The sequence below is a fragment of the Parus major genome, chromosome 2 (genome assembly GCF_001522545.3).
Source record: "Parus major isolate Abel chromosome 2, Parus_major1.1, whole genome shotgun sequence".
NCBI classification, from domain to species: Eukaryota; Metazoa; Chordata; class Aves; order Passeriformes; family Paridae; genus Parus; species Parus major.
Genome location: NC_031769.1, coordinates 96875452 through 96947540, shown reverse-complemented (window position 1 = coordinate 96947540; position 72089 = coordinate 96875452). Strand labels below are relative to the sequence as shown.

At 34.3% G+C, this 72089-nt stretch overlaps 1 long non-coding RNA gene across 1 annotated transcript; it reads right to left on the bottom strand.

Moving 5' to 3' along the window:
- Positions 1-60544: 60544 nt before the first annotated feature.
- Positions 60545-64142, bottom strand: LOC107198982. Its single transcript, XR_004500206.1, has 3 exons — positions 64015-64142; positions 61958-62222; positions 60545-60820 (listed from the first exon to the last, which is right to left on the bottom strand). It is a non-coding gene; the product is annotated as an uncharacterized LOC107198982 (long non-coding RNA).
- Between the last annotated feature and the right edge of the window lie 7947 nt (positions 64143-72089).

The window sequence follows — 72089 nt, the reverse complement described above, 5'->3', positions numbered from 1 at the left end:
CTCCCTCTCTGGGTACATTCAAAACTCACCTGGACAAGTTCCTGTGTCATCTGATCTAGGTGGCCCTGCCTTGGAAAGTGGGTTGGACTGGATCATCTCCAGAGGTCGCTTCCAACCTTAATGATTCTGGGATTCTGTGGTTTTTACAAAGAAATGGCTGCAAGCTTAAATGGAGCTGGCATGAAGACATGATTTTGTTTTGTCATAACTAGGTCTTTTGCCATCAAGATCCAATAGAATTCTGAAGAAATCCAAATAAGTATAATATATTTGAACTGCAGAATTACTTTATCATGTAGACATCAGGGAAAAGTATGATACCTGGGTGAGTTTTCTACAGTAAATACCCAGAATTATTAATTTCAAATATTCTGATGAAAATAGAAATTTTTTAGGATGGGGCAATTCAGCAGGTACCGTTAGACAAAACCTTTGTGCCAAGACCGTCATTTGGAGTGCATCTGTCCCTTCTAGCTACTAATCCTCATATTTCTATAAATTCCTGTTCTAAAAATTTTGTTTCTTAATCCTGTCTCCTTGTTCCCTTGATGTCTTTCTTATTGTGTTGAGGTCCTCAAATGTAGCAAGGAAACTTTAAATCTTCTTTATTATAGAAATAGTGCTTGCCCATGAAAAATTCAATGACCATTTTACATAAACAGCTAAAGAGCATTCTGAATTTAGCTATATAGAGTTGTCTGCAAATAGAGAGAATACTTTATACAGTTAAATTGACTAAATTTTAGGCTCCTAATGTGTTACAAGTAGTGTCTTATAGTCTATCTTGTATCAGCCTCTTACTCCATTTTAGGTTAATCTACATTATTGGCTTTGCTTATTTTACAGTACTAATATGTGATCATACTCCCAGCGATTTTACAATTTAAGCTTTAAAAAAACTCATAAAAAAATTAAAAAAATTCTTTAAAAAATAATTTATTTTTACTCTTGGTTTTTAATGTTCAGCACATCAATAGTAAATTTCAAATTAAAAATGGAAAATATTGTGCTCAAGGGACTAATTGTCCATAAAATTCATAGCATTTTAAGTATTTTTAAACTGAAAACTACTGGTTTCTCTTTTTAGTTTTGACCAGATTTAATTCTGTTTTCTGATAGTTCTCAGTAATGGTATCTAAAGTAGGTAAAACTAGATCCTAAGTCTAGAACTTCAGGCTTTACCCATATGTCAATGCCACTATCTTAAGTGTTAATGGTTGAGAGCCAACCTGTGTGTTAAACTTAACAAAATTTCTTGGGTCAAAATTTCTTAGTTGTGGAACTTATGAAGCACCCTGAAGCTTATGAAGCACTTATGAAGCAGCTTTTTTTCTTCTCCACATGAATAAAAACAAACTTTTCCCATAGGTCTGTAAATGGTGTGAAACCATTGCCCTGAAAATGTGGGGTCACAGTCTATTTTACAGCGCTGGTGGTAAGGAATGGCAAGTGCTTACAAACAGAACAACAGTTCACAGCAATTTCTTTTTATTGCAACTGGTATTTCTGACTGCAAGGTGAAAGGCTGTGAATGTGCAGAGCATTTGAAGTCTTGAGTATCTTGTTTATTACCCCAGAATTATAACTATTAACATTACAGACAGGCTTATACATTTGTAGTATGATATTTTAAGGTAAAAAGCGTGTCAAGTTTCATACAGAAAGAAGGGCTTTTTGCAAATTTATTTGGGGTGTGTAATTTTTTATTTATTTACTTATTTTTTTCTTTAAATTTCTTGGGTTTGACCAGTGCAGTAAATTATTTTTGGTAAAAGAAGAATAATTACCTGTTCAGATGCCTATGAACATAAATTGTTTTTAGACTCAATATGCCAAGGCTGAAGAATATAATTTCCTACATACGGTTCATCTCCTCTCCATAAAAATGATAAAATTCTTCTGCTTTTTGATGCTTGTGTCTTAAACAAAGTAGATACAAGTTCTTGCTCTTAAACACTCCTTCTTCCCCAGGTAAAATGTATTTAACAACAACAAAAAAAATCTTGTAAAAACAGGATTAGAACTTGGCACCTATCAAAAGTCTTAGGGTAAATTAATATCATGGAAGTGTATTTAAAGCTAGCTATCGCTATCTAATAATTACATAAAATATTCAGAAGTATTATGGTAGTTACGGAATAATCACTCAATACTGAAATGGGTATTTTAAAGTATGGAGCGTAAGGCTTTTTTTTTTCTTATGCAGAAATTATATTATTTATTCCTTAATTGAATATATCAAGCCAACACTTCTGTTCCGTCTCATCTTGGGGTTTTTTGAAAGTGTGTTCCCTTTTAGCCCATTACTGTATAAAATGCAACAGGAGTGATCAGCTGATATATCATCAAGACAAAACACTTGTGTATAAAGTTGCTTCAACTAACACAGCTGAAAGAGCTTATAATACTACAAGCTTTGATGAGTTAGTGAACCTGTGCATTATTAATAAAGGAGCAGTTTACTGGGGAAATATTGCTTTAAATGAAATATGAATGCATTGCTTGTGCATCAGAGCAGCACTTAGATTTACTTGCACGTTTACAGATAATGAAGCTATAATAAAGTTGAGATCAAATTAAAAACATGAGATTAAAACATTCAGTACTACTTCATATTTTGCAGATCACTTTTGGTGCTGCCTCGTACTCAGAATTCTTAAGGTCTTAAACACTGGCCATGATAAATGTAATAGCATTATTTTTTTCAGTCTACTGTAATATATTTTATTTGTCTTAATTATCTTTCAAGGTGCTGAAATACAAAACAACCAAACAAAACCAGAATAAAAATATACCAGATGTGTATGGCTATGGAAAAAAAAAAATATATATGGGTAACCATAAATTAAAATATCTCCATTTGACAGTAATCATCACTGAATAAAATATATCCTTTACCAGAGATTGCTATGACTCTTCTACATATAAAAGTTAATAATCAATCCATAAAATAACTTTAATGGCATAAATATTTTATTTTTTCTCTGATGATGATTTATTTATTGCCCTGATTTTCAAGGATATATGTCATGAAATGTCCACTCTGCTGTTAATGCATTTGGGGGGTTTTTGTATTAACTCTGTGGTTAGTAAGTCTGTAATTTTACAACTGACCGAGCAAGGCAGAATGAAAACCAATGCCTAAGTATAAAAGTTCTGCTGTTATATAATTATGAATTTTTTCAGCTATGATTTTTCTGTGTTTAATTACAAATGAATATTTTAAATTATATGTATATCTATCAAAATGTTGTGGTGGGTTGATCTCAGCAGGTTGCCAAGTGCTCACCAAGCCACTCTATCACTGCCCTTCTTACTGGAGTGATGAAGAAAATAAGATGGAAGAAACCCCCTAACTTTTAGGTCAAGACAAAGGCATTTTACTGAAATAAAATGAAAAATGCCAAAAAATCTAGTTCTACACTTCTGATCAGAAAGTTATACCTGTCTATTTCCCAGGAAGTCAGACTTCAGCACACACAGCACTTTCTCTTGAAGGAAAACACTGTGAGTAACAAATGTCCCCCCTCTTCCTCTTCTTTTCTTAGCATTTATGTTTGAGCAGATGCCATGAATATGACATGGAGTGGCATAGAACATGGCATGGAATATTCTCTTGGTGAGTTTAAATCAACTGTCCTGGCTGTGTCTACTCCCAAGATCTTGCTCACCCCTAGCCTAGTGGTGTGTGGGGAATGTTGGAGAGACAGAGCTGATGCTGTGCCAGTATTGTTCAGAAGTAGCCAAAAAACTGAGCTGTTGTCAACACCTTTCTAGCTACCAATGGAAAGCACAACACTGTTAGGGCTGCTGTGGGGAATAGTATCTCAGCTATACCAAATAGAAACATGTACTTGTATGTAAAAACATGTTTTGGTTTTTTTTTTTTCATAGGTGTATATGTGTGGATGATACCTGAAATTATGAAAAAAAAATAAAATTGAAATCTTTGTTCTTTTGAGTTACTAAAAGCAACACTCATAATTAAAGGGATCCTAATATGGGTTTTTGCATAAGCAATATTATGTCTTTTACATGAGCCTTCTGAAAAGCATTTTTTCAGAAGTCTGACAAGAAAAGTTTTTTGTAGTGAAACAGAATAGAAGAATATTTTTAGATGAATAAATGTTAAAAGCAATCAGCTTGAACTTAGGAAACTTGAAGAAGGTTAGATAAGTTTGTGTCACTTTGATACATAAAATATAAAAACTCAGTTAAATAACATATTAAGAGAGAAAATAACAATGTTTTTATCTATAATATTTTATCCTTAATCCCTTGAATCTGCCAAAAGTAGCAAATGAATTTTTCAACAGCTAGGAATGGGATGTTTGTTGTAAGATAAGAACAACATTTTCTTCAGGGGGTAACTTTCAAAATGCTTCTCAGTTGAATAACCTGGAACAGTTTCAGCCAGTGTGCACAGGTCATGGCTAAAGAGAGAAAGAGGTTCTTTATAATTTAGAATACTGCCTAAATACTTTGTGTTGCTGGGCTGAGAAGCAACACTGATAAAACAATATTCAGATGCAAATCAGCTTGAAAAATATTTCTAGACTACCTATATGAAAGACTAGAAATTGGTTTTTAACATATTTTTCTGTTAATATTTTTTTCAATCCAAGGATCTTTAAAAGTTTAAACATTAGACTTGCATTTATGCTGAACAGTACTGTAGAGTAATTGAATTCTGTGAGTTGCACCCTCGAAAAATAGTCTGTTGTCAGGTCATGGTTCAGTCAGGATTGTATCCATTTACTGTAAAGTTTTTCCATACTCTTTATTCAATACAGTACCCACAGAATGTGATTATAATTCTGCAGTGTTAACTTACATAAAATAACAATTTTAGGATGTCTTTGTATTTTTCCTTTTTTTTTCACGACTTACATTCTCAGTGGACCTGTTTCTTAACAGAAGCATATTTTTTTTCAATCATATGAGAAATTAGGACATAAGAAAAATGTATTAGTTGTACATTTTGAACATTAAAATTCTACAATAAGGTATGTATTGATTTACAGCTAATGAATTATCCAGTATCAATTCAAATTTGCTATGACACTTTTGTTTAAAGTGAAAGCACTAAAAGCTTATAACATTTTTTTGCATATACTTGTGAAGTATCCAGGAACCACTTTTCTTTGCTTTCAAAGGTTTCATATTTCCTTGAAAGTGTGATGAAACTATATGTGTACAAAAGTAAATGATGAATCTGTTTCTGTTCTTTATTTAGGACTTGAGGAAAAAAAAATAGGCCACTATATAAAAGATTGTTTGATACAGAAAATAAATGCTTTTGAATAACTGATGTAGTGTCATTCCTGTAATGGAAAAAAAAATACCAAAAAATGTAATATTCTGCATATAAAATAGCATACATCTGTAAGATTTACTTCAAAATGAATGTCTTCAAACAGGACTTTTTGAAACAAATCATAACTCTAAAACACTTCTTGCATATTTGCTGACAGAGCACACTGTGTACCATGAAAAATCAATGTATCCTCAACATAGGGTATATTAGATAAGAAACAGGATTGTTTATCATGGGCTAAGCACCATGAGCTTCCAGCATAAATTTTTTTATGAGAGCTTACTTGCATCTGCCAGCTTGGAATTCATGTGTGGAGATACACAGAACCTTTTGCAATATTCTAGGAAAATCACATGCCTGGGTTGCTGGCTATGCTCTGGATCTGACTTTTATACAGGCATCACCTGAGCACGGGTTTAAAGAGTACCTGACCCTCCCTGCTAAAGCATTCAGGTGCAAGGAAGGCTCCAGTCACCCATGCTGAGGTCAGATTGAGTTAGGATGTGCTGGAGCTCCCTCTGGCCCACACTCGTGTAGATCCCCCCACCACATCATCACTTAGCAGCATCAGGCACCCTTCCAGGTTCCTCAGTTTTCCAGGCATACTCCAGTGATCCTGAACTTTGTACCCAGACTTTCCAGAAACTTCCAAAGCAGAACACAGAGCCTGTTACACAAACTGTGGTATCTGGTGGCTCTTCTGTTAGCTGCACTCTAGGACAGCTCAATTATTCTCCATCAATATTACCTGTTTAAGTTGACAATTTTTCTCACAGTTCTTCGGCATGGCAAAGTTTTTCCTTTCCTGCTTTTGCTGTGAAGGACTTTCAGTTCTCAGCTTTACCAGCATTTGTAGGACAATCCAAAAGCTATCAAACTACTCAAGCACTTAGAAGTTAACAACTTAGTAGACTTTTAATTTAAAAGAAGTTTAAATTAAGCACTGGAGTGGTAGGAAAATAATAACGGTAATGTTGCTGCTTTGTTTTTCTAAATGCAGTAATAATTAATATATTATTGAATGCAAAGATTTATTAAAACTTGTAAAGAGCAAAACTGTAACTCATACTGATAACAACACATCCAGGACCTTGGAAAAAGAATTGTGTGAAAGTGAGTAAGGATAAGGATGAGACCATAGTAACAACTCCTGCACCCCTCCACTGAATAATATAAAAAAAGAAAATCAACAACTTGTTGGTCTTGAGACTCTACAGAAACAAGGTCATACTAGATGCCATTTGTTTATGCAAATGACCAGCTACTGATGCAGAACTGTGTTATGAGCTAACAAAGCTGCTCACATCTGCCAGCCTAGTGGAAACAGCCTTAAAAGTACAAAAAGGCCTGCATAGAAAAGAGCTGGTTCAGCCTTCAGTGTGTAGAGCTGATCACCCAGAGCCCATTACTCTATTGTTACAGGTACAAACATATCTTGTTGTCAGGAAACTGTACCTTAGTATGTGGAATAAAGCTTTGTTGATTGAGTTTGCTCTGATTACTCACCATTGAGGAGTGTCTGTAAAAGCTAATGAAAAGATCATCTAAAAATGTTCTTGAATGCTGTAAGTGATGTATTGAAGTGTTAGTGATAAGTGATCAGATCACTTATCACTTACACTTCTCAATATCTAGCAATATGCAGTCTGTCTGGGTTGGTTTTGGTATGGTTTTTATAGGTTTCTGTGCAGACAGATAATATACAAAAGCAGCTTTTCTGCATACAGAACTTGAGGGTATTAGTGTCCACAGTAAGAGGCAGAATAAAGCAAGGGAAATGGAAGAAACTAGATTTTGATTCAAACTCCTTGCTTTTGGAAACTAAAACCTTAAGTACTCAAATATCTGGTGAAATTAAATCAACACTAATTTTCTTCTTTCCTTTAAAACATGTTATTCTTCAGTTGCTGGTAAATTAGTATATCATTAGCTGAAAATTCTTTCTGAATTCTGAATTGCTAGCTTAAATTATTATCAAAGCTGCAATAATATATCTAGTCAGAAACACAATTGTTGATTAAACCTTGATTCAAACTCTTTATCTTCTGCGCAGAGAGGCCTTTGGTTGGCTCTTACAGGAAGATTCCAATTTACTGTTCCTGAGATCTATTCGTAAGTTAGGGTAAAGTAACTACACTTCATTGAGATTCAACTGTGCTAGTAGAGTGGGATATTATCCATTCATCTCATGTGGTGGCAGAACATTTAATTTGTGTTTATAGAATTGATGTACCCATTTGAGGGCTCACATCATAAACATCCTCATATGGCAGGCAATGAAAAATCAGTGAGGATTTTATCTTTCATGTAATTTTCCACTTAAATTTCAGATTTGGTCTTGTTGCATGACATCAATGTTTAAAAGTAGACATCTTCAGTGAAATTTATGTTTTGGTAGAAGTCTATCAGTATGAAGCAATTGCAGGAACCATACCTGAGGCAGGAGGTTTTTTGGTAGAAATGATGTATATTTCAGTGAAGTGATTCTAAAAAACAATATGTTTTGGATAGGTACGACTTTCTTCATATTCAGGGGTCACTACACACACACTCCTACATACATATGCACGTTATTTACAGTATTTATAAGTATTTTCAATGAAAGCATAAGTTGATTTATCAAGCCAAATTATAAGTAGGACAATAGGACTTTTAAAGGTCACAGAAGATAATCTCATTGCAGGAGTCATTGAGCTGCCATTGCATTAATACCATTCAATAACATAGTCAGGGACAGCCAACAGGTCTTACCCTCTTCTCTACTCTAATTTTGTTTTCTTTGGTTTTATTTAATAAATTAATATTTTTTGGTACAAAGTTGCTTATAGTTTCCCAAATATATTTCAAGGTTCTGATGCACTATTTTAAAATAGTTGATTATGAGAAAAACATTCACTGAAATAATAGAAACTGTGTGAAGAAATAGTCTAAATGTGTCCTTAAAACCTAGATTAGAATTTACATTGAGTACTTAAGTACAAATGCTCTACATCTCATCAGCACTCTGCGAGCAATTCAATTATTTTGCTATAAATATCTTTAGGAAAAAAAATGTCTATGAAATTGTTGGCTCTGCAGCTGATCAGCTTTGCTGTTAATAGGTACTGATGTCAACCAGTGGCAAGAAAGAAAAGGACAACAGAAAGACCAGTTGCCAAACAATTTGCACTCCCTGTAGTGAGGGAATTATTCCCTTGGAGGCTCTTATCATCTTTATAACATGAATTCTGCACAAGCTTCAAATGTACTAAGGGCTTTCTACTGCATTACTGGCACTGTAGCTCACACTAGGGATACAAATTACAGAGGAAGAGTGCTGAAACAAATCTGTATTACTGAAAATTAGTAGACCGCCCTTCTAATGTCAAATTTAAAAAAAAATATCAGTTCTGAGAAAAAGTTACAATTTTAAAAATGCAAATATGTCCTACAGGAAGAGGGTGGGTGGAGGGATACATTAAAAAGAGCAAATTTTTTCAGATTAAAATAATGAACATTTGCAAAAAGAACTCCACCTCTCTCAAGAAGTACAAAGTTATGTTGAATTTCATAATATTAAAGGAGGAAGCACAATCTCCTAGAAGGAAATATTGCCATTCTGAAGTTATGAAAAATATTTTCGAAGGCAGAAGATCACTTTATTTTCATTGTTTTTCCTTGCTCAAGTGTAATCTGCATGGCAATTTAGCAATCAGTTACCTTCTCCAATGGCAGCTGGTTATACCTTTATATTTAATAGTAAAAAATATAAGAAGTTTTTCATATCTCTGATCTGAACATGATATTATTGATTTAGACAGAAAGACATATTCCTAGGAGATGATGATGAATAAATGACATTAAACGTAACAAAATGTAATGAATTGTTGCTGAGCTTATCTGGAGAATAAAGCACAAGGATGTCACTAAGTGTGTTTATGAAATTCATGTATTTTTAATAATTTCCCCTTGATATTTTTAAGACTGATAAGTACATTATTTCATACAATTTCTTAAGTTGAATACTAATCTCTACTCTTTACTTTTGGAAAGTTGGGGTTTATATGAGCATTGTTGAATTCAGTACAAATGATACCGTTTATTGGTTCAGAAGATGTGTAATTTGTGAGTGACACCTAATCACTGCAATTGTACAGGTGCACTCAGACAAACGGCTGGCCATGTATTTCAGTCAAATACCCTCTTATCATTTCATTTCAGTGACTTCAGTGACAGAAATGTGACAGAAACAAGATTTCAATTATTGTATGATAAAGATTAATTTTTGTTAGTAAATTTTGCAGTCTTGGAAGGCACAATTTTAAAAAATGCGTAGCTTACTATTAGCCTACATGCGGTATTTTTTCCCTTTTGCCTCTAGAGTGCTTTAACTTAAGTATGGCATCACAGTAGTGCTTGAAAGTAAAGATATGTCATTGCTGTTGAATTTTGTCAGACTTGAGTTTTAACTCACAGCCATGAATGTTGCTAAACCCTTCTACAGCAAGGAACATGTCTGAACATTGACTGAAAAACAGGTTTCAAATATTTAGTCCTGTATTTCTTTGTGGTATTAGTTTGTGTGGCCACATTGTGGTACTGGGGAACTACAAGGGACCCTTCTGTGAGAAGCTGCCAGAAGCTTCCTCCATGCCTGGCAGAGTCAATGCCAGCTGGCTCCAATGTGGATGTGCCACTGGCCAAGGCCAGACCAATCAGAAATGGTAACACCTCTATGACAACGCATTTAAGAAGAAAAAAAAGTAATTGTGTGGATGCAATTGTAGCCAGAGAGGAGTGGGCTGAGAATATGTGAGAGGAACAACCCTGCAGACACCAAGGTCACTGGAGGAGTTGGAGGAGGTGCCTCAGGCACTGGAGCTGGGATAAACTGGCCCATGGTGCAGCCCATGGTGAGGCAGCTGTGCCCCCGCAGCCCATGGAGGACCACTGGAATGCAGAGATCTGCCTGCAGCCCATGCAGGAGACCCATGCCAGGGCAGGAGGAGGCCTGAGAGAGGGGTGTGAACCCATGGGAAATCCATGCTAGAGCAGGATCCTGGAAGAAACCTGGAGACCCGTGAAGATGGCATCCCAAGGAGAGCAGGTTTCCGATCACACTTGTGACCCTGTAGGGGACCCATGCTGGAGCAGCCTATCCTTGGAGGACTGTCCCCAGTGGAAGAGTGACCCATGTTACAGTAGTTTGTGGAGAATTTCCCGTGGAGTCAACTCACTTTGGAGAGGTTTGTGGAAAATTGTCTCCTGTGGGAGGATCCCTACACTGGAGCAGGAGAAGGACTCTTCTCCTTGAGCAGTGGTGGAAAAAAATCAGTGATGAACTGACCATAACCCCCATGCCCCACCTCCCTGCACTGCTGAAGGAGGGAAGGTAGAGCTGGGAAGGAGGGTGGGATGGGGGAAAGCTGATTTTAATATTTATTTTACTTCTCATTAATGTGCTTTGATTTTGTTAGTAATAAATTAAATTAATATCTCTAATTAGAGTCTCTTTTGTCTGTATTGACAGTATTTTGTGAGTGATCTCTTCTAGTCCTTATCTCAAGAAATAAACATTTTGTTATGTTTTCTCTCACCCTGCCCAGTTGTAGTGGGGACTGATAGAGTAGGTTTGGTGGGTGCCTGGTGTCCAACCAGCATCAACCCACTACAAGTGCCCTGAAAGCAGAAACATTAGCACCATGAACTGAAGTGTGTGACTCCTGAAACATGTTGCTACAGGCCTTTTTTTGCTAGAACTGAGAGAGCAAAAGAACTAGAAAGTGCTAGAGAATCAGTGTAGGAGCACAAACAGGAATATTTAATCTTGAAATAAAAAATTATGTGCAACTCACACTGTATAGTTTTGGTACCTTTGTTGCTGCCTCTGAGCTGGATCCAATACTTCTGTGGGGGAATCAGGATTGCCTCTGACCAGAAAGCACAGCTGTTTATGGTGACTTGATTAATAATAATGCAATATTAAATTCAAGGAAACAATTCAAATACACAATTTATAAAAAGAAACCAAAATAACAAAACAGCTCCCAACTACATAATGAACAAAAAACAAGCCTGTTGATGTTCACCTTTGAATGCTATAGTCACATATGGTGAAAACCGTGTTTTCTACAATGAAATTTGGAGACCTTGGTCAAGTATCAGTTTACATTAAATCAGTGTTTAGATTCCCAAGACTTGAGATTTCTCATCAATATCTGCTAAAATGCATGCCAAAGCATATTCTTCTTTTCTTCTCTGCTTGTTCTTTTCAAGCATTTAGACTAATATTTTCCATTTCTGTATTCCAAGCCTAAACTCACCTAAAAAATTCTTTCACTGAATCCTCTCACCTTTTGCTTTTCACCATAGAATTGTATGGCTCCTTGACTAGGCTAAAACAGAGTAATTTCATAAACTGAGAACATTCTGAAATACAAAATATTTTAGCTCCTAATGACACATGACTATTTCAAGAGGATTAAGGGAGAAAGTGAGGGCTATTAAATTCTAAGTAGTCACATCAAATCACAATATATGTATAGCAGTATGGGGAAAGCACATCATGGCAGGTATATCAACCACCTTTATGCAATTCAAACAGAGAAAGGTAATTTCCTGGGATCTTCCAGTACCACTATGAAAAATCTTAGAGAACATTTTTATCTGGTGCATCCTTTTCATCAGTGATTCTTTAAAATGTTGAATAATGTGTATAAATTTATATATAAATTTTATATATTTTTGCTTAATTATAAGTGTATTTGAATCCTTTGCTATTAACCCAAATTATTTTACAACACAAAATGCTAAAATAAAATATAAATCTATGTCTGAAAAGTCATCAATAATTAAGCTAAATATTACTTAACAATTTATCTCTGTAAAAGGAATATATAGGTGAAGAATGCCCTTCCTTGCACCATCATGTACTCTCCTATATAGAGACTTCAGAATATGGAAGCTAGAGACTGCTGGTACAGAGGTGGGGAGTTACACCTCATTTGAAATGTAATAGCATTTGATTGATATGCTCTGTAGAACATATCATATGTTAGCAATACTTCACTTCCTCATTCTTCATTTCCTCTTCTATATATTCATATAATGCGTCCAAAAATAAAAATAACAAAGAAATAAGTGTGTAATTCTAGTTATTTATATTAGGAATTTGAAGGTGATAAACTAAGGCTTTCTTGTAAGCTACAAAACAAATTTTGTTTATTATGTGAAAGTCTGCGAAAGCCTCTACATGCTCTATTTTTCCTACATCATGTCTGATAAAATCCTCCAGGTCTTTTTGATTCTGTAGAAAACAGGGTATTTATATACATTAGATGTGTCTTTAAGGTTTGGCTGCTGTGGGATAGATATAATTTGTACTTGGGGTCTGCAAAAAGATAGGATACAGCAAAGAAAGGATCAGGAATTGCAATGAACTCCTGGTCATAGAGAGCTCTAAACAGCTTTGTCTTTGTTTTGATAGTTCAGCCTGCCAGAGTTTACTCTCTTTTGGGGCTGTTGCATCATCAACCTGCGATCTCATGATCTTCTGGTGCATTTTCTCTTCATGCTGAATTAATCAGCATGGAGACAGTTGTTCCAAATTAAACATGCAAACCACTGAGCAGGGTTGGCTTCCTCCACTGTCCATCACCTTCCAGATTTTTGTACACTACTAAAGAGAAGCTTTGGACAGCATGGACACATGTCAGTATATGTCACTTAACCTTTGTGATTGGGTCAGGTTCATTTACCTCAGTTTCATTTTACTTGACATTAGGGATGTTTCTATCACATTTAATGAAACAATGTTTTCAGTGTCTCCTGGCAGGAGTTAAATCTTTAATTTCCTAATGACGTCCATGGCAGCTCAGATTATTCCACAAGTATTGATGTTATGATGTCTTTATAGTGTAGCAGTTTTTTGCCTTGGTGATTAATTAATTATTATTCTTTTCCAATTAAAATTACATAATTTAGCAGGTAGGTTATAATCTAGAAGAGTTAGTAATCATCTGGTATTTCAGATGTCAACTTTTTGTCTGACTTCCAATATTACTGGTAAGAAGCATTTACAAGAAACATGTTCACACTTCCAATTAGTGTTTATACCACAAAGAGCTTGATATACTATTGATCTTTCTTAGCATGGTTGCCAAAAATCTCTCCGCTAGTGCAATATCCTGTAATTGCTGATATACAGATGAGAAAAAGGAAAAGAAAAGAGAATGAAAAAATAAAAAGAAAAAAGGTTCCTATTTTAGAGGAATTAAATTTATATGATATTTTAGAGTTGCTAAGAATACTGATTAACATATTCCTGTGGAAATAAAGTCACACTGAAGTCTCTATGGCATGTCTGATTACAGACAATATTCTTATCACCTGCATATTCAAAGTCTAGACATCATCTGTTTTCCTCCCTTGGTAGTGAAATAGCTTCCCTCAGCCATACCCCTATATTAGAATTGGGATCTTTCTCTTCAGTGTGGCTGAAGTACTCACTTTTTCAGGAGTTACTAGGTCTCTGATGTGGTCAGAAAACCCATTGTAATGAACAAAAATATCTCCATTCCTGATTGGTCTACCTTGACAAAGGTGCACGTGCACATACCATAACATTATTCCTGGAACAAAAAATGCATAATTGTGAAAAAATTACCCCAAATCTCTAGAATACTGGCTACAAAAGTGATCTTAATTTGGGCACAGAATGGGGTGAAAATTTCTTACATTTTAGGTGATTTTTGAAGTTGTTGAGGAAATAATTTTTGCCTTGTGATTAACTTAGATTTTGATGATAGATATAAAGTTGAAGCCACCACTTGCTTTGAGAAAACAAGCAAAACATGCAAATAAAATCTTTAAATTTTACAGTGTTGAGGAAAGACAACAAAATTAACAAAATCTATATTTTCCTTCCCTATAATGAAAATAAATCTGTGATTTGGCAAAACATATAAACATTTTTATTATGTTTGAAAATTGTATGACCAAACCACCAAAAGTTCATTTTTATATCACTACTGCAACGTTTCAAGGTAGTTGTAGTTTACATATCCAATGTTCTTCTGCAGGGTGAACCTCATATTTGTATTGATATTTCTAGCAAACACCATTCTTTGTAAAACCTTAGGTGAGGGTAGAGATTTGCATCAATGTTTAACACAAAGGATAGCAAGCCAGGACTGCATGGAAGAAAAAATGAAGATGAATAGAAAGCATTAGTCAAAAAATGTACTTAAGAAAAAAATTAAATTTCCATCAAAAAAATCAGATTGGAACGAAAACTTGAGCTTTGTTTTCTACAGCTGGTTCCAAAATGCAACCCCAAATCCTCACTTTTAGTGTCCTTTTCAACGCTGGGTTTCTTTTTTTTTTTTTTGTAAACCTCTTCACAGTGTAAATTGCTACTCATTTTCTGTGGCAATCAGCACCTGCATTGGTACATTTTTAATATTTATCATGGTTCATATCTTGTAACATTTTTCAATTTGGCTGAAATAAAAATGTATTGAATGACTTAAAAACTAGTCTCAGACAAAGAGTTTTAAGGCATAAGTTATAAAAATCCCACCACAGGTTAGTAAGAAGTGGCTTCAGAAATTAGGAGATCAGCCTTCAATGACTTTCCATGAAAGAGCAGTAAATTCCTTAGCATCATGTGAAATTCTTTTGTCTAAATCCTTGGAGCTAAATTCCGTCCTGAAAATATACAATCCATATCAGTGGAGAGTATTTTCTTATTCAGCTCTAGCCATATTCATCATCTTGACATAAGTATTCATAAGTTGATTTATTTACCTATTCTTTCCATACAGTCTTTTCTATCTTCCTCTATTTCATCTATGGTTTATATCTCTTGCTATAAATAAAATACTGTTTTTGTAGCTTATCCTTCAAGTGTAACACCTCTGGTCCTCCTCTGATGAAGTGTTGGCTGTCAAGAGGAGTCAAGGGCATACAGCTCTTCATAACATCAGTCTGTTTCTCAGCTCTCGAAGGCATTGCATTTCCTAGAAGTCTCTGTACCCTATTTTTGTAACTGACCAGGCATCATTAGCAGTAGCAGACATTGACATTGACATACTCAAGCCAGTCTTCCTGACATTTCAGTGCCATTTTTCCTTAAGGATGATATTTGCTTTTTCTACATTGTTTTAGCAGCCAGCCCCTCCCACCAAATCCTATAGATTGTGATCAAGACAATGCCTTATTGTCCCCACATCTGCCCTGTGCTCTTTCATCCCTATGCATGGTGCATTTGCTGTCATTTTTGATTAAAGCTTTGAAACTGGCAGGGCATTCTGACCTTTGTTTGTATCAGTCTGGCAGAAACCTGTTTTAATTACTAGCTTTGTACCAATTAGTCACATACATTTTTCATCTCTTACAGTACAGCAGAATCTGGGGATACTCTAAGGAAATTAATAAACTTTAAAACTGGATTCAGAATGGGTGAGGGAGAAGAAAAAGTCAGTAACAATGAAACTATTTTTCTCTATTTTTTTTGTCCCATAAAGAACTAAATAACCTTTAATTCAGTAGCTCTCAATGCTTGCAAATGCTTGGCATTCAGTTCCTGTATCTGCACCTTCAAGGGGCAGTGTTACTATACACAAGCCTTTCCCTACATTTATATCTGGAGAGCTCCAGTGAATTGAAGGAGGTCATGCAAAGGAATAAAGCAATACAAAACTTGGTGTAATGCCATTATGAAGGACAATCTATACCTTTTTCCATTTAGTCATTGGCAATACTTCACAATAGCTTTACTAAGCTAATGCCTACTGTTTTTCAGTGCATTATGTGTAACAGTAGGAAGCATTAACAGAAAGACTCCCTTAGACCAAGCTCATGAATTTGAACAGTAGGAAATAATTCCTCCTACTAGTTTTATACTGGCACTGAAATTTCTGTTGCATGTTTCAATAGGTCCTAAATCACAAAAAGGATTTCAAGACCTGGTTGTGCATTTCATATAAAAATGTCAGCATTAAAAGAAACATGGATTACTAAGTCTCTCATTCAAAGAATGATTTAATCATAGAGATATAGGATTACACTTAAGCTCTCTCTTTGACATAAAAAAAAAAAAATTAGACAGAAATGTTTTTGTTGGATAGATTAGAAGAGCTCCATTTCAATAAGACCCTGTGTCTCAATAGATAGGAGATATAAATTAAAATCCTTCATAGATAGGTGGGGTTTGAATTCTCAGGTACTGAATACCATGTTAATATTCAAACTGCTTCATAAAAGCCAGAGCATTACACATTAGCTTTCAATGTGTCTTGTAGCCACAATCTTTTCCTTTAACATTTCTATAAAAAAATACTAGTCTTATCTACATGTTTCGAAGCAATTGCCATGTATTAGTGTGATCAGAGAATATTCATCAGACTGGGATCCTTATGGGCCCCTGTGGATACTATGTAAGCTCCTGACTAAGCTTAAAATTTGTCTAAGTGTTACACTTCTAAGGAAGGAAAGGGTTCTGAGTCATGCAGAAAAGCAAGATTAGGCAAAAACAAAACTTTTATTGTGCAACGATGCCTCAAGGCACCTTAAAATAAGCAAAATAATGTTGAATGAAGAGGTTTTGGATTACCGTACTGAAACAATGTGATTTAAAAATCTGATATGTATTGCATAAACCCTAGTTTCAGATAATCTTTGTTCAGGCAAAATATGGCCTTATTTACTAAACTTTTTTTTTTTTTTTTTTTTTTTTTTTACTGCAGAACAGATGTTCTGGGCTCTTCTGACAAGAGTTTTAGATTTCATTCATTTTTAATAGAAGGTGGGTTTTTTTTGGTGTTTTTTTCTGGTTTTGTTTTGTATGGGGGTTTTATGTTTTTGGTTTTGGTTTTGTGGTTTCTGTTGGTTTAATTCAGCTTGTTAGTTAAGAGGCAGGAAGAGATGGAGCAAAGTCAAAGACAAACTACATTATTGTTTGTTGTATACTGGCAGGACACCAGGAAAGGGTAATTAAATAAACAGTCCTGGAGTCGAGCAAAAGTGAGCACCTTAGGCAACAACTTCCAAGGGTGAACTACAGCTCCTAGGGAGGCCAAGCCTAGGATATGGTGTTATGTTGTATTACTAAATACAAACATGAAAATGGATGCCCTTGTGAAAGGAAAGGAGAAGGGAAATGCAGAAAAAAATTCTTGAGTTAACCTTCAGCATTTTTTTTTCTAGTGATGGATGCTAGAGGAAAAGGTACTGTAACATAAGTTGAGATAAAGGACTAGAGACAGGGCTAAAAATATCATTCAGGTTATCTTTCTCTTTTCCTGTCTTTGTCCCCTTTGTCCTCAACATGGTTTCAGGGAAATAGTTTAATTTCTTTATTAATCGGATAATCCAGCCCGTGCAAAAAGATTTTTAAGTTAAGTAAATAAATATATGCTTATAAGTCAGAGCAATACAGTCCCATGATGGATTAGAGGACATTTGTACATCTGAGATGATGGTCTCCTCTTATTTTGGTCAAATGTTAGGACCTCTAATGTAAGGTTACTCAATGGAGCTGAGGCTACAGGTACTGAGCAACATTTGTTAATATTTTCTGATACACGTACCATCATTTTCAAACAAATATCTGAAAATTGCCTCACTGCTTCAGAAATAAATAGCAAACGTCACATGCTTATAGAGCAAAGAGCTCTTCTTTCTGCATTTTCAGTCTTCTGTGCCTCATTTTGTGTCCATTGCTGTACATGCATCTGTTTTGTCCTCTCTCTCTTCCTAGTATTTAGCACATAAGCAGCATTTCACTACATAAAGCAAATAAACAATGTTAGTCAGGATTTAATTATCAGAAAATAAATTTCCACTTCCTAGCTCCCTACAGAATTCTTCAGCTGTTGCTTTGCCTTCTCACGGGCATGTGAGAGTTTAAGCTTAAATTCAGAACACCTCATATTGTCACAAATTTATCTGTAGTTTAATTTCAATCAGATCCTCATCAGACTTGGGGAAGAGAGATAAGAAAGAGAGAAGTGAAAGAGAGGGAGTTAAATTGTTCTAGTGTCAGATGGGCTGAGGCAGTAAGCTGCAGTCAGCAGCATCTGAAATTAGTAAGGTCATGAAATTGTAAAAGGAATTTCATATGGAGGACATTTTTCTTTTGACAGCAAATTGGAGGAAGGAGTCTTTTGAAGCATAAGCTTTTGGGAATTTGGGAATTTTTTTTTTTACTTTGGTTTGGTTCTTTTTTTTTTACTTGCAGTGGAAGTGTTTATAAATCCTTGACTGCTGGATGTGAGGGAGGTGAAGCAGAGTCTTGGTTTATAATATTCTATATGAATGAGGGTCTAAGACATGCATAATCAAAGTCCTATTTACCCTTTGCTTTAGCTGGGATGTGTTGTCAATTTTTCTGCCTTCATTTGAAGGAAAGGAGTTTTCAATGAATAGAGCACATTTTAAAAAAATTGTAGAATAAATTACTTCCCATTGCCCATGATTAAAGCTGTCAAGTGTGCTTTTCTTTCTTTTAGTTTGTAGGTTTGTTTGGGTTTTTTTTTTTTTTTTTCAGTATTATAATCTCAATAGAAATGGCATATACAATTAGTAGTGCACAAAAACAGACTTCAGGCAAAAAGTCACACAATTAATGGAAACCAGACTCAGGGATCTCTCAGGCAACAACAGCAATACCAGAAAAAAATACAAGCATGGAAGAACTTCACCTCCCAGGTACTAGACTTTAACCCTGTGCAAAGCTACAGCTTGAGAATGAATTCAAACATGTTATTTGTAATGTTTCCTTTCCTATGGGAAATAACAAAGACATAGGCTGTATTAATCTGATGCAGAAAAAAAATGCTATTGTAACTGAAAAATTTAATAACAGGGTCAAGAGTTAACATACTTGGATTTGAGCTGGTTCTTGTTCCAAAAATGAAAACAAAACATATTTTAAATGCTGTAATTAACATGTAATGATAGAAAAATGAAAGTTTCATATTCAAAAATCCAAAAGAAATAAACACGTGCTATGGAATTTGCATAGCAGAGATCTGGATGTAAATTTTGATTACTCCTTTTTTTTCAAAATACAGACTGAGATTTAATATTCTGTGTTACCTTCTTCTCTCCTCCAGCAGAAAGCAAGACCTGGAGAGTAATACAGGCAGAGGCACTTTGCACTTAAAACATGAAAATTCTGATTACTTGGAAGGAGTGCTGCAGTACAAGCAAAAAGATAAATTGATGCCTGAGTACAGAAGTGCAGTCTGGAGAATGAGAAAATGGATTTAAGCATGAGGTTCTGAGTAGTAATATGAGAGATCCACTAGTGAAAACTCACATGTGTCTCTGAGACACAGGTTTGAGTCTCTGTGTATTAAATGCTGTCAGCTTCTGTTAAGAGGAGGCTTTATCAGGGAAAAAAAAAAAAAAAAAAGATTAACTTTTTAGTCTCTTTTCTTTCTTGGACTAATTAGAATATTTAAGTCTTTGCCAAGAGATGCACTCTATAGGAGTTCTGATGATGCCATTTTTTAAAATTTGCTTGAGAAACCATAATTTGCTTGAGAAACCATTCTAGATTTATCTCATGCACAGGTGTGATATGTTCTGTTTCTCATGTCAAGTATACAGAATATTGAGTCTGACACAGTATCAGCTTCTTTAAAGGATCATTGTTTCTCCTCCCAAATAGGCTGTGGGACAGTGAATTTTGATACATGTGTGCTCACTACTGTGCATAGCCTTGCTGGTATGAAAACTGCTGCAGGATGTTACGCTCTGCCACTATAGATCTACAAGAACATTGTTACCATATTTTTTAGCTAGAGGAGCTCTAAACAGTTTTGAGTCCCGGTGTTTTTTGCATAGTCCATAGATCATTTTTCTCAGATAAAGCAAATATTCCATGTATGTAATAAAAGACCTGCAAGTGTTTTGTTACTCCTTCAATTAACAGAAGAGTGATAGTCTCCTCCAACTGTGCCAGAAAGATTCCTTTTTGAAATAATTTAAACCATTCTTCTAGTAAAAGTGACTGCTATCCTTGGTTTACTCCTGAATTCTTTTCAATAAAATAGCAGAAACTGTCTTGTAGAGTAAGGTTATTTTCAGCTCCCAGAGGGCAACTTTACAAAAATTTGTCATTAGAAAACAGATTTTTAAATAAAATCATCTCAGTTACTTAGAAAGCATAAAATGAACAGAATGACATGTTAATTTTGCTTTTACTTTCCAGAAGACAATGTGCTTGAAATTACAGGTACAACATAAAAGTGTTAATACCTTAACAGCCTTCCCAGACTTTGAGAAACCAGATTAAATACTGGCTTAGTATGATTTAAATAAAATTAGTTGTGTGAAAACTTAAAATGTTTCAGTACTATAAATTTCTGATCCATTTTTTTATCTTAGCAAAATTTTGAGATTAAGGATTGCATGCATAGACTTCCTGCAGACTCTTCTGCAGAAGATTCCTGCCAATCATGAGTCCAAAAACAAATAATCTTTGCTAATATATTTTTACAAAAAACAACATGAAAGTAGAAACAGTCATGAAAATTATGGCAGAATTTAATATCAGGTGTAATAATAGCAGATCCACAAATGAAAATATGATTGTAGTTTTGAAGTTTTCAAATGGAGATCTGATATATCTGTCTCCTTTTTTAGTATATAAAACATATAATTTCTTTATACATCTGATTTTGTACTTATTTTTGAGTATTCTGCTAAGAGCTACTGAAAGATTTCCTTTAATCAATTATTTAATTGATATTTACTTACACACTCTGAATAGGTATATTTGGAATTAAGACATTAGATAAGAGAATAAGCACAAGCACTTCTCATTTAAGAAATGAGTTACAGTTCTGTATTTTTCTGTCATTCTACAAAACTTGAAGAAAGCAAGGAGAAAAAAATAGAGGTATTGGAAAGCTTCTTCATTGGAAAAGAAGTTGTCCCAGGGGAAGAAAAAACATCTGGTTGTGTAGCTATTTTTGTAGAGTACTGAAGTTTCATTAAATTAGTTAGGAATTTCAAGGAGAATGAGGTATGTGAGTGTTTTGTTTAAAATTCTTCATCCTTTAAATGAGTGCTTTGAAGCTATTAGCTTACATCCTTATGATTTATCGAAAGTGAAGGCTACTCCTTAATCTCCACAAGTCAAAATAACAATGATAAATAGTAATGAAAAGAAGTTAATAACACCACACCATTGAGTTTTCTCTTTTTAATAACCATCCATTCCCATACTCCTTTTTCACTCACAGACAGCTGAAGAATCATCTTCACAAAAATTTATTTCAAAATTAGTGTTTATGAAAAAGTTGACCACTCTGTTCTTCCACTAGCTAAAGTTTTATGAATTCTGTTCAAGTCTTTAACTGAAATTTGTAGATAAAATTTCTCCATGTACTTTTAAAGTTGAATATAGAGCACGAGATTAATAAATCTGGTTTCACATTCTAAGTGTACTATCAGAACTGATCAATGCCAGTTGGAAGAAAGAAACTCATAGAACTTTAATAGTTCATTTGAAACAAACAAACAAACTCCCTCATTACAGGTACAATTGGAATAGATAACAGCAATTGCTTTTCAGTTTGGTTCAGAAAGTGATCTTAGTAAATTGTTGTCAGAACATTTTTAGCTCTTAGCACACATGTCCTTCAAATAATAGAAGGCTTTGCTAGCACTCAAGAACTCTTCCTTCATTAAGTGTATGAATTCATATAAATGATGTAAAGTTTTCTTTTGAAAACAATTGGAGATTGCAATGATTTAAGGAGGATTCTTGCTTATGTTTGAAAACATAATTAGTATTCTAATCTGGATGAGTTATTACTGTCCAAATACTGGTCTGTTCAGCCATTCTCAGGATGTATTTAAGAAAAATACTAAGCCATTAATCTGGCTTCTTCTCTAACTTATTCTAACTTTTTCAACTGCATGTTGTTAGACCCACAGAACTGTGCTACACCCCTAGTAATAATGTGAAATTTAATTCAAAGCAGGATGGTAAAATGAGGTGGGTTTTTTTCCTACGAAGAAGCAAGCTCACAAGAACAGTAGTATTCTTTTTTTAGCTGCTGCCCTTAAATTTTCTGACTACCTGACATTGCCTGAAACTCTCCAAGTTCTGCAGCTAAAGAGCAGTCATACTAAGTTCCCTGCAGTAATCTCCCACCTTTCTGCAATCATATAATTGACTTCTGAATACTTTCCAAGCAGTGCTCAAAACTGACTATTGATTCATGCTAAGGGTGAATAGCACACATACTGTTAAACTTGTCTTTTCTGAATATTGGAACCAGGATTCAGTATTAACCCCCACTTTGAAGTGGAGCAGAGCCCACTGTGCCTCCAATAAAATCTACAGTGTTTTCATGCACAGCACAGTTCTCAGGTCAACTCAAGCTGTTTAAAGTTATACAGTCTTTAATAACCTTAACCATCAAACTTTCCTCTGTGTACTCTGCATCAGCAAGGATTTCAAGATTGTTTCTGCTACTGAAGTTCTCCAAGACACTTTAGGGGAGTACAAAATCAGATTTCTGTTAAATGTCAATAATTTCTCAGTACTTAACTCTCTTGTATTCCTTGAAAAATTCCATCTTAAATACTTTCCTTTAAAAAAAACAAACCAAAACCAGTGAATCAATTACAGTTTCAAGACCAGCTTGATATCTGGGGGGAAAAAAGGGAATTTATTTTAAGTGGATTCTGTAGGGATTGATATTCTTGTCGTAAAAGTGAATATTAGAGATTAGTTTTTTCACAAGGAGATGCACTAGCCCCTGAAGAGTGTAGTTATGGAATAAAACACCCTTAGAAGAAATACCCTATCCTTTCTCCACAGCTAGAAGCTGTCTTGCATTTTCAGACATGAAAACTTGTTCTCAAAATTTTAAAGAAAAGTAATTTTTTTTTCCTAATAAAATTCTTGGGTTGCCAGTTGTCCAGATGTCTTCTTTATTTTTTTAATCTATATATATTCCCACCTTTTGAGTAATTTTCAGCTCTTGGTCTCAGTGGTATTGTGTGGCAATTAGTGAATTAAATCACTTCATCTTAGGCAGAACCATCATCACCAGAGTTACTAAGTACATTAATGAACACGTTTTGAGTAGATACACAGAAGGCCTCTGTGATGTACAGAAGCAGAATCTCTTTGTTTCACAAAGAGGACTGGGGCACACAGCTCCTCACTGGTCTGACAGAAATTAATGGAAATTATACACCTAAGCACCTTGGAGAATCTGCAACAAAGAGATTAAATGACTTGTTCAAAGTCATTGCTCAAGGAGTTTTCCAGTGAAAAAGTAGTTCCTTAAATCCACAAGTCTTTTAACTTCATCTCTAGGCTATGTTCTCCTTTAGTTTTTGGATTAAGTAGGGGGAATTAATAGAATACTATAGATAATATCCTGCTGAAAGATGCTAAAATAATATTATCATAGTTTTTTATACCACTCCTTTATATAAGGTCTAAGGAAGGCAGAACTCAAAAACATGCAGTTGTTATGCCAAATTCTTTATCCTATGGCTGTATATTTGAAAGAGAACACTGCCTTATTTGTCTGTATGTCAGTCAGGAGCCTTCGGGAAAAAAAATAAGGAAAAAGACACATCAAATCAATATGAATGCTCAAGGTGGAGAAAGGTTCAGAATTAATATCTATGTTCCTTAAAACCCCATGTCATAAAAGTAAAAAAATACAAACATGCATCGTCTAGAACACATAATATCTGCACGGAATTTGCTTACAGTAAGAAATTAACTATAACTTTTCTTTCAAGCAGCCAGGGGAGTTCCACAATGACAAACCATTCACTCTTTAAAAGTTAAGAATTTGCAATGACATTTTTCAAGAAGTCTAAAATTAGGCACTGATGGTGTACTGACATTCAGTGAAAAAATGGATTTCTTCAATTTTAAGAAGCTGTCTTTTTAAAAGGTTTGTTGTAAAACTCCATTGTGGAGGGTTGATTAAGGCCTGAATGACAAGCTAAGAATATGGAACTGGAGCCTTTGCAGAGGTGTTCTGTATGGCAAATAAATTGTTCCTCCATTTCTATTCACCTCTTCCCATTTCCCTATTTTCTTTATCACTCTACCCCACAGCTGCTATCAACATTCACAGATTTGATCTTCCTAAGCCTCGATGAAATCTTCTGTAATTTTTATCCTTGTGATGCTTAGATAAAAACTGAGTTCCTGGGGGACTGTGTACCACATTACTCATGGACTGTGAGCTGAACTATAAATAGCACCCATAGCCACATCCTCACTCCCTATTTTTTTCGTTAACATCAGCAATATCTTTGCTTTCTGGAGCAACTTCTAAATTATTTTGGTTTTTGTGCTCAAAGGGACTCTTGATTTATGGATGTGCTTTCTGGTGCTCTGTAGCTAGAAAAGGAAAGTCATTCAAATAATGGAGGATTGTTGACAGACTGGGTGTCTGAACTATCAAATTTAAGCAGAGAAACCAGAGATTTAACAGAGTAAGAGTCAACATGTCCCCCGTGAATCACCAGGAACACAAGGTGAGAGCTGAAGTATCCAACTTTTAGTAATGCTTTTAAGGAATGTTATGTCTGTACTGAGCCATAACTTCTTTTAAATAGTTTATTACTTGCTGACAACTTGAAATTATTTTAATAACTACTTTTTTTTTTTCCCCTGCATATTTTGCCCTGTTATGAAGTATTAACCATTTTGATGGCTTGGATTAAAAAACAAAATAAAACAAAGAAAAACAAAGAAAAACACCACCTTGTACCAAAGACTTAAATATAATTGCACCATAGTAGTTTCATAGGGCTTTAAACTCTGAAACAAATATTGAATATTTCTTAAGTGCCTTTATCAACACTCACAGAAAACCTGATTTTGTCATGAAAGGATTTCTTAACCACTAAGGTAAAAAAAAAAAAACCAAAACCAAAAACAACAACATTATAATATCACAATAATAGAACAATTTTAGGAGATTGCAGAACACTCTACAAAGGAGTTTAATACTGATTTTAGAGCAAAGAAGCTATGGTGCTGAAAAGCAGAAAGACATTAGAGACTGGTTTATATATACTTTATCAGGAGACTTTTTGGGGAGGTTAAATTATTGTAATTTTAGTTTATTTTCTGTATCATCAGGAATAGGTACGATTATGTACGTAACTTTTACAGTAATTTTGCAGAGTGATATGCATTAGGACTGTAACAGCTAAAGCATAAATTAACTTTGCATTTATTTGAGGTGGATAATACTGTAATTGCAGCTCAGATAATGGTTCTCAGACTCATTGTTTGGGTTGGGCAGCTGTTGGCAAATAAAGATTCAACTTTGAGTAAAAAATACTGAAAATATAATTTTTCATAGTATAAGCTTATGCATACTTTCTTATTTAAGAAAAATAAAAGTATTTTTTAATTGCTATGATTTCACTTGAAATTATATTCAAAGATGTAGAGGTAAAGCAAGTGTAGGAATAACCAAAATACTTGTAGAAAATCACAACTCTATACACCGAATTTAAAGAGTTCACATATTTTTTTATGCACTTAAATTCCATCTAGTCCATTGAATAAACAGCTACAGCAATTTTTCAGAGACTTTAGAAGCTTTTCCATCAGTTTACCTCAAACAGTAAAAGTAGCCTACAGAAAAGACACTGGTCTTCTTCAGCTGCATATTCATCATCTCCATATTCGTCATCATTCCTCACACAGCTCATCCGTGACTTCCCTGAGGACAGCTCTTTTTTGGAAACAGAGCTTCTGGAATCTCTTGCTGTGAGAGTATTTCTTTCTCCATGGTGGTGCTGTGACAATCTACTGTAGAGCTGTTCCTGATTAAGAAATATTCCTTCTCATTAGAGAACCAACAGAACAATAATTGTGCAGCATTTGTTTTGGAGAAGTAAACCACCTACCTTAGCAGACAATGCATAAATGCCAGGATTCTTATAGATCACTTGAATCTCATGCTTTGTTCTCATCTACACTGGTGAAGTCTATGGGATTTTCCCAGCTGGCATTTCTGAGCACTGTTTTCCCAAGTTATTCCTTCATTTTCTTATAGCAGAGCCTTGTTATCATAAACCGAATCATAAAATTCAGACTTGAACAAATGTATAATTAAGAGATAGCAATATGTTATTAGAATATTTTTTCCTTGTGACACAGAGTATTTAGAATGGTTTGCATGAGATATATCTTACATAAAAATTACTTTTAAAACACAAAAAATACCCCAAACAAATTAAAAAAACCCAACGAACAACAGAAAGGGTATTTGCAGAAACCTCAAACTGGAGGGATCCATATGTAATTGTGCAGTGTGGTAAGAATTTAGAAAATGGAAGGGAAAGCACTGCAAAAGGTTATATATCCTTAAGCATATTATTAAATAAAAATGCTGAGGAATGTATGCTATCAGTTAGCAAACTAAATTATGACCTTTAAATTATTTTCTTGACAATTACCTTGACAATTTATCAAGAAGTAAGTTTCATTTTGAAAGAATAGATCTGAATACTGAAAGCTCAGTAACTTCTAGAAGAATGTGCTTCTATTGTTGGATGCCAACATCAGAATCTTTTTAGTATATTCTATTAGTGATATTAGTACTGTTGAATAATTTCAGAGTAGTTATCAGTATTCGATAACACCAGGCATGGTTTATCATGGCTTTCCACATTGACTAAGAATAATTATTTTTAGTTCTTTGTATTCTGTGGTCTTGAATTCAGCAAACAGTTGCACTTTATCTCCTTTTTTAACTAGAACTGTATCTTTTTCCAGATTTAGTAGCAATTTAATGTTAATGTGCAAGACAAACTGAAGAATTGTTAAGATTTTAAGTGTCTGCTCTTTTGGCCCTTTTTTTATGTCCTTGTCTCAAAATCTAACTATGAGCAGCAGCTGCAGTTTCAGAGATTGCAGGAAGGAGGTGAGAAGGTTCCTGATCCCAAACCAGGCACTTGTGTTAATCTGGAAATAAACCAAAATTGACTATCTTCCTGAGAAACCCTGCTGGACTTCATCTTTGTGGGGCTATAATTGAAAACAAATCTACTCCATGGTAGATTTCTTTCTCATTTGGGAGATAATAAATTATGCACTTAATCAGACCTTTTTCAGATCTGTTTATTACTGACCACTATCAGAACTCTTCGGGTCATTTACCCACTACTGCTCACCCCAGCCTATATGCTCAATGCTCCTAATACCAACTGTAGCAAGGTCTTCTCTGACTAACTGAGACCTTATCTCATTAGTCACCAGCCTCCACACCACACTAGTTTATCAATAAGATTCTTCTGCTCCAAGAGCACTGCAAGATTCTGGGCCCAAAAGTCTCAGAGGTGGAAGGACTGGATAGAAATTAAATAAAATTATGCTCAAATTGACATGGATAGGAATTGACAGATCAGTAATACCTTTATTTAGTGCTGTCATTCAGTATTTTTGGGGGGAATAGAAAAAAAATTCCTTCCCCAAAGCCGTGGAGAATGAGTTATTATAACCAGCTTTATTTCCGAAGGTCAAGGATGCTCTATCCAAACCAAGGGATTTGAACAGTACTCAGAACTTATAGTTTCATTCCATGTGCCACACAGAGGACGGCTTCAGGATAATTTAAGTCTTGAGGAGCTTAATAGGAAAGAGAGGGGAATTAGGAGTACAGGCAAAAGTCCTGTAGAAAATGCTGGTGTTTGACATGTGTCATTCAATGAGAGACCTAACAGCTATCAAATACAAAGTCAGAACATTTAATTTTTTTAAAAAATCACATCAATGTCTCTTTACACTTATTTATGGCTCTTATCGTGACAATAATTAGAAGCATTTACTAGCTGGAAAGCATGTAAAAATTTAAGAGTTACTCTTTCATAAATAAAAAAAAAACCCACAGTGTTTCATGGAAATAAAGGGGGCTAAATATCTGAAAAATGGTTATTTAATCTATGCAAATGGCTTTGGGTTCTGATGTTAAGAGTTTTTTTAAGTGACAGTAAAAGTGGTAAATGAAGTTAAAATAGATACAAATATTAGTTTTTTATAATTTTAAATCTAAAATATTAATAAAAAATAATTTACATTAACTAATTAATAAAATAAAGTGGGACTCCATTAAAGACAAGACACAAAGAAATAAAGAATTTCAATGGGATAGACTCAAAGCTGAGCTGAATTTAGAGCTGATAAACTCAAAATTTAGCTGAACAAAATCTAAGAATTATGCATCTCTACAAATAGAAGTAAACCTATTTTTAAATGCATATATATATTAAATATATAATTTACAATGTGAAGAATTAAATTGCAGGATTGTTTTTTAAATATTTTTTTAAAAATTTGCACTTATCTCTGTATTATTTGTATGTATCCTTGATATATCATGCCATTTGAAAGTGGAAAAACAAATTCCTTCAACCCCCAGGAAATATCTACACAATAATTTTTCAGAACCTTTTCTTTGATTTGAGTGCTTTGCAACTTATGCTTACAGAGCTTTTCCAGATTTTGCAGAAGGTTTCAATGAGAAAGTGGAATTGTGAAGGCTGACCTTGTCCACACTTTTGTTATTATTGCTTACAATTTATTATTATATAATATTATATATGTTATGTAATATATATAATATTATTATATATTATTATAAATATCATATATATTATGTATGTTATTATTTGTTATTATAAACTTGGGCAAGGGAATTTCACAGACTATGCATGAAGTGTCATAAATATTTTGAGTATACACAGCAAAAAAAATAGAAACTTTTTGGCTAATACAAAAAATGGCACTAAAGAGTAAACAGGAATGATGTTTTTTCATTAAATTTACAAAAAATACAAAAATGTATAATTTTCAATCCACTCAAAGAACATGGGTAAACCCAAGCTTAACAAACCAGTATTCCTGCTCAGAGAACAGCAGAAAAATTATATCATGACATGACTGGTTTAATATAAAATTAAAAACAAGTTTAAGTGATATAAACAAAATATTCTGACCTTTTCCAAATTATTTACTTCTCTTTAAATAATTGAATAGACATCATAGTGAATCAGTCTCTAAAGCTCTTTCTGAACATAGTGATGTCGTTAAAATCTCAAGTGTAAATAGCTTTCAAATTTCCATTACAAAATTAACATTACAGATCATGATGACCATGACAGTAAGACTGGAAGGGAGGATATAACCTGGCCCAATGTGTGGAACTAATACAGCATAAAAGGCAAATTTGTGAAAAGGAAAATCTGAGGCAGTCATAAACAAGTTTACAGAAAGCGTCATAGGCCTGGAGAAAATGGAGTCTTTTTGGCCATTGAATGGAACAAAAACTACATGAGATGGTATTTGTGATCAACATAGAAGCTGTCTAAGCTGTCAGCGCACTGAAAAAATGCTCCAGTGACTCTCCCTTGAGGACTCTGTTCCCAGCAGACCCCAGAGTCATACGTTTTTCCCTTCCATCCTCGATGCATGCTAAGAAGCTACAGCTGACATCTGCTCTCACCATTATCTGGCTAACTTCTTCCTCTGACTAATGATATGCATTCTCAGCTTCCAAAACATACCTTCCAGCAGAGCAAAGAAGAATTTAGATAATTTTAGGGAATAAAAATTAATAAGACACTGCCAATCATGCACCTGGCATATTTTAAGAAAGATATAAAGTCTATATTTTTTTATTAGAAGGTACAGTGTAAGAAACAGGATACAGAATCAAGATAGACAAATATTGCAAACAAAGACCATCTGAGCTGGTATTTCTCCAGTATAACTACTAACTTAGAACTTGAGGTGAAGGTTCAAGATGACCCCCAAAGAAAGTCTGAACTGTTACTTAAAGCTAGTCTCAGTCCTTCAGAGTAGAAAGTTTTGCCCAAATGGATGATGGCTGTCATCATCACCATTCTGTGGAGCATTATTTTGTATGTAGGATTTTGTGTTCCTGTCAGCTTTAACAGCTCAGCTAATTGACTCTGGTATCCTCTGTAAATAATTTCTCATGTGAGAGTTTCAGATGATGTTGAGTAGAACTCAACATATCCTACAGGTAATGGAAAGGAGCAAAAGTGTTCAGCAACATAGGTTAAAAGGATCCAGCAACCTAATTAGCTTGTTCTAAGCATCCTTGTTTAAAGTGTATTTACATTATTTTGTGACAAATGTGTGAACAAGAGTAACCATCACAAGGAGCTCTTATGCGGAAATGGACACAAACATCTAACTCTTTTTTTGACACAGAACTTCATTACATGTGTTTTCCCACACAAGAATAAAACTTTGAGGCTCCATGACAGCTCTTAATCGAGAATAAACAGGATGACACACTTGCTAACTGGAGACAGAAGTGTATTTGAATCATAAATATAATTTCTTGGAACAGAGAATAACCTTCAAACTGTACATTTATCCAGTTTGACATCTGAAAGAATGACTTAAAAAAATGATGTTTGGTTCACAAATAAATAAAAAAAAATCCAAACAAAAAAAACCCCTCCAGACTATATCAAAGTTCAAATTCTGTAGAAATTGGCTTTTTGAAAACATTAGAAAATTGCATGTTGATTTTGAAACTCATGGAAATGCAAAGGAAAGTATCACATTCATGCATATATTAAACAGCCAAGTTTTGGGTCATCCCCATGATAGTCACTGAAGAAAATTAATTGCTTCTGAAGGATGGCCTGTGTTCCATGAGGAGTGCTGCACTTGTGTCTAATAGATGTGTCTGTCATCCAAGTTTGATTGAGTTCAATGCATGGCTGATTATTCCCTCTAGTCACTTGGGAGCTTGCACTAGACAAATAGTTAAAGTGGAGGGAGATGTGTCACTGGGTAGCTATGGTGTTGGATTTATTTACTATTGATTGACCTTGCCTTAAGTAATGTGACTTTGCAAAAAGTCAATTAATCCTTATGTTTTAGTTAGGAGAAGTTTTATTTATTTATGTATTTGTAAGTAAAAATATGTGTAGAACCTACAGAGCTCATCCATGAGTATCTATTTTGGAGTTCCTGCTTCAAAGCAAGCAAAATTCAGTAACTATACTCAAGGCCATAATCAAATTCCCAGTATTTGTTGGAGTATTGCATTATTTCCTTGGTGAATTGATCTTCTCTATAGTCTGGTTATGCAATACCGGTGAGTTTCCCAATATCTGACTTATTTGTATGCCACATCAAGAATGTGAGACATACCACATTTGTTTAAGCAAACATATAAATTCTATTTCCATTGTCTTGTAGAGATTTATCAACATATGTGTTCATACATGTACAATTGTATGCTGATTTGAAAATAAATATCAAATAGAACTTTCATAATTCTGTATTTATACACTGAATGCTACAGAAATTAGCTAATGCTTTATCTCCTTGTTTCCTACAGAGTGCATTCTCATTTGTATGTAGATGTTGCTACTTAATTATTTTACAGATTAGTGATCCAGGTATCTATGATGTGCAGGTAATATTTATAATTAGAGACTAATTTGAAACTAGTATTTATTTTGTTGTCCACATATCATTGGATTAAGCCAGAATAAACTGACCTATTTGTAATTTATTCTAGGGTTTTTTATTGTCATTTTTTGCCTCTTAAAAGAATCATCTTAGATTGTTTGTGGGAATATTCTGTTGTGTGCTCCAATGGTTTAACAGCTACTACAGATACTCTTGTTAGAAAGATGGTGTGAAAGACTGAATACTTTCAATTCAGAACACTGTTCAGAAACAGAACCTTATGTTTAGTATGCTTTCATGTAAATAGAGAAATTTTTATTAAATGTATGGATGTTTCTACATTACAAACTTGGGCAAGGGAATTAATAAGTAGTATCTATCTATCTATCTATCTATCTATCTATCTATTGAATGTAATGTTTCTAGATACTTTTGTTTGAGTGTAAATTATAAACTATAGCAAAAGCATTTTTTTCTTTGTGAATACTAGAAAACTAAAGTTCTTTCACAAGTATAGAATGAAAATAAGACTTTAAAAAAGAAATAGATGAATACTTATAGATAGGCTTTATTATTTCAGACAGGATCTTGATTTATTTTCTAATTAAAACATGTTAATTTGCTCTTAGTTTTATTTCCAGGAATGAATAATATTTATCCTTACTTTTTACAGGAATAGCTGATTGATAACTCTTATTAGATGAATATTGTATGGTTTTATTCCAATCAATTACAGCACTATTAAAGAGGAATAACACTGGTGTGAATGACTAAATTACTTCATTCTGCACCAAGAACTTGCTCAATTCTGTGCACAGAACAGACAGGCTTTTGGAATAAGCTCATTGACTTTCTGAAGGAATTGATAGTGCTCAGCAGTTATGATTTTTTTTTCCTTCATGTTTTCACCTCTTTTCTCTTACACATTTTGGATTTTATAAGAGGCAGTTATCAAACCCTTAAATTCTCATTTCTTTCCTGAAATTTTAAGCAACAGGAAATACAAACTTTGTTAACCTACAGTTTGGTAACTTCTGGCGTAGCAGAATTTCGTCATTCAGCATGTTGGATCTGCATTGAACTTCAGAATCTGACCATCATATGAATATTGAAATTTTCGGTGAAATTTAGCATACTACTGAAAAGGAATGATATACGTACAGATGGAGCCTTCCCTCTCACCTAGACTGACATTTTAAAAATATATTTAAAGAAAAAATAATAATTAGAAAAGTAGCAAATATTCCATGATTTGTAGCAACATCACTGAAATGAAAGTACAAATAATTGAATCATTTCCAAATACACTATGACTGAGAACCACTTAAAAATGTTCTGAGTGTTTATGCCATTTCACATATTGCTATGCTCAATTTGTTTGGTTTTATGCCATATACATCTTTATTAAAGATATTGACTTTGAATTGCTGGAAGTTTCCATCATATTTATCTTCTCAAATCTAGCAACCAATTGAAACACACCAATCTGGCTGATAAATACTGCAGAGCAAAAGTGAGTCCTTCTGTCCAAAATCTTTGGATGTTGTTCATCTTACTGCCACCTGGGAGAAAATAAGAAAATTTAAGAACTCAGCTGATGTCAAAAGACAATCACACCTAGGAATAAATTTTTCAGCTAACCTGCAATATTTAATAATGTCACATTTTGGATGCTGTGGCTTTGAGATTTTTTTTCTGTGGGTCAGCACACAGCAGATGGAATTTACACTTCTAAATTAGCAAATATAAATTTCTTGGACTGATTTTCATGGATACCCCTGTAAAGTATCTCCACAAGAGAATTGTCAAAATCTATAGATTTTATATATCTGTATACCATGATATATCACAAACCCTTGTGGAAAATGAATGAAAACCCCAAAAGATGTGATACACTGGATACCTGGTCCGGTAAAAGATAAAAGTGTCTGTTTGCCCATGCTTGAGCACATTTTTTATCAAACAACCTTTCATCTCCCCTCCTTCCACTTCTATCCTCTGCAAAAAACTGCACAGTATGCTCAAAAGAAAAGCTTGAGAACCAGCATTCAAGCAGTGAGCAACAGAGGTGTATGTAATTAGCCCTTTCTCCTACTCCTAGGTCCCAAGCGATTTTTGGTTCAGTATTGCAGGGTAAGCAACATATTTAAACAACCTCAGCACACTGCATATATAACTTAAGGTAAGAAAGTGTTAGGCAGACAACTTGCCATGTATTTTCAGTTAATTTATTTCAAGATGCAAAATACATACTGGGAAAAGCGATTTTGTTAACTTTTATTGAGTAAAACCCTACTGAAAACAGAAAGAAGTGCAATAAATGTTCTTGGCATCGCTATTGCTTGTGGGAAGGCCAACACCTTCTCATGGGACTAGAGCCTACCTTTGCTCTAATTACAGTTTCCTATATGGAATGTTAAATGTCTAAGGACTAATGGAATAAATCTTACCTGATCATCTAACATTTTAATATTTATGTCATCCATAGACATCTGTAGATGCTGAATTCAGAGAGGTTTTTAAGAAAATCTGTCTGTTCTTTTACAGAGAAGGTTGCAGTTAATAATGGAGGAATGTGTAGGGCCCTGTATACTCCTGTTTGGCTTTTATTTGAGTGGGGATGATCACTGAGGGCACATCCCCAGCTCAGGGTAATGTTGGAGTTTGAGAACTGGCTGACACAGCACCACTGAAACAGTTTGATCTTTGCATTCATTCTCAAAGCCATCAATCCTGACACAAATGGACACTGAGATGGGGCATTCAGGCAAGCATGGAAAACGGCACCTTCTCCCTGTCATACCTGCTGAGAGTGAGTAACTTCTGGTAGGTCTGCTGGGCACAGCCAAACTGCCCTGGAAGTGGGAGTAGAGATGAGTTCGACAAGTCCATCAATCATGGGGGGACTATATCTCCAAACATTTTTCTGCTTGGGAGCAATGTGTCCACCTGGGTCTCTCTCCCAACTTTTGAGCTAGAGACTGCAAACTGCCACATTATAGACATAATTAGATGAAGCTTAGTGCCACAGTCTGACATCCTCTCATGGATATTTATGAAAAAAATATTAAAAAATTAAAACTTATCTGAAGAAAGCAGTAGACAGTGTACTCTAGGGAGCATTCCTGTCCTGCTGGGAAATCCAGAAGTGACTCTTATTTCCATAGCTCTCTGAAATCCTTCTGGTAGTGGTTCACCACAGCTACTAAATACAAGCATAACTCCATATAATCCCCCGCTCCCTCCCCTTCCCATTTGTTCATAAGATATTTTCAGAGGAAGAGATTTCAAAGTAAGCTCTTATCCCAAAGTATGATTGGTTTTGGTTCTTATGTCATGATTTTTGTGTTATTTTTCATGAGAAACTATATATTTTTCTAATACTGTTTTTCTACTAAAGTGATTTTGGAACTCGATCTATTTGAGATCATACTGAATATATATTTGGAAGGTGAGGGAACATGACCAAGCATGGGAAAAAGAGCTTGCAAACAACCATGGCTACAAGGGAACCCTCTGTTTATAACTAAGGAATCATAATTTCTGCCAAAGGAATGGCCAAGGGTGCAATGTCTGAGAGTTTAAATCAAAGTTCAAAGACGGACACTTGTGCAGCTGTCTGAAACAGGATACTCAACACGACTTGCCAAGTGACCCCAAATATCTGAAATGGGAAGACAATAAAGAAATAGTGTCAGAGTGCTAGAGTACAAGATGAGCACTGAGAGGTAGACAAAGGAAGGAGTACCTGGAAGATGTGAGGTTGAGAGCCAGCTCTCCTGCAATCGATGTGAAGATTCTCTGGGACTATAAATCAAAACTTCACCATAATCAAAGGACCTGAGGAAAACAAGAAAGGGGTAAACACTAAAATGAATTTTTTTGGGGAAAAAAATCCCCAAAACAAAACAAACCCCACACCAGCAAAATCTCTTTAGACTAGGGAGGTGTAACAAAGCAAAATTAGCTCCTTATATTTATGAATACTAGATCACACATCAAATAATTCCTGAAAATAATTCCTGAAAATAGCAATAGAAAAAAAAAAATAAATCTGGTTTTGTATTTATTTTTTTCCTTTTAGAGTGTAAATTTGTAGTAACATTTTAGTTTCATTATCTTTTGAAAAGACCCATAAAATTTGATACATTTTTTAACTTATCTGTTACAGCTTCACTGGCTTTCCGTCTCAGAAGCACAAAAGAAAGCAGAAAAATAAGGCTGTACATTTGAACAGCTGCTTTATTAGGAGCACCTAGATCTTTGCCCACAACCTCAACAACTTGTAAGAATCCCGATTGCTGGGAAACACAGATTGTCTATACTATGAGAGACACTATTTGCATAGAAACTAACTGAATTGAAGAAATTTTTTTTTTCCTTTGGTGTAGGTTGTTTCATGGACTGGGAAAAGGCTTAGAATTATTGTACCATTTTCTGCAATATTTTTTAATATTTTTTAAAATGAAGAAGGATGTGCAGAAATTCATGGAAGATTGTGGTACTTTATGTATTGACTTTTACGTCACAATTGTAGTTAGATCAAATGTTTCTATGTGTTTCTATACAGTTGATTGTACCACATTGCAATTCTTTAGCATTTCTACTTTCAGTTTACCTGAGGCTAGTGATGAAATTCCTCCCACCTTGTGGTATGCATGATTGCAATGTGGAAAATTAGGAAATCTGTGGAAACAAGAACTAAAAAGTTATTCTAAAAGCAAAGACAAATTAAAAAAAAAAAGAAAGCAAATTAATCACATAGGGGGGAAAATGTGTTAATGCTTCTATTTACTCATTTTCTCTTTACTTCCTATCAAGATTTTGACAGGAAGTGGTTAATTGAAGAAATGTAGAAAAGATTGACAGGAAATATTACTGGGGGAAAGCTGAGGGAAGAGCACAGTATTGTAGAAGGCATCAGGCTACACAGACACAAAAAAGCTCATGCAGAGGATTTTCAATCAGACCAGCAGTCAGCAAGCAGGAGGAAATAAATACTCAAGTGACAGCTCCACTGTCAGACTGCGTGTCCATCAAAAAAACCCCTGGCCTTCTCGCCTACCTGCCTTCCCCTGCTGGCCCCAGAAGCTCTTCACCTTGGAAACGGAGGAAGATACCTTCCTGGATCAGGTGTCCTGAAAATAGATCAGAGAGCAGTGGATAGTCTGTCTGCTGCTTCTTGTGCTCACAGCTGTGTCAAGGGAGAGCACTTTTACACACCTTTGCACCAAGGGCAAGACAGGAAATTAAGGTGGAAGCCATGACTTTGCCTCTTCTATATCTTGCATGTCAGTCTCGGCCTTTTCTTTTTAGATATTTCACTTCACTGCCAGTCACATTTTCAGGAAAAAATTGTCACAGTCATTTAATTCAATGCTATTTCACCATATAAATATGGTTCATATTTGCCTACGAATATGCACATATTGCCATATGTGTAAAGATCATAAAGACATTTCCACAAAAAGAATGCCTCAAGTTATCAAAAAAGTAAGGTGAAGTGATCAAATACTTACATAGTAAGAGGATTAATAAGTACATTGAAAAAGGAAAAAAAAAATCATTGAGAAAGTATGTCAAAGTAAAGATTGGAAGTTAATTTTCTCTAACTTGCAAACAGTTCACTAAAAGCTTTGTAAACCTTGAATATCATCTGACTGTTAGATTTTTAATAAATTATATACAGCATCTCCATTGTCTGCACCCTAAAATCTATATTTGATGTTAATTTCTTGTTTGGTATAATAGGAAAATTTTTTAACTGCTATTTAAGTTCCTACTGGTAAAGATTAGCCAATTTTTCTGTATTTCTGTAGGTATTTCCCTTATGAAAAGTATCTTTCAAACAGGCAAAAATTTTCAGCCGCACACCGTCTTGAGCAAAATCCATAAAATGTGAAAATTAAATTAGACATTAAAAAAATTCTTTGAGGACCAAGGTCTTAGAAAGTGACATAAGGGAAATTGTTGACGCAGAGTCAGTGAACATATTTAAGGCTATTCTAGTAATACACAGAACTAATTATATATCACTGACTTCTTTCAAAGTGTTGTACAGACATGAGCTAATTAATCTGCTCCATCAGAGATAGGAGCAGAAGTATTGCAAATATAGCACCACCTGCCACAGCTTCTGGTAAAAGGTAGAAAAAACCCTTTTTTTCAACAGTCACCCCATGTTGGGCTTTTTGTCTTGGTAACTGAATGCACATGAATGTGAATATATGCAAATTGAAATAACTGAAGAGATGTAAAAGTAAATGGGAAAAAAATACATATAAAAGTCTGATTTTGAAGGATGTTAAACATTAATTCCGATTACTGAACAACAGTATTATTCCAGGTTTTATGATCCATTGGGGTCAATAGTGTTCATAATTAAAATATTAAATACTTATTAATAGTTTATTTATGCTACATCTCATCATATACTGAGCAGTGGAGCTCTAGAAACTGGGGAATAATTTTTTATCCTGCACTGACTTGTGTATCAATTATATTCTTAGTTTGTCTTACTGCAGTCATTAAGATCCCTCTGCTACAGTTGTACAAACAAATCAAGGATGTTTTAGTGAAAAGACAACAATTCAAGAAAAAACAGCAGATGAATATACTCAGAAACAACATATTGTTCTTATGTTTGGCTGTGACATAAGCATATCCTAAACTTTCAGCATTGAAACAAAAGTAAAATTATTTACATATTGCTTTGGTACCTACTGAAATGGAGTGGATAAATTGTTCAGAAGCAGTGTTTGACTGACATTTGTCTTCTTTGAAGTATCTGAAAGCAGAGAACTCAGAGAGTTCTAAAGCAATGTATATGTTGTAGAGTCAAAGATAGTGACAACGTTGTCTAGGAAAAGTGGTGAGAACTTATCACTGAACTTGACTGGGGAAGTTTTTATTATTTGAATGCCTGGAAGGAGGACTATGTTGCTAGTTTGTTGGTTTTTTTCATTAAATCAGTTGCAAAGAGAAATAGTCTAATCTTTCTTTAAGGGACACTTGGGAACATTGCCTGAAACTTGAGCCAAAGAGTGATACACACACACACACACACACACACACACACACACACATATATTATTCGTGGAAGGGTAACTAGTGAGTTTTCCAGATAGTGAAATACAACCAAATCTTAGTTATTGTTTAAGTTTTCTAGATTTCTTATAGAAAAAGTTAAAGCACCTCTAAAATATTTGGAATTATTAGGGAGAAATTATGTACCTGGACTTGTATATGACAACATTTCAAACTGTCAGCAAGTATTAATTTAAGAACACTGTGCCCAGATTTTATTAGCTCTTTTAGGACGCACAATGCTTTTTATGTCAGATTTCTGGTCTTTAAATTAACCTTAAAGACAGACTAACTTATAAGCCTGCATTAGAGCTGGGGCCTGGTCTTAATTATGGGGCACTCACTTGTCCCTTTAGGGTTTAGAGTTTTGAACCAGGTTTAACTCTGAGTTTAAACCTAGAGAGAAAAGATGGTATCACACTTCTTTCTATAGTGATGCCACTTGTCCCTTTCTTCAGCATTGAACAATCTTAAATATAATGCAGGAAGAATACAGATAAGTAATATTTCATTATTCATTTGAGAGAGTTGTGAAAATTATAAAATTTATATTTTTGCAAAAATAATATTACTGTAAAACTAACCAGTGACCAGATTAGTGTAAACCTGTGGATGTCTCAGAGCAGGAAAAATGAGGAATCATAGGATACTTTCATATTCTATTTAAAAATTACTAAAATAATAAAAGGGGAAAAAATTTCACCTACCGCAAAATAGACCCATTGCTCTTACTGCCCCAAGGCATAAGCAAGGATAAGACTTAAGAAGTCAAGTTACATTAGTTTGGATTAAAAAGTGAAGACTATAAATCTTCATCCATTCATATATAAGCTGGAACTATCAGAAAAAATTTTCCCTTTAGGCAGATTTTTCAATAGAGATTTTGGTATCTTTTTCTGATGCATTCAATCCTGACTATTGAAGATGAAATAAATAGAGAGAGCCTTGATTCATTATAGCAGGTTCTACATATTTACATGTTCTTAAAGACCATTTTGGCCTTGGCAGTTCAGTCAGACTGGAGGCATTTCAAAATTGATACTGATGACTATACCTAAGCTTTTCAAACTGTAGAAAAAAATCCTTATACTTACTTTAAAAGTAGGTCAAAGTTTGAAATATCTGAGCACAGTAACTGCATTCTATCCTTATTTTTTATATATTCTGGATATATTGCTGCCTGAGTGCTCTAGACTTAGCATAGGCAGAGGTATATGATGCCCATTATTTGGTCTACTGTAGCAAACTAAATATCTTACCCTAGAAAAATTTAGAGTAATGGCAAATCATGGATCTGTTGAAGCAGATCTGCAATGCATGTGAAAAATCTGTGTCATGGAAGATGCTTTATTCAAAATGTTTTCACTGCCATAGTTTCATAGCTCAAACTTTACAAGATAACTCATATTTTATTTGTTCCAAATGTGAACTTAACAGTTATCTGGAATAATGTAGAGGTTCAAATAAATATTATACCAGTTGTTCATTCTGCTGTGCTATGTACAAGTCCTAGTTTTGAAGTAAGAAAATCCTAATTCTAAAGGCATGTCAGTCAAACCCTTTTATGTCAGAGTATAGCTTGACAAAAACAAAAAAAATCCACAACCAACAACAAAATACCAACCAAAGAAAACCACACAAAAATCAAGAAAATCACCGTCTTTAGTCTAAATAGATAATATTCATATTCATAATTATCTACAGGTAGTGGTTAATTATCAATATAGGATTTGAAGTGGCTTGGATGAAGATAGATCAATGAAGAATAAAAGTAAAAACTGCAGGTGATATTCAGAATTTTGTGGAGATCACGAATGTCTTTCTATTGTGAGAAAGAATAGGACTATACATCCACTAAAACGAGTAAAAGGTTCTCTCTCTGTAAACGATAACAAACTTTTAGAGGATCCTAGGCTCAAATGTAAAATCCCTGCAATGCCAGATTTTCAGGGAGATTCAAGGACTTTTTTTCTGTACTTGAAGGCTTATGTTAATCCAGTCAGTAAAGCCAGTAATTTATTGAGCGCACAAGGATGTCAGTCATTTGGGTCATCTGTGCTTACTCTGCTTTTGTAAACTACATTTAATGGAGAGTGATCTCCTCTGACGGGAATTGTATCTCACCATAGGGAGTGTGCCATGAAAACCCTCCAGTTTCTTCTGCACAGGGAAAGGGTGCCCCTGTCTAATTACAGATTTATTTTATGTTTATGCTTCAGCAAATGCAGTCAAAGATCACAACACCTGGGTAATGCAAAGCTCTGAAAGGAGGATATCGCACTTTGGAAAAAATAACAAAATGCCATCAAGGACTGGAAGATAGAGGAGGAGAAGTAGGAAAAAAAAGAGAAGGCTAGTTTGCATGGTGTTTGAAGCTTGGATTTAATAATCAAAAGTTACCAGCAGTGCTCTAAAAAGCAAAGCTCAGCATTTATATTTATTTCACTTGGTCTTAGAGAAGAGGCCAAGAAGAGGGCTGATACTCTTCTGCAAACAAACTCTACTTAAAGGACAAAATTCCCAGTTTTCCAAATGATAAATTGAATTTTCTTTCGCTAAATATTCTAGATGTAGAAGGTAAACTGGCAAACCAACCAGTAGATTTAAGTGTTGAACTTTTTTTGAAAATAGTGTATAGTTTCTAATATACATGGTACTAATATTTAGATGTTGTACACAGAGGAGGAGGCATAATAATAAGTAAATACCAAATTCATTATTGCTTATGATGAACTCTTAATGTTAAAAACTGCTCATAAACTCACTGCCTTAAAAATGACAGGACACATGTTTGCAACATTACATTAATTAATGATTCTCTTAGACTAGACAATTTGGAAGACTTTTATGTAGCAGTAGGGGAGTATAATTGAGAACACCCCTGCCCTTTGAGAGTTATTTGATTTTACAGTATTTGTGGAACATTGCCTGTCCCTAAACCACAAAGAATGAAATAAAATAGAGGGAAGAACTTCTAGACCCAGAAAACTTCTTGGGGTTTTTTTAGCCTTTTTTTTTTTGTCCAAAAAGTCCTATGACACATACATCTACTTAGCTTTCACCACACAGAATACATAGAAGTGATTTGGTGGTGATGGATGAGTCACTTAAGTTCTGCTCTCAGAAATAAATGATTCCATTCCCTGACCTAGAGGATTGAAGAATGATGGACAAAGGTATTTTCACCAATATTGTTGTTTTTGTGACAGAGGTGGGGGTGTATCCAGTGAGATCCAAAGGTCGTACGTCAATTTGGTGATAGGCAACAAAGAAAGTTGGCATTCTCTTCAGCTACTTAAGGTATTCCCTGGAGGAAACAATAGGTGTTGAGGGCTAGGTATAACATCCAACAAGCACTTTCCTATGGCATTACTTTTGACATCATAGAGGAATGATGCGTAAGATGAAGGTGGAAAAGGTGACTAAAAGCATGCTGATAGCACAGCTTCCATTGTCTAACCTCTGGTAGAGCAAGGAGCTTTTCTTCCCAGAAGAGATGACACAAACATGCAGTGCACTTACTTGTGTTTAGACCCTAAATAATTCAATACCTAAAAGCTTCTATACTTTATGTTGCACATGTTTGCTTCTATGCAACCAGAGCAATGAATTTTTACAGAGTGTGAATATACTCTAACAAAAGTTTGACATTATATTAAAAGAAAAAGTATTTTTAACTGAAGTAATAAAAGGCGGTACTTTCTTTACTAAGACAGTAAGGTCACAGAACAAAAAAAATTAAACCCAAACTCTCCTATGAGGATTTCATTTTGAGCTTTCTGATTTTTATCTATAGCTTTATTTTTTACAGTCAGCATGATATCAAGAAGCTGTTCATACCTTCAGCCTCTAAGAAAGATGGATTTTATCTGCATCCTGAAGTAATAAACGCTTTGGAATGTCTTCTATGAGACTTTATATATCTTGAATAAGGTTGAGAGTAGAAAATGTGCTTCCCTTTCTAGGTACCCTAGAATGGAATCCAGCCACTTAGGTGACTAAAAACAATGACTGTAAAACTGTTATAAAAGCTTGAATCAGTTTTAGTTTGCAGTTTTAAATCCAATTCACTCTGTTGATTTAATGTGCAACAACATGAAAGCCATTAAACCTTCAGCTTAAGCTTACTTGAATTGCATGTCACTGCTAGAGATTTCTTTGAAATATACCCAATAAATAGCTTGAAAATGTCCCCATAAAAAAGATCTTAAACATAAATTTTCTGTATAATTCTAATTTTAAGTTTTTCCTCTCTGTCCATTACAGATGCAGATGTTTACAAAGGTAGGACTATTACAAGGATTCAATTATTACAGCACTGCAGCAAGAATCTAGACTCTGTGAGCGGGTACTGTCAAGCTGATACCACAGAATATACATTCTGCTGGAGGGCATATAATTTTTCAATCTCAAAACAAAGGAAGGCAGAAAATTTGTTCTTTTTAGCAGTGAATTTTTACTGTATGTATGGTCTCAGTACTTTAAAAGCAAAGAAACACCACTCCATTAATTTCAGAGATTTAATAAAATTCAATTTAGTAATGAATAAAAAAATCTTGTGCAGATTGCTTTTCTCCTCCTCCTTAGAGTTTTTCATGAAGATGAATCATATTTTTGGCACACTGGTAGGACACTTGCCTTTATATCTTACTTTTGCAGATCACTGATCTGCTGTTTTGGCAGATTTTAGCAAACCATATGAAATCAGTTCTTCCTGGTTTTTCAAATTACTTAAAGCTCCCCATTACTCTGCCCTCTTTAATGCTGGTGGGTTTTTTTAGCTCTTGGATTTATTTTTTAATTTTTTTTTATTTTCTAGTGATTGTGCACGATATTCCATATCCTGCTTCTAGCTAACCTTTGAAGGCAAGCTGACTTACAGTGATAGCCTTTCTCCTGCCTCAGAGTTCTCGCTATATTTTTCCTTGTTGGCTGAAATGTTCAGATTTGCGCTTTTACTGCCATCTAGTGCCAGAATTAGAAAGAAAAGTTTAAAATGATAATTTCTCATGGGGCTTGGAAGAGGGTCAGTATTGGCTCTAAGAGAAACTGTTTTAGTTTCTGGCTGAATCAAGTACTGTAGAGAATATTAATAGATGAAATTCTTAAGATATGTGAGTTTTTATGAGAAGTTAAGAAGGCGGGCCAATATGAACTAAATGGATACATGCTCAACTTAGCATCATGCACTATGCTTGCCCAGACACAACTATTACATTTATTTTGATATCTGCTATTAAACTGACAACATTGCATTTTTTAATGTAGCATTTATATGGCTGCACTTCCCTACTGGTTCTGGCTGGGATAGAACTGTATTTTTTTTTTAGTAGCTCTTATGGTGCTATGCTTTGTCTTTGTAATGAGAATAGTGTTGATCAAGTAAGGATGTTTGAGTTATTTTCTGTCAGTATTTACAGAAAGTCAAGGGCTTTTCTGATTCTCAGACTGGGCTTCCATCAAGGAGGCTGGAGGTGCACAATGAGGGGACACAGCCAGGACAGCTGACTGCAGCCAGAGGGACCTACCATACAGCAATAAAAACTGTGGAAAAGAAGGAGGAAGGGGAGGATATTTGGAGAGATGGCTTTTCTTTTCCCAAGGCACCATGACACAGTGATGGAGATGGAGCCTGGTTTTCCTAGGGATGGCTGAATAATTGTCCATCAATGGGAAGAGGTTATTGAATTCCTAGAGTTTGCTTCCACACATGGGTTTTACTTTACCTATTAAGGTGTCTTTGTCTTAATCCATCAGTTTTCTTACTTTTACCCTTACAATTCTCTTCTCCATCCCGTGGATGGAAGGAGCAAGAATCTGTGTGTGGCTGAGCTGTCTATCCCTGTTAAACCACACTAATTTGTAAACACAGAACAAAAGCCCTATCCAAACTAAGAAAAATATTACCTTTATATGAATGAGGTGGAGTCGAAAGAAATCCCAGGTAATCTCACAGTGGCACACCGTATGTTATCTCAGAATAAAAAGCAGAAAAGAGTGAGAAGAGATGGCAATTCAAAAATTAAAATAGTAAAAGCAGCTGTCTTTACTGTAAGGTCTGGGACCTAATGTTGTTAAGCAAAATCCTACACTGATGAATACAGTACAAAAATCTAAATTCTACCTGCTATTCTTCTTTTGACCCTGCAATATAAGGAAATTGACAGAAATTAAATAAACACATTGAGAAATCTCTTTTTGATGTTTCCAAAATATTACAGAATTGTAGAATCAGATAGGTTGGAGAAGACTATAGAGATCATTGAGTCCAACCCATGAAGCAACACCACCTTGTAAACACCTCCAGAAACAGTGACTCCTCCACCTCCCTGGGCAGCCCATTCCAATGCCCACTCACCATTCCTGTGAAAAACTTCTTCCTGACATCCAGCCTAAAGCTCCACTGGCACATCTTAAGGCTCTGTCCTCTTGTCCTGTCATTGGTTGCCTGGGAGAGGAGACGGACCCTCACCTGGCTACACCCTCCTTTGAGGGAGCTGTAGATTGATAAGATCTCCTGAGTCTCCTTTTCTCCAGGCTAAACAACCCCAGCTCCCTCAGCTGTTCCTCACAGGGTTTGTGTACCAAGCCCCTCACCAGCCTCGTTGTCTCCTCTGGACGTGCTCAAGCGTCTCAAGGTCCTTCCTGAACTGAGGGCCCAGAACTGGACACAGCACTCCAGGTGTGGCCTCACCAGTGCCGAGTTCAGGGGGAGAATGCCCTCCCTGCTCCTGCTGGCCACACTATTCCTGATCCAGGCCAGGATGCCATTGGCCTTCTTGGCCACCAGGGCACACTGCTGGCTCATGTCCAGCCGGCTGTCACCAGCACCCCCAGGGTCCCTTTCTTCCTGGGCGCTGTCCAGCCACACTGTCCCCAGTCTGTAATATTGCAGGGGGTTTTTGTGGCCAAAATGTGGGGCCTGGCACTTGGTATTGTTAAACCTCTTATCATCAGCCCTTCTATCCAGCCTGTCCTGAACTCTCTGCAAAGTCCATCTACTCTCCAGCAGATCAACTCTCCCCCAGTTTGGTGTCATCTGCAAATCTGTGGATATGTATAGTAGTCTGTTGCATGTGGTTCACTTCTGACATACAGCTGTAAGATAAAATGTTCCTTATTTAATTTTTTGGTTTTTAGTTCTTAGTATTAGATAACATACTGAGAGTAGTTCAACGTGGCCAGCCAAATCTCTATAGGGGTCATACTAATATTAAATCATATTTTGCTATAAAAATGCAACATTCTGGCAAATTTCTATCAGTACTGTTGATAGAAACATAATTTAATCTCACTGATGTGTCAAGTGTATAATAGTCATAGTGCAGGCAATTTTGATGTCAGCAGGTATGGTATTAACAGTAGTGGTGTACGAGTTCTACTTTGGTTATAAAATTTACTTTCAAATTGTAAACATACAGCTTATGGAAATTGTCTGGGTTGTCTACCTAGCAATCTAGAAAAAGTTCACAAATATGCAATGTTAGTTTGGGGAAATAACACGTGATAAACTCCTGACAAAGCTGAGAATGCTACTCCTGTCATGAATAGATAAGGTGAAAAAAAGAAAGAACATAGGCTTATTTTGAATTCCCTAGTCCTACACAATGTATACTTTATTAAGCATTTTCCAAAGGTAGTTTAGAAATATGAAAAAAAAAAATTATTAGAAAAGCCAAAAGAACTAAGACAAATTTTCTGGGTTTAGATGCACAGTAGTTTTTCTGAAAAGTTATGTCTTCTTGCTGTATAATATATTGTCTTTATATTACCTTATATTTCTGAAAAGAATTTCAGAATAACTCATGCTTGATGAAGCACTTCTCAATTGAAATTTGATTTCTTGGTTTATAAAGAGTAGAACAAAATAGAAAAAAGGGGAAAAAAGTATTGCTAGCCAAAGGCAGACAGATTTACATTTGCATCACTTTTTAAAGTGTTAGTTCAGAACAGCTTGGTCCTGTAGAACATTTTGTTTTCAGGCTTATACTTGTAATAAAACACTCACCAAGTAATTGATTAAATATGTCTATTAACATGTACACATTAACATCATATTTCCCTAGTGATTTGGTTCTGGAATTAGCTCACAGATCAAGCTGAAAATAATTAATTCCTATGAATATAAAACATGTATAATGGAAAATGTTTGCAATTCAATCTTGGATGACTTTTTACTACACTTAAATCTCTTTCAGAGAACAGTAATATTTTTAGTCAAGTTTAACATGTAAAATAAATGTACTGCTTTCCCTCATCACCTCAGGCATCTTTGCATTTTCTTCCAAACTTTCACTGAGAGGAAATGCCCCTCAACACAACAGGAACAGCCAATCCTTTTAGACAAATTATGGTACTCACCACTGTAACTGGAACCTTTGTTCATATCCCATGGGACTCAAGGAAAAGAATTATGGGATGCAAAAGCTCTGATAACTACAAACAGGGAACTTTGGCAGAATTTTGAGAAGGGTTCTTGCTTTGCCAGAAGCTTAATCACAAAATCATTTGCTCAGGGCTAGGGGAATGGACACAGCTGAGTAAAACGTGTGTCTGTTTTGCAGCACAAGCCTAGCTTGGCATCAGAATAGTGGAATTAGAAAATTAAGTGGAAATTTCCATTGCTATGTCTTCCCTGAATTGTTGTGCTTCTACTATGTTGCAGCAAAGGTAAGAGGGAAAGAGAATATTAGGCAATGGAAGGAGATCAGGTATGGAGAAGAATAGACTTTTAGAGGAAAACGTTTATTTTTCAATTAACTTCTCTTTTTAAAAGTTCTGCTTTTCTCCATATCTGCAGCTGTATCCTCCCTCATTTAGCCAAAAAGATCAACAATTGAAAAATGAGTTACTCCAGGCTGGCTGCCTTCTTCCTCCTGTGAATGGTTTAACAAGAGATCAGGTGTCCCTTCACTGATTTTTTGGGGGGTTTATTTGGATTTTTTTTGGGGTTTTATTGTTTGGGTTTTGTTGGTGTTTGGTTGGTTGGTTGGTTGGTTGGTTGAGTTGTTTGGGGCTTTTTTTGGTGGATATTCAAAACACAGCTACTGCTTGAAGATTTCAGTTCTCACGACACAAGTAATTTAAGTCAAATTGTCAACACATGCACTTGACTGTAAGCATGAGTAAATATTGATTCTACAATTACACTGTGCAGGCATATTTAAAACACAGGTATGGTGCCCATGCAATGTTTTACTTCAGCTTTAGGTCTGCAAAAAATAATCTTAATCTCACTAAGGGATTACATCTGGTAAAAATTGACCAGGTGGGATGTTGCTTCCTGTGAAATACCATACTTATTAGCTGCTATGTAAAAAAGACAAAAATAACTTAAAATATCCTCTTTTGTTATGTCTTGAAAAAATATATTATGACTCATAGGAACGAGTTTCTTTATATGTGTATTTTGGTTTTGACCTACACTTGATGAATAACAAAGTTTTCAGTCAAATACTTCTTCTGAAGCTTGGGAAACAATAACTTTCTATGATGATAGAAGTGAACACCTGTTTGGGTTTTTTTTATTTGAATTTTACATATTGATTTAGAAAAAGTTATTACAACTCTGTCCATTACTGTAACTCAAACTCCTCACACACTCCAGGAAAATTTTCAATGCTGAACAGCTAAGGATTATTTTGCTTAAAGTTCTTTGGATAAACTGATATAACCAAAGACTAACATGAAGAAGACAGAGTAATTTTCTATCCTAAACTCCTCTTTTCTTACAGTATCATCAAAACACTCTACATAATGCTTCCATCATCTAATTGTATTTACCTCATTATTACTATGAAATAACAAACAGCAACTCATATAATTGTAAATGAAGGTTGTTTGCAGAAATCAATCGTTTTAATTTCATTCCAAAGAAAAAGAAAAAAATTGAAATTAGAATAAATAAAATAAATAATACTAACTTTGAAAACCAAGCAATTTCTCCAGTTAGTGGAAAGAAAAGAAAAAGCTTGAAGAACATTCTTTGGTTATGTGCTTTCTTTTTATGTTGTTTTTCTTGTAATATTTAATCAATACTTCAAGTACTTTTTTGTTTGAATTAAAAGCTTTCTGTACTGAAATATCTGGATACAATGGTGTGTGTCATACCCTGCTATAGTATGGTTTTGTCCTCTGCTGGTTCTTTCAGGTCATGTGAAAGCAAATCCATACTAAGCTGAAATCAATAAACTTAAAATGGACAAATCTGCCTTTAAGCAAATGCCAATATTAATTTCTAGTTAAAGCTAAAATATTAGCAAATATGATCTTCTTACTAGGAAGTCAAATTTCACCTTTTAAAACCCTGTTTAAATTCTAATTTAATTCAATATAGACATTAAAATCCCTAGAAACACCAATTTACATTTTAATTAAGGAATAATTTCTAAATGTTTGAGAAATCAGCAATATGAAAGCAAAATTCCTTCTCAGGTGAATTTAAAATATTTGTCTCTCTCACTGTTATTTTCTTTTTATTCCCCATATTTAAGGTTGGTCAGTTTTCCATTTCTTTTTCATTTGAGGTTATTACTCTGTTTCCAGCAGGAAGACAAGCAAATCAGTGGGAGGAGATCAGTAAATTATCCTGGTAATGTTTTATTGCTGGCCTATAATAACTCTCCAAACCTAGCTAAATAGGAAGGGGTTGTGTGAATATTGAAGGACTTTGTAATAATACCCTAAAGAAAAGTGTATGTGAATTGTAGTATTTTACTGGTGCTCACCTGTAATCAGTGTCTGATTTTTGACATTTTCACCATTGTAATACAATTTTACAGTGTGTGGCTGATGTAGGGCATGACATAGCTTTCATAGAATACATAGCTTGGCAACCAGATTAATTTTCAAGTAACTAAGGGCACAAAGTTTAGAAATGGACATGTTTCCAAAATAGTTGTATTATCCAAAATGGACAAGACATTCAAATCCTCATGCATATTAGTTCATTTTTCTACAATATACTAGAATACTGGCTATCACTGTCTATAAATGATATTGCTGTTTTGTTTTTGGGTTCTAAGTAGCCTTATTTTTAATCCAGTGGTACATCTTTTTAGCAATTAGAGCATTTTCATTTCCTGTCCATGATTCCACAGCAGCCTGCAGGACAGGACAGAATCTAAATCCTGAGTGTTCTTTGTACTAGGCAGCCAACAACAAATTCTTGTATGAGCACTGCCATAACAGCAGGTTTCAAAGCTGAAACTACTCATAACTGCATTTTCGCTCCAATTCAGTACTGTAACTTCATCTTCTGTAATAGTTTATCTAGTACTGACAGAGTTATTGGTTTCTACTTTCTCACTTATAAGGGAAGTTCAGATAAGGGCATTTATGCCTCCATTACAGTTTTGTACTTATTGTGATATCACTTAAATCTTTTCTCAATTGAATAGATATAGGTTTTAAAATCAGGTGTAATTAGTAATATTAAGTTTATCAATGAATCTAGAATTCCTCCTACTGGGCTGCCTTATTTATGTGTCAAGTAATTGTTAGATGAATAATTCGACAATCTTGATTATTCTGTGGAAGCCTTTCTAACACTTCAGGCTACCAAATACAAATTACCATCAGAAAGATGTTAAAAGATTTCATGTAAGGTTTTTAACACTGAACAACTGGAAAAAGAGAGATTTTAAGGTAGGCTGTATCTAGTAAAATGGTGAGATGCTTATATCCAAGAAATTTCCTAATGAATGCACTAAAACAACTCTCCTACTATTTAAACATAAGCCACAGTTACTTACCCACACAGTTCTTCACAGCGCTGAGACATATGTGAGTGTAAAGTAGACAAGGATCAATTCAAGTTGAGAACATAAAAATACTGGCCTAGAAGCAACACTCCTTTTCTTACAGGAAAAAAAAAAAAAAGTGAAATAACAAATTCATGAGATGCATTAATTTCTCTTGTTGCACTGAGTAAAACGTAATAAAAAGAAAATAGTGCATAATGAAAGAAGGAGAACAAATAAAACTTACTCCCTGGTGCCAAGAATTATTTTCCCCATTGGGAGGAGATGAAAAGTGGAATGCTTCTGACTGTAATTATGACTAGCTGAATGAACAGTATGCCTGGGCAATGTTAATGTCCACAACATCCTTGTGACATGTCTTCCATGAATAACAATTCTACAGAATTCCTAAAAAAATGTTTGAAATGTTTTTTTCTGGTTTTTGTCTAATCATCTTCTTATCACAGAATGTATTTCCTAGTACAGAATATTTTCAGGATCTTCAAAAAAACCTACACCAAAAGGTGTCCTTGGAATAATTCTAAACATTACCTGTGAGGATCTATTGACTCCATTCCTGCTTTATACTGTCGATCAAACTGTTCCCAATAAGGACATGGTGACCATACATGAGAACTGAATATTGTATTCCTTCTTATCCAGACATGATTGACTCTTCTCAAGTACACTGTAAGTTTAGTCAATGTGAAGGGTGATGTCTCATCAAAGTCAATGGAGCTGTGCCATTTTATATCAGCTGTGGATTTAACAAACAACTCTCATGTCTGTTTTTGGCTGGGGTGCCCAGCATTGCCTGGAGACAGCCTAGCTCAGAGATGTCTCACAAGACTCTGGTGAGATCTAAATTTTAAGAAAATGCTATATACATACATAATCTAGGGCATATTGCCAATTTTTTCTTATTATTTTTCAATTGTTCATAACATACACAAATAATTCCTAAAATCACTGTTTCCTTCTATTTAAAACCCATTTGTGTTCCATTTTAATTTTTGTTTTTTCAGACTAATTTTCAAATAATTTTCTTTTTCTGAACCACGTACACTGTTGACAAACAATGAATGATTATTTTGGGTTTAACTGAGATTTGTAAATAATTTACTTCAAAAGAACTATTCTACTTTGTTGACAACAAAGTTAATTGTCAACAAAGATGGAAATGTGCAAACAGGGACAGCATATTGAAAAACAGACTGCAAACACACAGGGAAAGCTAGACTTAGATCACAGGAAACAAACTGTGTTTGTAGAATAATTTGCATGTAAACAAACATGATTTTAAAGGAAAAAAACAAACAAAATCAAAAAAACACTCACAAGCTTGTTTATAGTCCTATACTTATGTGATAAAATAAGGCTCAATATTAAGGTGACCAGAAAATCTTTGGGAGATTAAGAATTAGTCCAATTAGACTATATGACTAAATATAATAGGCTCTGATTGTTAATAAGGTGCTGCAGAGAGCTGACTTGACCTAAGAAAATGTACAAAAGAAAGGAATAAATTTGAGTGTAAAGATAAGTTGGAATCATAATAGCATCCTAGGGCTGTATTTTACTGATGTGCAAATTCTTACAGCTCCGCTTTGTTACCATTAGGTAACATACCTCTATTTGTCAGATAAATATTCCTCCTGTGAGAGCTGTAAATACCAGCCTTTCTGAGTGATGGCAACTATGAAAAGTAGTTGGGATGAAGTGGTCACGTCAGTTAATATGGAATGTATTGCAAGGTAGAAGATAATTCATTAGGGTGATTCCCTCTGCTTATTCAGACATGCCCCGTTTTCATCCATCACCTGTGTAGGATTGAATAAGAGTATAATAGAAACAAAAGCCCTTGTCAAGGTGGCATGGGATTCTTGTCTAATACCCAGCTAATAGGAACGAACAAGGTCAAAACAGAAGCTAATTTGGCATGCCAATTTGAAAAGTGCCAGCGTTCTCCTGAGTTGGAAAGTCTTTATGCCTGTATACGGATGTACGTATCCATGTGAAACCTCTTAAATTGTGCATGTTCTTTATGCTCTTATTAAAAAGGCACGCTGTCATATCAGCTCTAAGGCTGGGAAACAGCGCTCTGTTCCAGTTTGTCAGTCGAAGGATGGGTTGTTCCTGTCAGCAGTTCTTGTCAGGAGGAATGAAGTATGTATCAGTGCTATATACAGCAGCTCTTTCTAAATGAGACTACCTCACCTGAATACATGACAATTGCTTTGGCTGTTGTCATCTACTTTCTGTTACATCCAAATCTAGCTCACTTTATGCATGGCAACTTTTTATCCCTAAACTTAATAAGAGGGAGGAAAACATAGATAATTTTGCCTTTATGGTATTTTCTTAGGTTGTTTTTTTTTTCTTGACTTAATAAGGGAAACACTGTCCATTAGACACAAATATAAATAGCAAATATCTGGTACCAAATTTTTTTGATTTTTTCTTTTGTTTGCCATGGAAATTTGGAAATGTTTTTTCATGGTTTTTTTTTTCATGTTCCTTGAAAACATGGAAATGTTTTCATCTTCCTCTTCACCTAGAATTCAATATATGTGTGTATTGTAGAAATACATAGATGTGTTATTATATTTTGAGAAAGATGATGAAGAAAGGAAACTATGAAAAATTCTATGCAACGGATACCGGTAGGTCTAAGGCTCTATTGAAAAAGAAGATCAGACATTTTAAAATAGTGTTTCCAATAGGATTTAAAATCTTTAGACACCCCTCTCTTATTGAATTCAACTCCCTTAAGCTCTTGGGAAAATTTCAGCCAAAATGGTTAACATAAATATAAATGGACACGTATTTTTTTCCCAAAGAGAAATTAAGATAATAGGAATAAAACATCAAGCCTTAGGGCACAAAGCAGCTATTAACTGATTGGAATAGAACAAGGTTTTCATTTCATGAACATACCATAAGTACTCTTTTGGTTCCCATTACATCTGAAATATACATTAAAGAGATTTTTTTCATTATTAGACATGCTAGTTCTTGTGTATAGACTATACTAGTTCAAGTCTATATAAGTATCTTAATTCTTAGGTGCATTGCACTGATTTTTGGTTAGAAATGAGCAATATTCTCAAAAGTTCTCAAAAACCTTTGGAGATTGTTTCTCTCACATTTTGACTGCATGTGGCAATTAGATACAGTACTTATATTTGACATTTGAAAGCCTCTATGTCAGTAAGTGAAACTTCAGAGAATAATGAAAATACTTTCAACTGAGATCAATACCCATGTTAGTGGTCATTCATCTCCAAGTTATCCTCACCCATGCTAATAATGGCTTGTGTTTTCTGAACAAATCCATTTGCAGTGGTTTTGGCAAAAACACTTTTTCGAGAAAGTCCATTTCTTTCAATTGCCGTCAAAAACAATGTTTAAACAAATTGGTATCAACTGAATGCAATATTTCACAATTTTAAACTGTTGACTTTTCATTTTCATGATATAAGCCATTTGTAATTAAAAAGATCGATGTAGTGTATTCTATTTCATAAGTATGGCATTGCATAATTGCATAGGACGCTTATATTTTGTCTCATTATTGTTTTCTGTGTATTCCTGCTTAAACCAGTTCAGTGGATCTTCCTAGGCATATATTTACCTAATTCAAAACATTTTGACATCCTACTAATAAAAGAATAATTATACCATAGAAATTCTAAAGATAAATATCTTGGTTTTGCATCTGAAAGCTTTGAAATTTAAGAAGGCTTTCAGAAGAGTTTTAAGGCCAGTAATATAGCACACACACTTGTAGCTGTAAGGATAAATATTACATTTGATGTCAGTAAGGTGTTTGGGTATCAGTGGTGAATTTCTCTGCTGTATCACAGATATGACTGATCACTTGTGAAGCTTTCAAAGCAACAGGAACCAAGCTTCTAAGACTGCACAATTATGCATACTTTTAATTTTAACAGCATCATTTGTTGAGGAAAAGAAAAAAAGAAATTAAATGGAAGAATCATGGTCTGTATATCTACTTTGGCAAGAAAAGCAAGAAAATAAGATATATATTAGGAAACTATGAGCTATAGAATTCACATAAGCTATGATTCCATCTCAGAATAAATTTTAGCTACAACTATTTTCAAAATAAAGTAAAAATAGGGTCAGCCTTTGGAAACCATCAATTTGAATTAGACTGGCAGAGTCTGGACAAGAGTAAATTAGAGAGGAGTTATATGAAATATTGAATAGATTTTGATCATGGTATGAAATAGATACTATTTTATTTATGACATGTATTAATTAATTCATTAAGAACTCACTTATGGGCCTGGCTACAAGGCCAGATGAAGCTGAAAGGCTAGCTAAAACTTTTTTGCCTGACTGAAAATATTTGCATCGTTAGGCTTCAGCATAAAATTAGATGGATAGATAGATAGATAGATAGATAAGATAGATAGATAGATAGATAGATAGATAGATACATACATACTTATTGCATACATGCAAACATACATAGATAGAACTGCTGCTGATATGTAATTTTTTTTATTTATTTTAAGGAGAAGTTAATAGATAGACAAAGATAATGTCTCTACCCTGATCCAGTGGCCAGAATGTAATTTTCATTTGGTTGAACAGAGTTTATTCCTGCCCAATTCCAGTACTGTAGAATTCCAGTGATGCCACATTCCTTTTCTCCAGACAGTTTGCTGCTGCTGATGTCATAGCCTCAGGCAGAGACAGTATAAGTAGCAGTGGAAGATGAAAAGTTCCTTGCCCAGAGGACTCTCTGCTCTTTGTGGAAGCCTGTAGGCGAGCCATGGTTGGAACTAGGAGTGACACAAATTAAATGCATAGATATTTTAATTTGCATACTTTTTTTATCATGACACTAATAAGTAGTCAGCAGCATAGAGGTGGTATGGGAGCAAGATATGGACCAAGGTAAAGGCTATAACATTTGATTTCCTTCTTGAGCTGCAACTTTTGGCCTTTTGTGTCTGGAGTGGCACAGATTACATGGTATCAGGCACAATGATTAGACTCAGTGAGACAGGGTAATAAGTCAATTTACAGGTGCAATGCAGATAGAAATACTGAGGGTTATGACAGATGTATTGCAAGATTGCATTGCAAGAAGATTGCATTACGCATTGTTATCTAGTGCAGAGCACTTGGGGACTGGAAATGATGTTGAAAAGTTGCTGGTGTATTTAGCATATGAAAGTCAGATTCAAATCCTGAAAATTTCTGTCTTTGCAATAAATAGAAAATATTTTCCTATGTCGTCCCAGATGGTTTGCAGAATTTAGATATATTGCATGTGGAATTTTCAAGGAACCAGTATTCACCTGAAAGGTTTATTTCCGTTTTGCATCAAATATATAGTAATTACACAAAATTGGACTAATCATAATTAGCTATAAGAAATATTCAATCTTGAAAGAAAAGTAACAAATTTATGAAAAAGTTTTTTCTGTGTTATACAGTTTATAAAAATACTTATTTCTGTATTGTTATAAATCTTACACATTAAGGTTCCATAACTAAAGTAGCTGAGTAACAACACATATGACAATATTTTGAAGACTACCAAGAAATGGCAACAATTACAAAATTTCTTTAAATGCTCTTTATGCTCATAGAAATGTTGGTGGAATGTTCCTGTGAAAAAATGTGCCACCTGTCTTTTAAAATTAGTAATTGAAATCTTCATATGTACATACCAACTCTTTTGTTTAACAAATACTTCTTTAGAAATGTTCATTCTAATAGAGGACAATTTTTTTAATATTGACTTTCTTATAATCAAAGAGTTGTTTCCCTTTCCTTATATCCTTATACCTTTAAGGTGCTGCTTTTCTTAGTAATGCCGATATCTGTCCCTATTTTTCCTTTACTCATCTAGTATGGATTCTTGCTTGTAAACTAATGAAAATGTTTCCATCTACTCAATGAATTTAGAAGAAAATCAACCATTACACTGGAAACCTATTTTCCATATAAATCTATGTGTGGCTCCATAGAAGTTAAGATATGCTTCAGGTTAGAATAAGCTGCCTTCCACAAGAGCATGAAAATATAGACAGAGGTCATAGGTCAGTCTCTAAAGTCAGCATTCTGACTGAGAAAGGTGTGAAGATGCATTGTGATATGAGGGACCTTTAAGCGATGGGGAAGTTGTTTCTACCTAAAATTGTCACTTACATATTTTTAGGAAGGTGCAGAGAGGTCAGGAAGGTAAAAAACATGTTTCTTTATCTTTTCTGTCTCTCTACCCTACAGCATATTTAAACACTTGCAGTGTTTCTGTTCAGATCTCCAGCCTAGTTCCATTCTTAGCAATAGAATAAAAGTTTCTATATCTCATGCACTAGAAAGTAAGGAGGACATTAGTCTAGTTTACAGTCCTAGTTTTCTGTGAGATGAAAAGCTAGAGGCAGCTGGAAAAAAAATACAGAACCCTCAGGATGCAATTGATGTTATATTTCAGAATAAAAGAATTAGAAATTTTTGTTGGATAAAAACGTTTGAGAACATTTCATTACTACCCCAACCATTTATCTGCACTATACAATTTAAACTCTTATGTGTATGTGAAGTTAAAGAACAAAGTTGAGTCACAAGAGAGTCAGGGTAATGTAGCAGATTCTGAATTGTATTGGGACACAGGCAATAAACTGCTATGTCTGTTAAAATAAAGCATTTATTCATATGCAAGGAATTCAGTGATATTTATTGTATTTTTTTTTTTCAATTTGCAAAGGTCATATATAAGAAACATTCTTATTTTCCAATATGAATAAAACTAAAATGTTAATAGTTTGGGGTTGTCCCCTTGAAACTTCCAACTTCTCCAAACAAATTCTTGGTGGAGATGCAAGAGGAGAGGGAGATAGAATGAAATTTCGTTGGTTTAACAGTGTTGTTTCAAATAACATTTGTTGATGGACCTCCTCCCATTAAAAGAGTAAAAAAAAATTATTATTAAAATGCAAATGACTTGAAATAAGATACCTGTTGTTGTCCAAGCCTATGTGGTAAAACAATTACTAAGCAGTGTCAGTTTCATATTATCACACTTTTTCTTCTCATATATATTTTGGAGAGTGATGGGATTCTACCAGTATTAAGTGTGCTGGTCTGCAATAAAAAGTCACAGATCAAGAAGATTTGGAATGTAAACTTAAAGCTATTTCTCTCACATAAAATTTTCAATCTTGTGCTCTGTGTACTTGTTTTTAGTTGGATGTAAGCTTATGGTAATTCAAATTAGAGCTATACTAAAATATAGGTAAATTCCCTAGGTTCACTGTCTTCCTTTCCTTCTATTTTTCTTCCCAAGACAAAGGTCTTAAACTTGACAGTTGTGAAGTTCATCATGCCTGAGATATTATATACTAAAAGATCTTGTGTTTATGTTCCTGAATTTTCTTGTACATTTTTCTGTATTCTTCACATCATTTGATTATAAGCTAAACTTCGCCTTCAAATATGTGTGCCAAATCTGTGAATTTTCTACTGTCTTGTTTTGCAATTGACTTCAAAGACCTCCAGCAGAAAAGCTGAAAGTTTTCTCACTGAAATAAATGAAGACATGAAGACAAGGACAAACATTATTATATTACAGAAAATTATTTTAAGATATGTAATATTTTATTGTTCAAGGAACAAAGAAAATAAATATTTTTAGAATAGAAATAACTGTAGAAAGTAAACAACTACCTTGATGGTGTTTGTAATGACTAGTACAAAATAGATTGTACTTAGAAAAGAGTACAGAACTAAGTGGCATATAATCCACTGTGGAATTTCAGTTATCAATTGCTATTTAGGCAGTAATTTATTATATACACTATTTTACACAATATCACTGTTGAATTTCCAGTCAACCGAAATAGGACATCAGTATGAAAAAAACATATTTTTTGGCTGCTTTAAAATTATTTCCCAGTTGTAAGTTGATATAATTGTAGAGATTCTTAGAGGCTCATTTGGTCTGTATGGAAATAAAAGGTCAATTACTGCAATGAAAAATTTAATCTAGATTGATGGCAAATGAGGTCGGAGTGTTCATTGACAGTGTTGTGTCCAGATCATAAAACCTGCATAAATTAACTAAAAATTGGGCACAACTGAGTGTTCAGCTAAAAGGTCTGTTTGAATAGGTAGCTAAAAAATAACTATACACCAGAGGTTACTCATTGTTTTCCTCAGAGATGGCAAAAGTGATGTGTTACACAGAGAAAATTGAACACTAAACTATCTCAGATTTCTACAGGCAAGATTTTATTTTTAGACATTCAAGCTAGGTTGATTTATGGTGAAGTAGATTAAGATAAATTGGCAAAAGTGGATCTATTCATTAAACCTGAAGATGTCTTTAACTTTCAGAGGGCATCTTAAGTGTAACAGACTGCTATGTATCTTTTCTCACTGTTGTGAAAATTACAAGAAATAGTATTTAATTACCTACATAAAAAAGACAGTGTAATTGAAGAGAAGTTTAACCTAAACTTAGGGTAGCCTAAATTCATTGAATTTACAAAACAAAATTAAATTTAATAAATTTTACTTGAATATTTTGTTGAAAGTTTTGTATCATTCTTTACCTTGCTTTTCAGGTCATCTGTATTTTTAGCACAAATGCTTTTCTTCTAACACTCACAAAGTATTGTTTAGTGTGGAAAGACAGAGCTTACCAAGAGAAGTGGTAAGCAGAAGGGTTTTATATTGTTAAGCAGGAGGAATATTTCACTCAAGCAGAAATACCTTCTGACTGAGTTCCAATTGATTTTTAAGAAGATGAGTCTTCAGTGCATGGGAGAATCTCAGTGTGAATGGAACTCCCTTTTGCATTGAAATAAGCTTTGATCAGGTCTTTTTCTGGTATGAGTAAATAATATGTCTGGAGAACAGGTTCAGACAATAGAATAAAAGCATGGATTCTCAGAATATGGCCAAGTAGAAGGATCAGAAGCTGTTTTGCTCAGAAGAAATAATTCTGTAGAGAAACTTCAAAGTTATTTGTGCAGTTTGAAAATTTTTATTCAACTTAAAGATCAAGGCACTTTGTTTTAGGTTGGGGAGGCATTGAGATTTTCTTTTATCTTTTTTTCTTTAAATTTGTCTAAATGTGTAAATTATAAATGTGACTACAGAAGAAAGAAGGTCAGTCTTATAAAAAACAATTAGATTTAGAAACAAAGAAGTGCTTTTGTATTATCCCTTTTAATTTTCCTAATGATTTTCCAGATTTTAAAAATTTGGAAATATTTTCAGTTTTTCTCAAAACTTGTTTTATAAAAAGATTTGTTATTTAACAGAAAACCTCATTTTACAGTATCCAATGCTGGGCTTCATACAAACACCCTGAAGGCAACCAAACCCTTGGAAGTTCTTCCAAAAGATCTGTCAGGACTGATCCTCACATCCATATGGATTCTTCTTTGAAATAAACAGTAGTAATGGGAAGAATGGATTAAGGCATTCTTATTAATTTTCATTAAAAATAAAAAAAAAATTAAGGGATCATCTATTACCCAAAATTCTTTCCAGTACTAAAGAAAAAACAAGCACTTAAATTCAAGTGAGTACTAAAAAGAAAAAATAAATTACCCTTTGCCTAGGATATATCATATATGATTAATCACTATTATATTATACTTCTGTAAGACAGGTACATCTCCAAGTTCAGTGAAGTTGTTGGATGAAGTAGGATTTGACCCAAAATGTTGCTTTAAACTTAATATTTCTAAATTCAAAATGCTTTATGCAAACTTTTTTTTTCTTATTTTTGAATTTCTCAGATTCAGTTCATGCATGGCATTTTAAATATGAAATCTTTAACAAGACATAATTATTTTCTTACTCTTCCTTAAGTGATATGTTCTGTGAAAAAATAGAAAATGTCATAAAACACTCTTCTCAGTAGAAAACTGGTTCATATTCAGAAGAAAAACTAAATTTTTTAAATATTTAGTCATTTCAGAAGAAATAAAATACGTCACTACTATTAAATACAAATAGATTAAGAACAAATAGATTAAGTCCCTACAAAGGGACTGGAAAGACTTACCTGTGAGTTAGTATGATCTCATCTCAAAATCAATCTGACATTGTGAATATGATCATATGGGAAGAAAAATTCAAGGTGTCTAGGCTCTCAAATCTACAAAAATTTATAACAATGCTACTCGAGGGACAGAAAATATCAATACCAGTTGATGTTGCACACTGTTGGGAAGAAAGGAGAGTGAGTGAGTGAGTGAGTGAGTGAGTGAGTGAGTGAGTGAGTGAGTGAGTGAATAAAATAATGTGGGTGAAAACTCTAATCTTGTTAGTTCTCAAAGAAACACCTATATCCAAATCCCCCAAGGAGTTTTTATTTATTCTACTTTGCCCAAGAAATTAACCTGATATGCAAGCCATTCATATTTTGAAGGGTTCCAACACACAAGAGCTCTATTCTTAAAACCCATTGTTTCTCTCATTTTAATCCCTGTTCTGGTTTCTTTGGTTTTTCACCAGGTACAAATTAATGGGTGTCCAAGAACCTATTTTAATTCTGATATTATTTGTAAACAAATAATTGAAACTACCAGTTCTACCTTATTAAATCTTTTAATTAGATGCTGTAAATATACACTCTAACATGAGGAAGAATTGCAGAAAAACAATGAAATAAAGTAGCAAAATAAAGTCTGCTGTGTAACAATTAGTCACATCAAGCTAGTCACTTTACCAGCAAGGTGCAAATAAATTGTTGAGTGCAATATGTATGTGATATTTCCAGGCAGGAAAACAAAAAGTATATAACTAAACTTGAAAAAAACCACACCAATATGAAATCTTTTCAGTTTGATCATATCATAGAAATCCTCAGTAACACAGTAGTTCCTGACCCAGATGGTTCTGAATCATAAGTCCTAAGTGTCTGCAATTCAAATATTTTAAAAATATGTGTACATATATAAAAAGCACAATCAAGCACATAAGCATAATATTGTGTTGTGGGTTCAGCAGCGTGGAAAACCTTATCTCTTCCATAAAAATACCCACAATCTAATTTCAAAATGACAATTTTGAGAACAGTCAATGGCTCCCACTGGGTTGTTATGTTCTTACAATAGAGGAAGTTTCGTTATGATGAATGATCCAGAAAAGTTTCCCTCCTAACTCTTTTCCAGGACAAAAAAATGTCCTGCAGTGATTTGTAGCTGAGAAGAGAATAACTCCATTACATGGCAAATGCAAATCAAGTAATGATGAGATTGTATTGCTACTGCTGAAAGTCTACACTCCTTCAGAATACAGATCAATTTCAGCAAGAATTATACAGGGTAAACTGAATAACTAATCTCCAAAAGTTACCATTGCATTGATGTTTCCATGGATTCCAGAAAATAAATGTGGAATCAAAGAAAGTATGCAGGGCACAGGTGATCATGATGATAGATTCAGAAATTATCTTCTATGCTGAATACAATGCATCCCTGAGGAAAACACATCTTAGGTTTGTAAAATCAAGGTGTTTTCAAGCTTTCAGGTGTTCTCAGAGTTCAATTCCAATTTTCTTGGCTGTCTAATTTTCTTTTAGGTCATCTGAAACCAGGTCTTGCGATGGAGATGTAAAATCCTGAAATGTCAATAAATATAGCACACTGACACAATGAAGCAGTTTTTATACCTTTAACATTAAATGTTCTGTAACGTTAACTATTCATGCATTCAGTGAAACTCAGAAGGAACACAACATAAATCCTCATTCAAAATCACAAGACATTATCATTAAACCCTGTTGTTTAAAATGTTCAAATAAACAGTTACAAGAAGCAGAACTGTACGAATAAATATATCACAGTCAACTATTGGGTATTTCCATTTATTGCCTTTATAAGTATGATTGAACCTTACATTACACCAGCCCCATTTTCTCTTCCTTTCCATTCTACAGCTTTGTAAATAAGCAAGGCTATTTTAGCAATATATTAGTTCTTAGCCTGCAAGATCTGTTTTCATATCTTTATTTTGTTGTCAGAATAATTTAACATATGATTTTATCTGATCCACAAGTCTAGGCTATTCTCACAGAAGACTATAAACCAGTTGGGAAGGATGTTCCCGTGATGTATTTGAACAAGCAGACGTGACCCACTCGGCAGATTTGTGACTAGTCAGTTTAGAGTTTCTCTGAATACCTCAATGACACCATAATGAAACCACAACCAGTAGATACCATCCCCTCTTTTTTTCTAGGTTTATTGGTGCTGTAAACTCATAATACCTTCTTTCATTCTTGTCACTTCTTAAGCAGTGCATTAGCTGTATTGTAGAGTCCTAGACCAAGCTTCCCTCAAAAGGCACATTAAGATATCAAATATTTTCTTTAATACCTATAACTCTTTCTTGAGTTATTACACTGATTTTACTTTTCAAAACAGAAATTCTTTTCATGTTTCTTACATACTGAAAGATTTGTTGGGTTTTGTTTTCTGTTGTGGCTTTTTTTCCTAATAGATAACATTGTCATTTCAAAATGCAAACTTATCATAATTGTACAGAGTATATTCTCTAAGTTTTTACATTCACTCAAAGGTGATGATTTTGATCTATATTTATGGCATTATAAAATACTGGGAAGATAAATCATTTTACAGTGAGAACTTGGAAGTTCAAGTTATTAATCACTAGTTATACACAAAGAATGGATGTTAGCAATCAATTGAAAACCAAATATTTAATATTTGAGGTTCGCCTCCTTCATGTACCATAGATTAAGTCTGTTGTTTCCCAAAGCTATTTGAAAGGAATATTTTTGCCTTTAACTGTCTTATTATGAATATGAAACACTGTAGCTTGCTGGCAGGTCATAATTTTTCAAGATCAACACTGAACTCTATGTATGTATGTATTTCTTTTAATCATCTATTTCTTTTAATCTTCGTGATCACAGTGATTCTGTGATAGGAAGAAATAATCTCATCATTTTTCAGGAACATCACACAGACTTCTTTAGAAAGACACCATTATCTGTATCTGATTTTACTTTAGACAACTTCAAAACAATTATTTAAAGAATGTAAGTCATCTTCTTTTTTATGTTAAAAGTGGTCCTTTCTTTGCCCTTTTTTTTTCCTTTGGTTTGTTTGTTTGTTTTGACACTCACTAAAGAACAAAAATTAACACATAGATAATGCTGACTTAATAAGTGGGACATCTTCATGGACAATTGTACATGTGTAAATTCCTAAAAGATATGAATTTAAAAGATCATCTTATAATATTAAGGAGATATATAGGCTTCTTTATATCTGTTCAGGCTTCTTTACATTCTGAAAATAAAGACAACAACAAAATCTATTTGAAGCTACAGCAAAATCACTAATTGCAACAGATTTACTTAGTTCAGTTTATGCTGCATGAATTACCTGCTTTGTGGGAGTTCCTTTAGGTCAAGAAATTTCATAGCTGGTATAAGGTTTGTAGTGACATAATATTGAAGTTGTGTTCCTCTCCCTTTCTCCTTCCCTCCTCTCTCCTTACCTCACCTTGTCATGCCTTTCCTGAAATAGTGATAAATTAAATAAAATTAACATAATTTTTAGATACATTTACTACTAAACCCTCTGCAGTATAGCAAACTGTGTAGCATGAGGCAACAATTGAAAATGTCTTTCAAGTGTGTGTTGATCAATGTATTCCAATGCTGTGATGGGCATCACACAACACACTTAGATCACATCTGTAGCTTATAATTTTGGTTACTGATTATGCATGTTGCTAACTGACATAATTTACCTTAAATAATGGTTCATAATTTGCAATCTTCAGTATTTATAATCCCTTCAGTGAAAAAAGAGGTAGAAGGATGATGGCACCATCCACCATTTTTCTAATGACTTGCTTCTATGCAGCCAGTCATGTCACAATTACCAGGTTGTTAATATCGAATTGATTTTATGAAAATGAGCTTGCTTTACCTTTTCCTTTCCAAAAAAAGTCACTGCCTTTCTTAACCAGAGTGAATTTTAAATTGTGACTGCACATAACTTGTTCTCATATAAAACTACTCCTGTTCACAGTATGCATTATCATACAAATGGAATAAATTCACCCAATGGACTTCAATATGACTAAGAATTAAAAGAGGTCAAATATAAGACAATATTCCCACTTAGGAAATTAGTCTCCTACTAAGAAAACATATCTAAAGGCAGTTCTGCTAAAGAAAAATATTTTATCTTTTTAGTGTTATAAACCATCATTTTATTTTTATAAATCAGCTACATGCAAGTAGCAAGAAGGAAGACCTGAAAATAACATTTTCAGCATCGGTCATCAGAGATCTTTGTTAGAATTTAATGCTTGTGAGGAATAAAGATACATCCTTCCATATTTCAGGTATTGTTTTTGCTTCTCTATTTTCTGTAGGTAGTGCATAGTGAAATGTGTTTTTCATTGGGTTGACTATCTGAAGGCTTTTGTGGCTTTTTTCTATTTCGTATGTGTGTAAGAAATTTATATCTTACTAGAATTTCTGATAGTGGGTTATATTTTCCATGGGATTTATTTAAGAGATGACAGGAATAGTACTTTCAAGAATAGTCCAATCCATCTGCTTTCTGAATTTTGTCTATGTCATTAATTGGATAACATTCTTGGAATGTTTCTGAATTCCAAATGTTGAGGTTAGGAAAGCCATGACCTAGAAAATATAGATTGAAGACCATGTTCCCAAGAAGTCAAACTGACATGAAGAGTTGGTTAGAACAGAGTGTCTCTGAATCATACTTCCACTGCTTCCAAGGGATTTTCCATTTTGGAGGATAGGCCTGCAGCATCTTGGCAGCTATCAGCTAGTTTGTGCTGTTTTGGACAAATGTTACCAGATATCTGAGGGAAGTTTTCCTTCCTTCTTTCCTTCCTACCTGACTGACTGAATGCTTGAAGGATTTATCATATGAAGAGCTCAAAGAACAAGAGCTTTTTATCCTGGAGAATAGAAGGTTAAGGGGGAAACTTATTAATATTCATAAATACTGGGCTGGAGGGAATGAGCAAGACAGAGACAGAGTTTTCTGTGTAATGGTTACTGGCAGGAAAAGAGGCAAGGACCACGAAAATTATGCCTGTAAACAGATATCTGCCATCACACTGAGCATCACGCTGAGTGGGATCACTCAGTGCTAGAATGGAGTTATCAGGCACTTCACTGAGTCCTGGATATATTTTACCAATATGTTAGAAAAGCAGAAGCTTCTCTCTCTCTCCAGAAAAAACAACAATTTTGATAATAAAAAATGTTTTTGGAAGGTGTACATTTCCAGGTTTTTTCTGTAAAGTTGTCAAGTAATATGGTCTCGTTTTCCCCTTCATTCAATATCAAGGCTCTTTATGGGCAGCAAGCAAAATAAATTATAGAGTTTCATGCTCCAAGGTATCAAGTTCTGACCACCAGCCACAGGATACCACAACAACTGACAGTGGTTTGAGATGCTTTTCTGATGTTTGAGTGGCTACTGCTGTCACTGTTTGATGTCAAAGTAACAGGTCAGAAGATCTATCTGTAAAGTAAAAATGCTGCATTTGACTATGGAATGTCTTTTATTAGTTTTAAGGTCATTGCTGAACAGTGGCTTTAGGAGGAAAATGTTAGGAAAAATGGCACAGTAAGAAACATGTAAGTGGCAGCTTCAAAGGGGGAAGAAAAGCTGTAATTAGAATTAAATATAGACCTTGCTTTAGAACATTATCACTTCATTGCTTCGAGGAAATTTATTCTGAAAGAAAAAACTACTATTAAAATTATTTTATGTACATAATGATATGTTAATCTGTATTTAATTTTCTTTAACTCTTCTGACCTGTGGTAAGAGAAATTGTAGAAATATGATTTAAGTCTCTCTTATATTTTTTTGAGTCATTGCCTTTGAACCTGTCCTTCCTCTGACACAACCTCCAGGAGTCAATTTATTAAAACTTCCAATAGAAAAACATCTAAGTACAATTTGAGGACACTCAAATTGCAGATGAAAAACACACAAATTCTCTACAGTTCTCCGGTTCAGAGAACAGCTTGAAAAAGTGAATATGAAAGGACCTTTTCGCAGTGAAGCATTTCAGCTTAAGCAGACCAATGCAGATCTGCCATCCACCCAACACTGCAGATGTACATAGTTAACGGGAGTAGTAAAGAACTTTGTATGGAACATACCTATTTTCAGTTTGAATTAAAAATCTAAACTAAATGATAGTTTTTCCCTTGAATCCCGTAAAGAGAAACAGTGAAATATGCATGACATAAATCCATAGCCAATTGCTATCAATCACAATTAAGAAGTGATATGTAAAAATTGGCTTAATGGTAAATAAAAGATATATTATTTGCAAATTAAAGTTTCAAATGTATTTATATATATAAAAAGCTGATTAGAAAAACCAAACCCAACAGCACCATAAAAAAATTATGAAGGAAAAACTTCTGTGCAGCTCCAGAAGAGTGGTTGAAGCAGGGTATCAACCACAGCTATGTAAGAAAATGATCATGACAAAAATCTTGACTTGTAAGAACTTCTCTCAGGTATAACTGCATCTCGATTTTTGTTCAATAGTTGCCAGGTGATAAAGCAATCACTAGATTATGAACAAACTCTGCTGACACAGTTGGAAGAACAAGAGTCTTATGATGTGTTAATATTTCACTGAGACCACCTTGGCATAATATCAGTGCTGTTTCCCCATTACATTGTTTAGCTGAAAACAAATATCAAAACATATTTAAATCATCTGTTAATGAACAGGTGGATATATTTATGGAAATATGCAGTGCAAACATACACCTATATCAAATTAAATCTGCAGCCATGCCTATTAATATTGCCTGATTTAAGTGAAAAAAGCCCAAAAAAAACATCCACTTGAGAAATCCCTGAGAAGAATCACAGTTTGCAAATTCTGTCCAAAGCTTGTGGATGCAGAGGAGACTGTTGTAACATTTCTTAATGTAAAATTACATGCATCTCATGTATGACTTCTCAGATCGTTCAAATTGAGAAAAGGAAGAAAAGAACATTTTGAAAAATCCTAAAATTACTAGTATTACAATTATGAGTATGATTATGAATTAAATTCTTCTGCAACCAAATCAACATTTTCTCTCTTGTCCATTAAAATAATTTTGGTTAGGACAGGCTCTCAAAGAAGGACTCAAGGTCTTTGTAATAACCATAGGAGCTTTTTAATGTCCATTGGAACATTGTCTATGCTAAAATGTTATGTATTGGTTTTGATTATTAGGATATTTGTTGCCATTCATGTTTAAAATGCTTCCTTTTTCAGTGGTGTTTTTATAAAATCTTGAATATTATTTTAAGCATATTTAGTTTATTAAGTACAGCCACTGGCTTTAAAAAGCCAAATGTTTTTTCTTCATAAATCAGTGTGTCTTATTCATTATTTTTTTCACAGTAGAGAGTAATTTTTTCAACGTTGTATTTTATATTTTTTCAATACAGATGACTGCCACCAATAATTAGTGAAAGAAAAGATAGGACAGTGATTATGAAGAAGCTAGAATCAATAACAAATCATTGCCTTATATTTATAAAAATCTTAGAAATAAATTATTATATATTTGTCCTAGTTTACAGCAAATTTGGGACAAAACCTTCAAATGGGGTCCCTCTAGAAAGCTGATTCAAGTGGCCCCTCACCCAACTGGTTTAGGAAAATATTACCTTGGAGAAAAGTGGAAAAAAAATGTTTATTTAACAAGCAAAGTATCTACAAGCATAAAAAAAGATAAAAATAATAATGTTAAAGAATAAAACCTCTTGCTGTTCTGAAGAGATGGCATATCCAGGAAAGTCCTTGCTGTGGGGTGTAGCTCGGCTCGCTCAGGTTCTTATCAGTCCCTCTGGCGCTGGAAAGTGCTGAGGCCCAGGCCCCGGTGGGTCACAGAAGTGAGCTCCTGGGGTTTGGCTGGGTGTTTTTCAGTCCAGAGCAGGTTTGAACAGATACAAGTAAAAGAAAGAAACACAGTCCAGTGAACTTCTCTGCCTCAGCTAGATAAACTAACTAAAAGCACAGGAGAGCTCTGTCCTGCTGTCTGTCCGTGCTCAGACAGCACAGTCCAGGAGCATTATGTGGGGCAGTGAGTGCTGTTTCTGAACACAAACTGCAGCTTCTTCTTCCCCTCTTTCACTCTTGGAACCAGTCTTAGAGGTGCAGAACTTAACATCCAGTATAAACAGAACAGACAGATGAGGATACAAGCATCAAAAGCCACCCCAGGACAATGTTGATAAGAAAAAATTGAAACCATACAAATATAAGGAAATGGTCTCCATTTCTAAATGACCTTCCTGTGTGTCTTTGAAAATACCAAGCACATAGGTGATATTGAATAGTAAAGTACAAAAGAAAATTGTTTTTTTGGGTGCTACAAATGAAAAATAGAACTTAACAGCATCTATTGACTGCTTGAAGTGAGAGTGTCACCTTATGTCTCTACAATGTGAAAAGGAGTCAATTTTTATCCAAAATGTAGATTTGCTCTCTGAGAGCTTTCCATACTGACCATACTTTTTTCTTACACAAAAAGGCTGAACTTCACACAAATGTTCTAAGAGATTGTGGATTGTCCCTGGAGATGCCTGATTGATTCTAGACTCAGCAGCATGAATCATGGCTGATTCATTATGTCCTTTCCCCTTTGGGATGGTTGGGCCCCTCTTTGGAACTAATTTATTTTCTGAGATGGATAGGTTCCTTCTGAAACCTGTCTAATATGCTTGATACAGGTATTGTATCCTTATCCATGCCAATAATAAATATATCTACTGCTTTAATTATTGATAATTTGCTTCACCAATGTAACTTCATAGTAATGTGCCAGTGTGATCCTACTTAGCTGTTGCTGTCATTAGTTGTTGCTCTATGACTTTTCATTGTCACATTCCTTATTGATATTTTTTATTGGTTGCTGAAAGCAGTTTCTAATTGCATGTATATTAATTCTCTATATGTATAGAATTAACCATAGGTATACTTGGTAGTCAGAATATTATTTATGGTACTATACTTATTAGTGGTGATTTTTTTGCAGTATTTGTGAAAATCTGCAATAAATTAAAGACATTTTAGTGGATAAAAGCCTCCGTGTGCTTGTATATTACATAATCTGTTAACACCATAGCTAGAAAAAAAATAATTTGCAGTGTTTAATTTGTTTTTACAGCAGCTTGTGTCAGGAAGAATATTAAATTATTACTTTGTCTTTTCTTTGTCTCAGTAAAAACATATTAGGTTTTTTGTTTCAAAATAGTTTAAACAGCATAGTGTTCAGAATTCCCTAAGAAATTTTGGTTTCTGATCTCATTACTGCTAAATCTATTGTTCTAACATTTATTTTTTTTCCCCCTCTATCTTGTTATGTATGTACAAGAGCAGTGAGTGTGGGAGGACTAGACTGAGAAAGTTATAATAAGTTAAAAATACTGTGAAAAAATCAACACAACTTCTCTTTTCTAACTGAGTAAGTGAAAGATGGATGAGAGCTATTTTGGGATAATCTTTAGCTACGCATGCCTCCCTAAAGGTTTGTTAGACAACCAGTGCTGTTACTACCAACTTGTTCTGACGCTCCTACAGAGACAAAAAGAAATACATTTTGATTTGCTAAATTTTTTTGTAGCATGAGTTTAACTATATATTTCTATGCTTTAATTTTTTCTTCAAGAAGATGTGTTTCCTAGTGCATCCAAGTGTTGTTCTTGTGTCTTATTTAACTGTTTTTCGATTTGCTTTTGAAAATCATAGGTATGTTCATTGTGTCTGTGTTTCTGTGTGTGTGTATCAGCTCTTTACAACTTGCTCATCTGAAGAAAACTTTATAGTGGAGCTTCAAGCCCTTTAAAATAGATGCTTATAATGGAAAAGCTGGCAGACCTTTAACTAGATCCATGCTACCAGTCACCACCTTAATATTATAATTTTTAAAATAAAAGTAGTATCAATCTACAGACTGTGTCTGTATGGTATAATACCATAAAAATTGAAATACCATGAAATGAATTTTTGTTTATTTACTGCACAGTGCTACAGTAATGATTTGTGAATTGAATCTGTTTTCTACAAGTTTTAGTAGCTCAAAGATTAACTCTGTAGTATAACTTCATTGTACATATCCGCATATGTGGATTTCCTGTATTGATGTATTTATATGTCATGCAACTGCACATTAAAGTCTGCTTCTCAAATTTAGCTCCAAAAATAGCAGACACTTTATGCAACACAATCAGATTATTCAGATGGCCTGTTTAGAGAAGAATCCCAGAGGTTTAAAACAGATGAGACTAAACTATGTAAGTCTCTTAAGTGTTTGGTGGGTCAAATATATTTGCAGCTAAATTTAGAGCTCAAGGTGAAAATAAAGCACAGTAATGTTTCTGTTATCTAAGTTTCTGGCTGACCATCTATTGCAAAGTGAGGATATGTGAAGTTCTTTTCTTTGAGGGTCCAACAATGCAGGTGCAGCTGGACTGGAAAGATTACAGTAGCACAGGACTCCTTTCCCTACATTCACCCAAAGTGAATTTGTAGACAGCTTGGAGGGGAAGCTCTAGGAGCTCTCTCAAGTTATAACTTCCCCCAGCTGTGACTACTATAATGTATGTGACGCCTATAATACTGTCACCAAAACAAGGTATAGTGCCTACTCGGGCCATTCTGTAGTAGGAATTTGTGATATGATTTACTTATATATAAACTCTCTTGAGAAAAGAGTGCATTTTCAGGTAGGACTTATTAATTTATATTAAACCATCTAAATATCTAGTCTGCTGTAGTCATCTGGGCTTCTGGACTACTTCCTAGAGGAAAAAGATGATGTGTTCAAATAAATTAAATGTATCTGACATAATGGAAAAGGAAAGGAAGACCTACTTTTAAAGTTGTTTTTAGCATACTTATAGAGATCTAAGGGCAAGAGAGAGGAACTTGTGACTAAAAATACCATTAAGGAGCTTCATAGATCCTTCAGTTAATAATGGTATTGGTTAAAATACTTCTTAATTATGAATCATTACTGAATGATGTGACTAAAGATGTGGTTTAATTATATAATTGTATCTACTAATTAACAATTCATGGGTTTGAATTACTGAATCACTGAATACACATATGGGAAAAAAAAGAATTCTTGCATATTTGTTAAGTGATAACAAGTAAAATTTCTTTTGGCTGGTTCCTGAAATAAGTTTGATGCAACAGTCTTTCCTACCATGTATGTGTCAATATTGTTAATAATGCTCATTTCAAATCATGCAAAGCGAATCTGAGTTGCAGGCAACAGAAACTTTACAAACAGTGGTGAAAACAGGCACAAAAGCCTCATGTCACTGAGGTCACTGGGAGCTTCACAGAGGTGAAATAATGTATGTAATAATTAGTAATGAGCTGTGTTTTTAATAAGAAAGATGTTTTCATTCCAATAATATTGACT